This window comes from Xenopus laevis, chromosome 2L (assembly GCF_017654675.1).
Source record: "Xenopus laevis strain J_2021 chromosome 2L, Xenopus_laevis_v10.1, whole genome shotgun sequence".
In the NCBI taxonomy this organism is placed as follows: domain Eukaryota; kingdom Metazoa; phylum Chordata; class Amphibia; order Anura; family Pipidae; genus Xenopus; species Xenopus laevis.
The window spans coordinates 172,150,589-172,222,677 of record NC_054373.1 but is presented as its reverse complement, the minus strand read 5'-3'; the positions used below and the strand labels follow the sequence as shown (position 1 = coordinate 172,222,677).

Here is a 72,089-nt window from a genome sequence, read left to right as displayed (position 1 = left end):
TTGATCTAACTTCCATTTAAACGACCGAATACAGCCTATTCGGTTGAACTTTTTTTATTTGAATTTCGAAGTTATGGGAGTTCAAAAAAACTACCATTACTTCGAAATTCAACCCTTGATAAATCTGCCCCTAGCCCTAGGTGTAAGTGCAGTTCAGACCCGGCCACTAGAGGAGGAGAGAGTGACAAGGGTATAAAAGGGAGGTCACACCCAGGACGGGCTTCTTTTTCTGACATCAGCCAGACAGATACAGACAGAGAGGGGTCTCCTAGTGGGAAGTACTGGGCACTTCAGTTAGACAGGGCAGTTAGAATAGGTAGTCCAAACCCCAATAAGGAGTTAGAGGCTTAGTAGCCGTGGCTAAGCCACAGAGCTGGAGTGTCAGCAGTAGGATCAGTTGGGAGAGCCATTGGCAAGGACAAGGGAATTCTTATCCAGAGTAGGGCACAGGGGCGTTGGAGGAAAGGTTGACCAGAAAATGGTGCATAGGTCATAAAGGGGGTGAGTGGTCCATGTGAGTTAGTTGTGTATGTAGCCCTGGGGCATTTCTGTCCAGGATCTCATTTCTGGTCAGGGACTTAAACGTAGTTTCCCCCTACACTATTAACCTCTATATCCACTTCTGATGTGCCTTATATTAACAATCTGTTTAATAATAAAGTCAACAAGCGTTGTGGGTTAAGCAAAGAGGGGGGATGTCAATGAAATCCTATAAGTAAATATATTTGGAATAGTGGGGGAGAGAAAAGGAGTAGAAAAATCATTTTTTTAAATAAAAATAATAAAATTCAAATAAATGTGTATATAAATGTATAAAAATCATATAGAATAATTAATGTATTGACCGCTTGTATTGTGCAGTGTTTTAGGGGGTTATTTATCAAAGTCCGAATTTATCTCAATATTTTGTGTACAAACTCCAATCAAATCCGCTCGGGTTTTTTTACGCATATTTATTATTACATTTTCCCGAAAATTTGCTTTGCGTTAAAAAAATCAGATTTTCAAATTTTTTTGGGATTTTTTTCATAAAATTTTCACGAATGTCACCATTTTTTTGGAATTTTCACCTGAAAACTCAAAAACTTTGGGGTATTGCACGAAACCCAGCACAGATCAAAAAATCATTGGGACTTCTCCCTTTGACTTATATGCAACCTCGACAGGTCTGAGATGCCGGATTTTCTGATTCAGACTTTTCCATCCTTGGGGGTTTAATAAATTCTGAAAAATTTGTGGTTTTTTTAAAAAACAATTTTTGTGTTATTTTTGCATTCAGGGGCATATTTATCAAGGGTCGAGTTTCAAACTGAAAAAACTTTGAAATTCGAATTCAAAAAGACCAACTGAAATTAAGTCTAAGTTTTTTTTTGGTCGAATAGGTCCGCTTTTGATCGAATAGCTCTGTATACGACCCAATTCGAATCATACAAATCAAAGGAATAGCGCATTCGATCGAATTCGATTTCTAAAAAAAAAAAAGATTTCTCAAATTGACTCCAAATAAGTTCTAGGAGGTCCCCCATCGGCAGGTTTTAGATGGCGAATGGTCGAAGTCGAATTTTTAAAGAGACAGTACATGATAAATTTTGATATTCGAATTATCATTTTTTCATTCGAAAATTCATCTCGACCTTTGATAAATCTGCCCCTTTAGTGTATGAAATGTGTTGGTGTTGATGCAAATGTGGAATTGCTGAGAATGCACGAGAAGCTCCGTTAGGCCACTTGTTCTCCAGTCTTGTCTGAAAACATCATTTATTGAAGCCATTCTATTCCTATTACTCACTTGAATAGTCTTGTTAATTACAGTCTCAATGAACCAATGCAGAAGCAGGGGGGCAGTCAGCGCTTCATTAAATTCAGCACTTCATTTCACAGGCTGCTAATGTACCGGTGTTTATATAGATTATTGTAATGTTTTATGTACTTCACTGGCGATATAGTCAATCTGCAAAAAGATGAATTCCAGAATATAAAATATACATGAGACAACATGAGAGCAACTTTCTGCTTTTACTGGAAGATGCTGCTGGGAATTGTATTTCAGAGGCAGCTGGAAGGCCACATACAGTGTAAAACTGATCTGATGCAACAACACCTTTTCCCCAATCAAATGCATCAGTCACTGGGTATGGGACCTGTTATCCAGAATGCTTAGGACCTGAGGCTTTTGAGATGAGGGATCTTTCTGTAATTTTGATTTAAATCCATTAATTCTATTAAAAAATAATTAAAACATAAAGGGGCTATTTACTAAACCTTGAATTTATCTGCATACCTCCCAACTAGTGATGGGTGAATATTGGGCGTTTCGGCGAAAAATTTGCAAATTTCCAGCAAAATTCGCAAAATGGCAAAAAATTTGTGAAACGGCGCCGGCGTCTAGTTTTTTGACGCCGGCATCCATTTTTGGCGAAATTGCGCTGGGGTCCAAAAAAACAGACGCCGGTGTCCATTTTTTTTTGACGCCTGCGAATTTTCGCTGGCGAGTTTTTATGGCAGTTTCGTGAATTTATTCGCTGGTGGCGAATCGCAGGAATTCGCCTCAAATTGGCACCAGCCGAATAAATTCGCCCATCACTACTCCCAACTGTCACGTTTCAGCAGGACAGTCCAGCTTTTGACAGTTGAACCCGCAGTCCCCGTGTTTGTACTTGAAAGTCACAATTTTCTCTGCACTGAACAGCTAAAAAAAGAAATAATGTTTCTACTTTTTTTTGCTTTTGGCAGAGAGCCAAGTGCAGATAAGATACTTTTGTAACAATTTGGAGATAAGCAAATAAGTAATTGTAACAATTTAGATAACAGGTCTCTTGGGAGAAGTTAGCTTAAACGGCAATTCACCTTTATCATCAAAAATGTAATAACAAAAAAAAAAACCACAGAAATATGTTCAAACATGACCAAAAAATGTGGTGGTCAAAAAGTTTTGCCGCGCTACACGCGCCAAATTTTTTTATCCCTCTTTTTATTTCTGAAATGTTGGGAGGTATGCATCTGGTCAGGCTTTTTGGGGCAAAACTTGATTTTTTTTCGTGGAAAAATCTTTTTTTCTAGTTATGGTACCTGTTACCCAAAATGCTCAAGAGATGAGGTTTTCTGGAGAATTGATCTTTCCATAATTTGGAAATTGGAATAAGGATTAATTATATCTTAGTTGGGATCAAGTACAAGCTACTGTTTTATTATTACAGTGGAAAAGAATGTCAAATTTACAAATCTGAATTATTTGATGGGAATTCCCTAATTTGAATCTTTCTGGATAACAGGTTTTCACATAGCAGAACGTTTTTGTATGCTTGTGTTGCTCCCCAACTTTTACTTTTTACATTTGAGTTTAAAAAAAAAGGTTGGGGATCCCTATCTAACATATAGTGAAGGAGCAAAGACGTTTATACCAGCAAAGGGACGACTAACTTTATATTATAGGTATGTCATGTATTATGCAGAATGCTTGTGATCTGGGGTTTTCTGAATTAATGGATCTTTCCGTCATTTCAATCTACTGTATAAACTATTTTGGTTTAAAGGGGAACTATCGCGAAAATGAAAATTTAATATAAGCTTCAGCATACTGAAATAAGAAACTTTCTTAATAAATTCTGTACCTTTTCTAAAATAATCAAGTTTATCTTCACTATCCCTCTCTCAGTATCTGTTTCTCTTCATTCTGTCTTCATGCAGCAGTTGGGTGTCAGATATTCACTGACAGTTAGATCCAATATATCTTAATGGGGATGGCCTTACAATATCTGCAGCTTTCTGGAAAATGGGTTTCATGGTAAGGGATCCCACTGGTTTGTGGATGAGATGTTGAACAGGCAGATGCCTGGATTATTTCATAATATTGAGTGTAAAGCTTAGTTAAGAAATCAAAAGTAAATGCTTGTAAAATAAAATGGTACATAGTAAAAAAAGCCATTATCAGCTTAAAGCTCAATCCTTCTTGTTTATTATGATCATGGTTGAAAATAACCAGTAGACTAAAATCTATTCCAAAGGAACTAGTTTATTCTGTAGATTCCAGCCACATACAGTTAAATCACTCCCAGCGATAGGAAGGATCAAACTAATACTTTTTTTTTTCCATTACTGGCCGGCTGCAGGATTTTCTTCCCGTATTGTCACATATAAAAAGATGAGATGATCCTGCCGGGAAGATAAAATGTCAAGGCTGGGGTAGCGGAGCAACCTATGGGCTTCTCAATTAGATGCGCATCAATGGAAGCTTAGGAAGGAAGCCACACAACAACTAAATACGCCATTATCTGTGTCTTTCTGAACTAGTGCCCAACAAAAAAAATGCTGTTTGGTAAATTTAATTAACATGTGTCACATTTAATGGGTTTCTTTTGTCACTGCTATTTTTGTCCTATTAAAAAAGGAGTGAAAAATGAATAGACTTGTGCACACCTTCCTGTAGGTTAATTAGCGCACATTAAAATAAAAATGCATAGTGTAATGAGTCATGAAGTGGGAAGCTGGGGTAGAGCTTGGGGTGTATAAGTAGCCAATGGAGAAACAAATATCTCTTTATAATATTGCATATTTATTAGCCTAATAGCCTATCCAATTATTAACATCCGCAAGTGCAATATCCCACGGTCGGTTGTGCATAAAACCACTTTTCATCACTCAAAATACGGCACTGGAGCTAAACACACCCCCTACGTGGCGCACATGATGTCACTTCCGCCAACCAGCCCGGCCCCCTACCCCTCCCTCCCAGCTCTTTCACCAGAGGCTGGCCAATTTTTTTTTTTAATTTAAAAAATAAATGTATAGGCTGCGCCCCAAAATCTGACGCCTAGGCACAGGCCCTCGGGTAAAGGAAATTACAGCTGCACAGTCCTAATACACAAATTTTTCCAAGAAATATGTTCGTCGGACGAGTAATAAAAGGTATCTCACCCAGTAACAAAAATGACCTGGGTGTAAAAACCCCAGGTCAATCACTTAAACGCAGAGTACAGCGTGAAGCCACTAATTGATAAAGGAAAAGGCACTCACCCGACGTCTCAAGTGGTCCGGGTGCATCGCCCCGAACCCGTAGCCAAGGGTGTGTGCACTTAGAAGTATGAAGAAAATCGGCGAGCACTCCGTAAGCCTCTTGTGGTAAGTAAAATTCAGCTTTATTTCAAATACATTAAAACCATTGCATCCTGACGCGTTTCGTATATAAGCGATACGTAGTCACAGGCATACAGGCCCTCGGGTGCCATAATATAAATACGCCACTGAATACGCCTCTCGTACTTCTGTATAGTTTTGTTCTTTGCCGCTCAGTCCAAAATGAGAACTGCTGCACATATTGAATCCTGGAGATAGAGCCACCTCTGAACCAGGCGGTAACTACAGGCTTCTACTCAGCGCCCCCGGCTCGACTCAATCAATACAATTCAGTTGCGTTGAAAGAATAGGTTTCACCTGCCACTCACTCGACACCAGAAATGATGACAAGCAGATCTGCAGCGATGCAAACGCACAGTTGCGTAGATTTTGGCAAATTAGACATCATTGTGTCAAGAGCATAATTGTGCTCTGTGTACATGGAAGCCATGTGGTTCTAAGGGCTTTTTGCCCTTCACAAGGGAAGGGATTCAAGAGTGAAACTCAGACAAGTCAGGTCTAGTAATTGAAAAGCTACTCAATTTAATAGATTGTTCTAGAAGTGATAGACAGATTAGGATATTTATCCGAGCAGCACAGGCTCCACCAAGAAATGTGAGTGGGATTAGATTCAATCCCAGTTATTCATTGCCCAGAAGTAGGGACTAATGGGCCTATTTATTAAACCTCAATTTTTTCTGGCCAATGTTTTAAAGGGGAAAAGTCAAATTTTTAGATGAAAAAAACCTCTCAAATATTTAGAGATTTATAATACCATAAAGTTGCTAAAAAATACTCCGGCTAAAACCTGCCGAGGTCATGTAGAAGTCAGTGGCAGATGTCCCTGAAGATGTTTGTTGACCTTGTGATCTGTGCTGGTTTACATTCGATAATCCGATAAATTCGACCTGTTGCGGCAACAGTTCAATAAAGTTGAATTTTCAATTTGAAAAAGTCCTACTATTTGAATTGATACACGATTTTGTTGCAAAATTTGTTCACACCTCCTTTTTCGAGAAGAATTATTGGTACATCAAGGGGATTCCGGTTTGGGTTTTTGGTCTAATCTTTTCATTGTTGGAGTAGGAAAAAGTGCAATTTTACTAAATACCCCCCTAAGGGGGAAATTTACTAAAGGGTGAAGTGGCTCATGCGTGACGTCATTTTGGCACTTCGCCGATTTACTAACAGTAGCTGGCATAAATTCGCCAAGGAGACTCTGGCTCAACTTCGCACTCTAACGCCAGGCGAATTTTCGGTCTGGTGAAAGAGCGTTACTACGCAAATTCACTACGTTTTTGATTTTACTGAACATTACCTCTATTGCCAGACTTGCCTTTGCCACCTTAGACCAGACGAAGTGCAATAGAGTCGATAGGAGTTCCTCAAAAAAAAGTTGAACATTTTTCTAAATCCCAAAAAACGCTGGCGTTTTTTCCTATTTAAAGGGTGATAGATTGAAAAAGATCGTAAAATTTTATTTGGGGTACCCTCCTTCCCCCCTACATTTGCTGACATATGGCACCTAAACTATACTGTGGACACATGTGTAGGGCATTATAACAACTTTATATAATTTTATTAAGGTTCCCTGGACTTGTGTAGTGTAATGTATTTGCTGCAGCATATACGGCCATTGTACTTTAACTGCACGCCGTATGCTAATTAGCCAACGCTAGCGTAACTTCGAACTGCTAAGCTTAATTTCGCCAGCGTTCCGTATCCTTCCAACTTCGGATCTTCGTAAATTAGCGTTATCCAGGTGAATTTACGCCTGGCGAAGTGTTGCGATGTGCGTGAAGCCAGCACTGGTGAATTTTGGCCAATTAGTGAATTTGCCCCTAAGTGTTCAGAACCAGGAACTAAAGGAGTACCCTTGGGGTTCCACTTAGGATACATCCTGAAAGCTAGTATTGCCTCTGTTTATCCTCTTTGCTTACCCTGTGGGGATATATACTGACCATTGGTGCTGTGAGTATACTGTATACCTAGCCACAAATGCTCTATGTGATTAATAAATCAGTTAAGAACCACTTACGCCCATTTTTGTGTACCACAATTATTGCAAGGGTTATACTTACAGGGTTACAGTAACAAGGGTTGGAAGACGCTACGAACAAATCAGTTTCAAGAAAGGCTTCTGTCTGTTTTACTTTGAGTTCATTTTTCCATGTTAGCCTTATATAAAGTATGGTATCTGGTACCATTATTAATGACTAGAGTGGAGGTTTAGGTCCAATCCTTGGAAAGCTCGGGAAAAGTAAGAAAATAAAAAAATCAGTTTGGGGCGAGGCACTGTTATCTGTCTGGGCAGCTTTAATAGGCAATCTCTGTGTCTCGTTAAAAGCTATTTACATGACATGCCAATGTGCCTGAAACGTAATACTCCTTTATTTATACATGAGTGCTCATTAGATATCAGTTCACCCGTGAACTCAGATTTACTGTTCTTGCCAGGGGCCTTACTCATAATAAATAGAAAACCCCATGCATTGGAGCCCTGGCAGTTTTACTGGGTCTTGATGAAGAAACTATAAATAAAATTAGCAGATAGAATTCCAGATGGTATCATTTTTATTTATGGCCTAGTGAAGCCCTAGTCATTATCATTTTTATTTATGCCCCAGTTAAGCTGAGAGTTCATTTTATTTCTTTCATAAAAATAGCAGCTTTACTCCAAAATCAATTATTTGTGTGTGAGATAATGAAAGCAGGTTCATCTCCATCCTTACTGCACTAACTTGACCTTTAGATTATTGGTACATACTGTATAGTGATACAGGACATTTTGTTGTTTTCGTCAATTCATTACTATATTCTATATAAAGGTTGTTTATCCACCTCATCCCTCCTGGTTGGATTTAGCAGTGTGTATCTGACATTATTACTCAAGTGCACAATCCTGCCTCATCCACGTACAGAACATTTCTGCTCTTTTCCATTCTTATCTCTCACATTCTCCCTTATATACTCCTTAAAGTGGACCTGTCATCCAGACACAAAAATCTGTATAATATAAGTCCTTTTCAAATTAAACATGAAATCCAATTTCTATTTTTTATTAAAGCATTCATAGCTGTTGTAAGTGCATTTAAAAATCTCAGCTGTCAATCAAATATTGTCTGCCACTCCTCTATGCCCTGGGCATAGAGGCGGGGCAGACAATTACTTTCACTTTCTATTCAGCACTTCCTAGATGTCACTGCTCTCCAAATATTCCCCCTTTCTCTTCACCATTTAATTGCCTAACCAGGGCATGGGGATGGACATCGGGTCCCCCATTGTAGTGCACAAACAAGAGTCAGAGATGATGCAAGGCTTGCCTTAATAACAGTGTGTACAAAATGGCTGCTGCCTGCTTGCTATAATTTTGAAATCCTGGACTGAAGGAACAAGATTCAAATAATTGATATAGTGTAATTAAAGTTCATTTTGCTTGACTAGTGTGATAAAATAGGATTTTGAATAATTTTTTTGGGTGACGGGTCCCCTTTAATTTTCTTCTGCTGTTCTCATCCTTTCTCTCCACTGTTCTCTCTCTCCCTTTTGAGGAAAGTTCTATTTTCCAATGCCATCTGTTTTTTCATTCGGTATTGTCCCTTTCAGAACTACTTCTCTTTTTATTTTCTAATAATTTTCTGTTATTCCCATCCATCTTCTCTCAATCATCAGTTTCTCATCTGCTCTCTTTTTTTGCTCTCCTCTTCTGCAGTTTACATACACCTGCTATCCAGAATGCTTGGGACCTGGGGTTTTCCTGATAACGGATCTTTTTGTAATTTGGATCTTCATACCTTAAGTCTACTAGAAAATCAAGTAAACATTAAATAAACCCAATAGGCTGGTTTTGCTACTAATAAGGATTAATTATATCTTAGTTGGGATCAAGTACAAGCTACTGTTTTATTATTACAGAGAAAAAGGATTTGGATTATTTGGATAAAATGGAGTCTATGGGAGACGGCCTTTCCGTAATTCTGAACTTTACAGATAATGGGTTTCCGGATAACAGATCCCATACCTGTCTACCTTTCAATTCTTCGTACATTGTCAATGCCTTTCCATCTTTGGGGGAAATGTACTAAAGGGTGACGTTATTTCGGAACTTCACCGATTTACTAACGGGCACTGGCGTAACTTCGCTAGCAAAAGAGATAGGGGCAAATTCACTAAGATTCGTAGTTGCGCCAGGCGCAACTTTGCCGCACTTCGCCGCACTTCGCCAGGCGTAGTTTTGCCAGCGCTCCGCAAATTCAATAAAATCCGAAGTTGCGCACAGAGGTAGCGTAAGGTTGCGAAGTTGCGCTAGAGTTGATTCGCTAAGCGAGGCGAAGTTACGCTAGCGATGGTTAATTTGCATACGGCGCCAAATTCAAATTTCAATGGAGGAATATGTAGAATCACTACAAATGCCTGGGAAACCTTCAAAACATCAAATAATTTTTTTTTTTGGCCTACACATGTGCCCACTGTATAGGTAAGTTGCCATGAGTCAGGAAATGTAGGGGGGAATGAGGGGAGGCCCAAAAAATTTTTCGATCTTTTTCAGCCTATCACCCATAATATAGAAAAAACGCCAGCGTTTTTTGGGACTTAGAAAAAATTTGAACTTTTTTTGAAGCAATCCCTATCTACTCTATTGCGCTTCGCCTGGTCTGAGGTGGCAAAGGAAGTCTGGCGTAAAAGGTAGCGTTCAGTACAATTCGCGCGTTAGTGAATTTGTGTAGTTACGTCTGTAGCGAAAATTCGCCAGGCGTAAGGGTGCGAAGTAACACTAGCGAATTTACGCCATCGTTCGTTAGTGAATTTGCGAAGTAAAGAAAATGCCCAACGCTAGCGAATTGACGCTAGCGTTAGGCGCTTCGGCGCTTAGAGAATTTGCCCCATATACTCTAGTGGTACTTCGCACCCTAACGCCAGGTAAAGTTATGTCTGTCAAATGGACGTAACTACGCAAATTCACTAAGATGCAGATTTTACTGAACGTTACCTCTTACGCCAGATTTGCCTTCGCCACCTCAGACCTGACGAAGTGCAATAGAGTAGCTAGGACTTGATCAAAAAATAGTTGAAAATTTTTGTAAGTCCCAAAAAACGCTGGAGTCTTACTTTTTATAGGGTGATAGGCTGCAAAAGATCGTAATTTTTTTTGGGGTACCCTCCTTCCCTCCTACATTTCCTAACATATGGCACCTAAACTATACACTGGGCTCCTGTGTAGGGCAATATAACAACTTTATTTTATTTTATTAAGGTTTCCCTGGGATTATGTAGTGTAATGTATTTGCTGCTACATATACATCCATTCAACTTTAACTTCCCGCCGTATGTAAATTAGCCAATGCTAGCACTACTTCGCTTTGCTTGCCACAGTAACGCTAGTGCAACTTCGCAAGCGTTCGGCGCCCTGGACGCAACTTCGGATTTTCGTGAATTAGCGTTGTCCTGGCAAATCTACGCCTGTCGAAGTGTTGCGATGTCAGCGCTGGCGCAATTTCGGAGGTAAGTAAATTTGCCCCTATTTCTTGAATGTCCTCCCCTTCTCTCCACCCTTTGCCTTTCTATCCCGTTCTTTTCCCTTTGCATCACATGCCTTCCTTCCACATTTTCTACTCTTACATTATATTTTCTCTAATGTTCTTCACATTTCCTCTCTTTTGTTCTGCTCCCTCTTTTCCGCTGTCCTTATTCACTCTCCTAATGACAAAAGAAGAAGAAATCCAGTAGCGCTCTGAAGTTGATGCAAAAATCTTTAGTGATTTATTTAGCCCATACACAGTACATACAAAGCAAGGCAACATTTCGGGCCCTTCTGGACCCTTCATCAAGCCTAATGACAAATTTCTAGCTTGGACAGTGGGCAATATCTCCAGTGTTTACTCTTTAAAGGGAGATCAACAGGCCACAAAGACCCCTGGCGTTGAAAGGCAAGTTTTTTGGGGTGGCATGCCACCCAGCCTCACCTCTATTTCTTCATGCCCACAGACACCTGGAGCTCTGGGTAATGGGCATACTCTTCAGGCGTTGTCCCAGTTTGGGTGTCTGTAGGTGCTCTATAGGGTGTAGGGGTAGGGTTGGCAGCCAGAATAAGCGCATGATGTACATACACAAGTGCGGGGGGTGGGTGTGTGGGGGGCGCAGTAGGCTGCAGGCCTAATATTTTGAAATCCAGCACTGGAGATCACACTCCATTGAACAGTGAGTGGCAAATTGCTACTTGTGACTTTTATACCCTGCACTTTCCCTGTAAAAAACAGAGAGAGATCAAACAATTTAAGGCAGGCAAAGCTAAAACTTCAGGGGTGATTTATTAAAGATTGAGATTACAAAAATAATCTTGCACATTTTTCTTTTCTTTGAATTTTTTTCAATTTTTCGTGGGGGGTTTTTTTTTTTTTTTTGGGAAGTGTTTTTTCATCCCAGATTTGCAGGCACAGGAGGAAGGTTCTGATTTCCATTCTATCCAATGTGCAAACCAAAATGACTTTTATTGAAGAATGAGTGGACTTATACTCGAGAGTTCTCAAGCTCGTTTAGTAAATCCATTGAATAGGGAAAACATGGTGCAATGTTCTGTGTTTTATTTAGGGATGCACCCAACCCAGCTTCTGGGGTTCGGCCTGATTCGTCCAAATACCAAATCCGAACCCTCGGCGGCAGAAATTCCTGAAGTGCAGCCATTTTTTACAATTGTACAGGTTTCAGATTTGGTTTAGCCAGTCTCTTGAATTTGGCCTAATCCTGCCACAAAAGTTTTGGATTTGGTATGCACCGAATCTTTGTCCCCAATTCTTTCTTCTGCATGCTGCCTAGCACAACTCTTGATGCAATGCATGAAATGGCACCTAGGTAACTAGGACACCTGTGCTTACTTCCTGCTGTAGGAACTGAGCTCTGCTCCATTGTGCCTGGCACACAATGCTATTTGGGGGAGATTAGTCGCCCAGCAACAAATTGCCTCTTCTACGGGCGACTAATCTTCCTGCCAGCTAGAATGTAAATTGCCGGCGGGATGGCACTCGGAGCGATTCGTTTTCGCCCGAAGTTTCCTCGTGAGGCAACTTCGTGTGACTTTGGAAAACGAAGCGCTCCGAGTACCATCCTGCCGGAAATTTACATTCTAGCTGGCGGGAAGACAAGTCGCCCGAAGAAGAGGTACCATCCCACCAGTGATTTTGATTCTAACCAGCGGGAAGACAGTTCAGGAGATTAGCCACCCGAAGAAAAGGTGATTTGTTGCTGGGCGACTAATCTCCCCCAAATAGCATTGTGTGCCTCTACCCTTACCCACATCAATATATGATAGCACAGAACTAAATCAGGCTATCAGCAGCCGGGATCTGGTTTCTGGTAGGGATGCACTATTTTGGATTCAGCCGAACCTCTGAATCCTTTGCGAAAGATTCGGCCAAATACCGAACCAATCAGAATCCTAATTTGCATATGGAAAGGGGAAAATATTTTTTACTTCCTTGTTTTGTGACAAAAAGTCACGTGATTTCCCTCCCCACCCTTAATTTGCATATGCAAATTAGGATTCGGTTCAGCCGGACAGAAGGTTTTGGCCGAATCCTGCTATAAAAGGATGAATCCCGAATCGGACCCTGGATTTGGTGCATTCCTAGTCTTTTCTTCACAATCTGTTACAAAAAATAGAATATTGATTTCAATGCCTCCGGGAAAGAGTATTTAAATGGGGTTTCTACTGTGCATTCTGCTGCAAGACTTGTGTGTGTCCATAATTCAGAATAAAATGATACACCAAGCCATTCCAGGAAAGAAAGATAAATAGTCGATCTTGTCTTGTTTAAATGAATTGTGCGCCAACAGTTCTCTCTCATACAATTTCTTTTCTGAGAACCCTTATTCTGCAAAATCAGAGCCCCGTAAGGTCACATTGAAGCGCACAATAAGAGGCAATTATTTTCAATTGGATACGCCTGCAAATAGAATCATTTATTTCTACTACAGAAACGGAAATGAGAGGAGAGGACAGGACAGCAGATACTGCAAACCAGTTACAGACATTTGTATAAAATATGGGAAAAAAATCCCTTCAAAACAGATGATGGTCATGCTGCCTATTAATGCCATATATATTATCCGAGCAATAATATTTATTTTACAATGATTTGTAGTAGAGTTAAAGCATGGGTTCCACATTTCAGAAAGATTTGGAGCTTTACAGGTAACAGATCTGATAGCTAAGGCAAGAACCTAAATATATAATATTAGATATTTTAATTTTATTTAGCGTGGGGAGTATTTTGATGAGATTTTGTTACTATGAAATCTAAATTTTATTCCAATAACAAACCATCTTGTCTTTGTAGATATATTAAAAGGGCAATAATCTGTAATATGCATGATCCCTATTCAAAAAGACCAACTGAAATATATTAAAAAAAAATAAAATGTTTATTTTTTTGGCAGAACAGATCCATTTTCAATCGAATTCGAATTGTACGAATCAAAGTAATAGCGCATTTGATCGAATTTCCCAGAAAAAACTTTGTTTTTTCAAAGTCTATCAATTGACTCCACATCTAGGAGGCCCCCATAGGCTAAAACAGCAATTCGGGAGGTTTTAGATGGCGAATGGTCGAAGTCTAATTTTTAAAGAGACAGTACATGATAAATTTTTCGAATGTCGTTCAAATTAGAATCGAATTTGGACTATTCCCTAGTCGAAGTACACAAAAAAAATAGCTCGAAATTCAAATTTTCACTTCGACCTTTGATAAATCTGCCCCTACATGATTAGTTTCGAAATTTCAAATTTTCAAATTTTTTTCAAATTCGAATTCATTTGTAATTAAAAATAAAAATTAGCTTGAAATTTGAATTTTTTTAATTTGAATTTTCACCTTAGTATGATGTAGACAGTGATATTCTGAGACAAAATGTAATTGGTTTTTATTTTTTATTATTTGTGGTTTTTGAGTTATTTAGCTTTTTATTCAGCGGCTCTCCAGTTTGCAATTTCAGCAGTCTGTTTGCTAGGGTTCAAATGACCCTAGCAACCATGCATTGATTTGAATAAGAGACTGTAATATGAATAGGGGAGGTCTGAATATGAAGATGAGTAATAAAAAGTAGCAATAACAATACATTAGGGGGGACATTTACTTAGCTCGAGTGAAGGAATAGAATAAAAAATACTTCGAATTTCAAAGTATTTTTTTGGCTACTTCGACCTTCGACTACGACTTCGACTTTGAATCGAACGATTCAAACTAAAAATCGTTCGACTATTTGACCATTCGATAGTCGAAGTACTGTCTCTTTTAAAAAAACTTCGACCACCTACTTCGCCACCTAAAACCTCCCCATAGGCTTTCCTAGCTTTTTTTGATCGAAAGAAAATCTTTCGATCGATGGATTAAAATCGTTCAATTCGAAAGATCGAACGATTTTTCCTACGATCGTTCGAACGAACGAATAGCGGTAAATCCTTTGACTTTGATATTCGAAGTTGAGGGTTATTTAACTCTCGATATTAGACCCTAAGTAAATGTGCCCCTTGTAGTCTTAAAGAGCATTTGTTTTTAGATGGGGTCAGTGACCCCCCCATTTGAGAGCTTGAAAGAGTCAGAAGCAGAAGGCAGATAATTCAAAAACAATAAAAAAATAAATACTGAAGACCAATTGAAAAATTGCTTCCTATCGGCCTTTCTACAACATATTCAAAGTTAAATAAAAGGTGAACTGCTCCCTTTAATCATGACTTCGTCATTTTATTAAATTTCTTGTGTTTTTCATTCTTACAATACGTTGTGTTGTTTCTGGCAAAAGATCGTCATAGTCTTTGCAGGCCCCTTTGTTCCCACAGAACACAGGCTATTCCGGTTTGGGAAATGACCTTGCATGGGAAACAAGACAATTTAAAAATGACCTAAAAAAATGTTAAAAAATTGAACAAATGAAGAAACCTAAATGTTGGACCCAAAACCTCTGTCTTAATAATTAAAGGGGAACCAAGAATCCCAATGTATTTTTCCCAATACAGGGGTGGGGTCTGTTATTCAGAAGCCCGTTATCCAGAAACCCATTATCCAGAAAGCACTTAATTATGGAAAGACCATACAGTTTTTAAAAATAATTTCCTTTTTTTTATTATTAAAAAAAAGGAAATAATTTTTTAAAATGTGGATTATTTGAGTCTATGGGAGACGGCATTTGCATAGTTTGGAGCTTTCTGGATAATAGGCTTCCAGATAACAGATCCCCATACCTGTATAATACATCAGTGAAGGCACTGGAGGGCATTGGAGAAGTTTTTTGGATTTCAGGCTTTTGGATTCAGGCTTTTTGTTGCATCTGGCTCAAATAAGTCTCAAAAAAATTTGAGTTATAAAAAAAAACAAAAAAACCTGAAAAATTCGAGTTTTGCCCCAAAAAGCCAGACTGGAGTCTAGTTTATTGTTATTGTTACATTCATTAGTCCTCTTTAAATTCAGGCCTCTCCTATTCATATTACAGTCTCTTATTCAAATCAATGCATGGTTACTAGGGTAATTTGGACCCTAGCAACCACATTGCTGAAATTGCAAACTGGAGAGCTGCTGAATAAAAAGCTAAATAACTCAAAAACCACAAATAATAAAAAATTAAAACCAATTGCAAATTGTCTCAGAATATCACTCTCTGCATCATACTAAGGGGCAAATTTACCTAGGGTCGAATATGGAGGGTTAATTTACCCTCGATATTCGACTGCCGAATTGAAATCCTTCGACTTCGAATGTCGAAGGATTTAGCGCTATTCCTACGATCGAACGAATTCGACCGATTCGAAGGATTTTAATCCATCGATCGAAGGATATTCCTTCGATCAGAAAATTGTTAGGAAGCCTATGGGGACCTTCCCCATAGGCTAACATTGGCCTCGGTAGGTTTTAGGTGGCGGACTAGGGGGTCGAAGAATTTTTTAAAGAGACAGTACTTCGACTATCGAATGGTCGAATAGTCGAACGATTTTTACTTTGAATCGTTCGTAGTAGTAGTCGAAGGTTGAAGTAGCCAATTCGATGGTCGAAGTAGCCATATTCGACCATTCGAAATTCGAAGTATTTTTTCTTCTATTCTTTCACTCGAGCTAAGTAAATGGGCCCCTAAAAGTTACAGTAACTCAAAGGTGAACAATCCTTTTAAAGCTTGGGTTGATGGATCATTTTTATTGATCTCAGAGTAACGAGTCCCCTCTGTTTCACCTATACAGATTACTTGGTGATTTTCCTTCTTGCACCATTCCTCTATGATGGCACTGACCGCAAGTTATTCTAGTGATTACTCACTTTTAGTATGTTTGTGTTATGATGTCAAATCTTAAAGAATTTCCATTAAATTGCAGCACAACATTGATACAAAGCTCTTCTGTGTGTAAAATTAAAATTTTTATTGTAACTCTCATTATGACGGCTAATTTAGTCTATTTCCGTGGCCTGGTTTAATCATTTGATCATCGTGAGGCCCTTTTTTTTATTATGTAAGCCGGAGGCCTGTCTATTATTTCCAATGTTTTTTATTAAAATTGTGCAAATAATGATCCTCGGGTTTTAAAGGAAGGAAACTGATCCAAGGGAAAGATGTGAAAGTGTTGCACTGAGGGGGCAGCTGGGAACATCATGGAAACAGATTTGCTTTTTCATCATATAATGTTTTACCATTTTAGCAAACGGAGAAGCATTGGAATCCTCAGACATTGTACCAGAGCTGCCCTTTTATTCCTCATAAATATTATCGGTCTCCTCATCATCCATGGGATTTAGCACAGACATATAGCAACTCCAAAGTTTGATATTAGACCTTATTTATGAAGAAGAAAGCCAGAAAAAATAGGGTTTCCCCGAAAACTCTGAATTGTTTGTAGTTTTCCACGAAAACTAAGATTTTTCAGGGTTTTCTGAGTTTTTTTGCGCTGAAACCCCGAAATCATCAGATATCTGTACAGACATCAGTGCAGACACTGGAACCTTCCCCCTTGACTTATACAGGACCTCGAGAGCTTTTAGATGCCGGGATTTTGGTTTCTGAGTTTTTAGACCATCGGACTTCAATAAATCTCAAAAATCTATGAATTATTAGAGGTTCGGATATTCGGAGTTTTATAAATAACCCCCAAAAAGTAGGGATGCACCAAATCCAGGATTCGGTTCAGGATTCGGCCAGTATTCGACCTTTTTCAGCAGGATTCAAATTCGGCCGAATTCTTTTGCCCCGTTGAACCGAATCTGAATCCTAATTTGCATATGCAAATTAGGGGTGGGGAGGAAAATCACATGACTTTTTGTCACAAAACAAGGAGGTAAAAAATGTTTTCCCCTTCCCATCCCTAATTTGCATATGCAAATTAGGATTCAGATTCGGTTCCGTATTCGCCAAATCAGTCGCGAAAGATTCAGGAGCTCGCCGAATCAAAAATTGTTGATTCGGTGCATCCCAAATATAAACATCCTTCTGCCTGGCCAAACCAAATCCTAATTTGCATATGCAAATTATGGGCGGGAGGGAAATCGCATGACTTTTTGTCATTAAACAAGGAAGTAAAAAATGTTTTGCCCTTCCCACTCCTAATTTGCATATGCAATTTAGGATTTGGATTGGTAAGAGACATAGTGGGAAGGAGGTCCCTGCCCCGTAGAGCTTACAATCTATTATACGCTGTTCTCATATGCAGGTATGGGTCCTGTTATCCACAAACAATAGCTTGTACTTGATCCCAACTTATTCCTTATTGGAAGCAAAACCAGCCTATTGGGTTTATTTAATGTTTACATGATTTCCTAGTAGATTTAAGGTATGAAGATCCAAATTACGAAAAGATCCGGAAAACCCCAGGTCCCGAGCATTCTGGGTAACAGGTCCCATACCTGTAATGCATAATGTATCCTTCTGCTCCCAATGTCAGAGGCCAACTTGGAGATCGTTCACCAGTATATGGTCACAGCAGTCATTGGTGATTTCTAAGTTCTAACAATATTATATTTAATAACACAGGATATTTTAGGTCTTAAAATCCATCATGGAACCCCAGTAGACCTACTGCAAGCCTTGATGTACCATCCCTAAAGTAACTGATCACCTGGATAAAAAAGTCCCCATGCTGCTACCTGTGTCATTTTAGTGGGATTATTATAGATGTTAAAAGTCGCGGTTCACCTTGAAGGTAACTTTTATTATGTTATAGAATGGCTAATTCTAAGCAATTTTTCAATTGGCCCTCATTGTTTATTTTGTTATAGTTTTTTTAATGATTTGCCTTTTTCTTCTGACTCTTTCCAGCTTTCAAATGTGGGTCACTGACCCCATCTAAAAAGCAAATGCTCTGTAAGGCTACACATTAAGGGGCAGATTTATCAAGGGTCGAAGTGAATTCGAGGGAATTTTCGAAGTAAAAAAATTCAAAATTCAAAGTAATTTTGAATAGATACTACGACTTCGAATTCGGTATTCGATCGACCATTCGATAATCAAAGTACTGTCTCTTTAAAAAAAACTTTGACTTCAAAACTTCGCCAAATTAAAGCTGCTGAAGTGCTATGTTAGCCTATGGGGACCTTCTAGAGCATTTGTCTACGTTTTTTGAAGTCGAAGAAAAATCGTTCGATCGATGGATGAAATACTTTGAATCGTTCGATTTTACTTCGACCGCAAATTGCCAAATTCGATGTAAAAAAACGTCAACTTTGATATTCGAAGTCGAAGTATTTCAATTCGATGGCCGAATTTCAAAGCTTTTTCTACTTCGAAATTCGACCCTTGATAAATCTGTCACTTATAGTTATTGCTACTTTTTATTTCTCCTCTTTCTATTCAGGCCTCTCCTATTCATATTCCATTCTCTTATTCAAATCAATGCTTGGTTGCTAGGGGAATTTGGACCCTAGTAACAAGATTGCTGAAACTGCAAACTTAAGAGCTACTGAATAAAAAGCTAAATAACTCAATTGCAAATTGTCTCAGAATATCACTCTCTACATCAAACTAAGGAGCAGATTTATCAAGGGTCGAAGTGAATATTCGAATTAAAAAAATTTGAATATTTCAGCTATTTTTGTGTAATTCGAATCGAATAGGCCAAAATTCGATTTGAATTTGAAAAAAATTTGACTATTCGAATATCAAAATGTATCATGTACTGTCTCTCTAAAACTTCGACCATTCGCCACCTAAAACCTGCCAAATTGCTGTTTTAGCCTATGGGGGTCCTCCTAGAACCTATTTGGAGTCATTTGGTGGAAGGGGCAGCTGGGAAATTGACAAAATGTCTAGCCCCATGTCAGATTTCAAAATTGAATATAAAAAAATCAGTTTGCTCTTTTGGGAAATGGATTCAGTGCAGAATTCTGCTGGAGCAGCACTATTAACTGATTCATTTTGAATTTTTTTTTTCCCCATGACCGTATCCCTTTAATTTCAGTTGGTCTTTTTGAATTCGAAGTTTTTCAAATTCGAAATTCGACCCTTGATAAATATGCCCCTATAAGTCAATTTTTATCTCAATAAAAAAAGCTTGCCCAAACTCCCATGCCCGATTTTGCCTTATTTATTGATAAAATAACTTGAATAGATTGGATGGGTAAAAAAAACGTGATAAAATCGTGCAAAAACTTTTTTCTTTATGTTTTTATGTTTTTGCCCGAAAACCCTGAATTTTACTGATTATCAGCGCAAACCATAATATCTTCAAATTGGGATAGGGACATCTTCCATTGACTTATGCATGACCTTGACAGGTCTGACATGACGGATTTACGGATTCAGGCTTTTTGCAGCATTGGGGTTTAATTTATCTTGAAAAATCTATAAAAAAAATTCCCCCAAAAAGCCAGACCAGAAAAAATGGAGTTTAAGTAAATAACCCCGCTAATGTTTAAATGCTTATTTAGTAGATGTAATGTATGGCCCTCCAATTTATGGAAGCATCCCTTATCCAGAATCAGGTCCCAAGGATACAAATCCCTCTCAAGAACAGATTCATGGAAATGTACAAATAGGCAGGTCAGATGGTACTGGGGGCTTATTGCCTGATACAATAAATGGGTTATAAAGAAAGGCTCTGTCACTGTTCGGTTGGTCTTCTTAGACATGAAATCTATTCTGCTTCTCTATTCCAAGGGCATAGGAACACAGGCCAACTCAGAAGTGGCATATGACACATTATAGTGCAGGCATGGGGTCCGTTATCCGGAAACCCATTATCCAGAAAGCTCCGAATTACGGAAAGGCCTTCTCCCATAGACTCCATTATAATCAAATAATCCAAAAAATTTTACTTTCCTTTTTTCTCTGTAATAACAAAACAGTAGCTTGTACTTGATCCCAACTAAGATATAATTAATCCTTATTGGAGGCAAAACCAGCCTATTGGGTTTATTTAATGTTTTCATACCTCTAGGCTTAAGGTATGAAGATCTAAATTACAGAAAGGTCAGTTATCCGGAAAACCCCAGGTCCCGAGCATTCTGATTAACAGATCCTATTCCTGTACTGCTAATCTAACCAATTTTATTTTAGGAGGCACTACAGGTATAGGATCTGTTATCTGGAAACTCGTTATCCAGAAAGCTCCAAATTACAGGAGGGCCATCTGCCATGGACTCCATTTTATCCAAATGATTAACATTTTTATAGATTATTACCTTTTTCTCTGTAATAATAAAACAGTAGCTTGTACTTGATCCCAGCTAACATATCATTAATCCTTATTGGAGGCAAAAGCAGCCTATTGGGTTTAATTAATGTTCTAGTAGACTTAAGATATGAAGATCCAAATTATTGAAAGACCCATTATCCTGAAAACCCCAGGTCCCGAGCATTCTGGATAACAGGTCCCATACCTGTACCTTTTATTAATAATGTACTGCTGATCCAGTGCAATTATCTAGCCCTGAATAATAGGTGTGCTTTGTGCACTTTGCTGGTTTAGTATTCCAAAATCTTTCTTTTTAAATGTTAAATCTAGTTAAAAGAAGTCCATCCCTTATAATCAGTGAAAAGAATGAAAATATAAGAGGCCATCTGGAGCATCCGGCTCAACCTCTCCAAGGACAAGCCAAGCTATTAATAAACAGTATCAGACAATACAATGAAATAGTTTACAAGAAGGAACGCACACACACACACACATATATATATATATATATATATATATATATATATATATATATATATATATATATATATATATATATATATATATAAACATAAAAGAGAACGGTAGCGCACTCCAGGGACTTGTATAAAAATATAATTTATTAGAACATGGTAAGCATTCGACGTTTCGGCTCCCCTCTAGAGCCTTTATCTATATATCTATATATATATATATATATATATATATATATATATATATATATATATATATATATATATATATATCTATATATATATATATATATATATAGGGTCTTTCTGTAATTTGGATCACTATACGTTAAGTATACTAAAAAAATAATTTAAACATTAAATAAACCCAATAGGATTGTTTTTTTCTTCAATAAGGAATAAATGTATCTTAGTTGGGATCAAGTCAACAGTAGCTTGTACTTGATCCAAACCAAGATATAATTAATCCTTTATTATTACAGAGAAAAAGGAAATGATTTTTTTAAAAAAATTGGATTATTTGGATAAATGGAGTCTATGGGAGATTGCCTTTCCATACTTTGGAGCTTTCTGGATAATGGCTTTTCAGATAACAGATCCCATATCTGTATATAAATAATTTCCAATCCAAAGGAATGGGGTCTGTTATCTGGAAACCCATTATCCAGAATGCTCCAAATTACGTAAAAGCTGTCTCCCATAAACTGTTTTATCCAAATCTGAATTTTTAAACATGATTTCCTTTTCCTCATAATAATAAAACAGGAGCTTTGCAAAGTGAACTTTGAAAAACTCTGGTTTAATCAGATAAAGGAGATGAACAGAAAGAATATTTCATTTTTTCCATTAGAGTGAAAGCCGCAAGCATTTCTTTATATAAGCCTCACTTATTCTAATGAATGGTTTGGTAACAAAACATTACAATAATCTTGGGCCCCAAGTAGAAAACTGAAGGGAATATATAATCTGATAAGTGTTTTTTGAGGAACGAAGTACATTAGGTATTGATTTGTTTTACTGAATCTGATGTGATGCAAAGTAATTGTTAAGAACTTGGATTCCAAGTGAAAATACAAATTACATAAACATTTTTAAAAGAGGTTGTTCACCTTTAAATTAACTTTTATTATGATGTAGAGAGAGTGATATTCTGAGACAATTTGCAATTGGTTTTCATTTTTTTATTATTTGTGGTTTTTGACTTATTTAACATTTTATTCAGCAGCTCTCCAGTTTGCTATTTCAGCAGCTATCTGATTGCTAGGGGCCCATTTACTTAGCTCGAGTGAAGGAATAGAATAAGAAAAACGTTGAATTTCGAATGTTTTTTTTTGGCTACTTCGACCATTGAATTGGCTACTTCGACCACAACTCCGACTTCGAATCGAAAGATTCGAACTAAAAATTCGATAGTCGAAGTACTGTCTCTTTAAAAAAAACTTCGACCCCTTACTTCGCCACCTAAAACCTACCAAACCTCAATGTTAGCCTATGGGGAAGGTCCCCATAGGCTTTCTAAGGTTTTTTTGGTCGGAGAACTAATTGCGGTAAATCCTTTAACTTCGATATTCGAAGTAGAAGGATTTACCTTCGGCAGTCGAATATCGAGGGTTAATTAACCCTCGATATTTGACCCTATGTAAATCTGCCCCCTAGAGTCCAAATTTCCCATGCACTGATTTGAATAAAATACTGGAATATAAACAGGAGAGGTCTGAAATGAAAGATAAGCAATAAAAAGTACCAATAACAAAAAATATGTAGCTTTACAGAGAATTGTTTTTAGAAGAGGTCAGTGACCCCCATTTGAAAGCTGGAAAGAGTCAGAAGAAAAAGGCAAATAATTAAAATAAACTATATAAAAAAAATAATGAAGAGCAATTGAAAAGTTGCTTAGAATTGTCCATTCTATAACATATTGAAAGTCAACTTAAAGGAGAACAACCCCTTTAAATATAAAAAGGAATTGTAACGTTTGGTCCAATCAATTCATATAAGTATAAGTTGTTCCACAGTCCCTTAATTAGAGAAGTGCTACACAATAGTCCCCACTACTCTTCTACTTTAGCTCTGAGTACTAGAGACGCCATCAGGGGGGGGGACAAGTGTCCCGGGCATGAAGGGGGGCCCATCAGTGCTGCCGTTTTGAAAAGAGCCGGGACCCCTTGAGAGCGCTGAAGCCTGCGGGCATCCCGAACAGCCGAAGGACCCGAAGTCATGAAAACAGCCGAAGCCGAACTCCCGAAGCCGGAAAGACCCGTAGTCATGCAAATAGCCGAAGCTGAAGTCCCGAAGTGGAGAAAAGACCCGAAGTCACGAAAGGAGGCGAAGTTGAAGTCCTTAGTTCAATTCTACTGAACACCAATGTGGGTTTTTTTTTATCCACTGGCCACCAATGTATTATTTTAATATTCTATAGGCCAATGTTTGCACCAATGTTTTTTTTGAAAAAAAATTTTGCGGCCACAATTTTCTTTTAACTTGCAAGGGGGCTGTGGCACCAATTTTTTTTTTTAAATTTTTGGGGCCCCAATTTTTTTTTAACTTGTAAGGGAGGCCCTGGCCATCAACAGCTTTTTATAACTTGTGTGTGGGGGGGTTACTTTTTTAGCTCTGATGTCTGTGTGGTCTTTGGCTGGATGGAGTGGGGCTTGGGTGGAGTGGGCGGGATCTGGGTGGGACTAGGGCTCTAGTGTGGGCGGGGCCCAGGGGGCCCTGAAATTTTGTTGTATGGGGCCCCGTCATTTCTAATGGCGGCCCTGGACCCCATGCTACAATAGTCCCCACTACTCTTCTACTTTAGCTCTGAGTACTAGAGACCCCATGCTACACAATAGTCCCCCACTACAAGTTTTAGGTGGTGAGATTTTTATTATTTACAATACAAAAAAATGTGATTATGGCCAAAAAAACATGCAGGGGGAAAAAAAATAATTGAAGTTAAACATGATATCAGCCCCTATAAGTCTTGCTGCCATATGAACAGGCTTGGGGTCGGCCTTGATTTTCAAACACAGCACAAAAAAGCCATCAGCAGCATAGAAATATATATTGGTCCTTGCACAAAAGTCCAATCTTTAGATGAGTTTAAGGCAATAAATATTGGAACAGCAGAAGCAAAGTATCAAAATGAAAAACTATATACGTCATCTTCTACCAATAATTGGAAACGACAAGGGGAAAGAACTGTGGTCTGAAGCTAAATGATAAAGTTCTCCATTACGTTGTTAGTGACCTTGGTAGTTTTATATTTGGGATCTATATTCCAGGAGGATACGGCAGACATTGTGAGACGGAACCGCATGCAACGGACGGAATGTGATTACATATCCCCAGTCAATGACATGTATTGGCCAACCCTACATCTCCAGATATTGTACCGTGTCTCTAAACTCCCTACAATTACTGCATATTTCTAAAAAACATTTCCTATGAAGCAGTTTGAACGCGAAACGGATAAAAAAAAAACAAGTGCGTCCAGATTCCACTTAGTTTGTATTTTTCTCAGTGTGTTGTAAAGTACTCATACAATTAAATCATCTAACTTATTAAAGTAACAGTTGTTTTTCCCATGAAAATTTGAGTTTTGTTGGTCAATTTTCAAGTTTTTTTAAGATTTATTATACCCCAACCCTTGGAATAGCTTGAATCTGAAAATACTAGGGATGCACCGAATCCACTATTTTGGATTCGGCCGAACCCCCGAATCCTATGCTAAATATTCGGCGAACACCGAACCGAAGCCAAACCCTAATTCTGCATATGCAAATTAGTAGTGGGAAGGTGAAACCATTTTAACTTCCTTGTTTTCTGACAAAAAGTCACGCGATTTCCCTCCTGCCCCTAATTTGCATATGCAAATTAGGGTTCGGTTAAGCTGGGCAGAAGGATTCGGTCGAATCCTGCTGAAAAAGGATTCGGCCGAATCGCGAACCGAATCCTGGATTCGGTGCATCCCTAGAAAATACAACACTTAAAAACTGTTTAGGCTCTTTAGGGGGCAGATTTATCAAGGGTCGAAGTGAAAATTCTAATTTTTAAATTCGAATTTCGAGCTATTTTTAGTGTATTTCAAATTCTATTCGAATTTGAAAAAAATTTGACTATAGAATATAGAAATTTATCAGGTACTGTCCTTTAAAACTTAGACTTCGACCATTCGCCATCTAAAACCTTTCGAATTGCTGGTTTAGTTTATGGGGGACCTCCTAGAATCTATTTGGATTAATTTGGTTTCCTTGGATTAAAATTCGATCGAATGCGGTAAAACTTCGATTCAAACTATTCGAATACAGCCTATTCACCCGAAGTTAAAAACTTCAGTTTTTTTAAATTGTTCTTTTTTAAATTGAATTTCGAGTTGACGGGAGTTTAAAAAAACTCCCAACACCTTGAAATTCGACCCTTGATAAATCTGCCCCTAAAAGTCAATGGCAGAGGTCCCTCGAGTCATTAGAAGAGATTAACAGCCTGCTTGATGTTCGAGTGTTTTTAGGAGGGTTTTGCCAGAAAATTCGAATGATTTGAGCGATTCAAGTTTTTTCCCTTGAAAACTCGATCATTTTGACTTTCAGGTTGTGGGATTCGAACTTTCAAGATCAGGTTTTTCACATTCAAGTTCATAAATAAGATACTATTCGAGTTTCAAGTACATTCGAGGTAAAAAATCTCTAACACTCGACCTTTGATAAATAACCCCTTTAGACTTATTGCTCATGGGCATTTTCATCACCACCGACCAATCAGAGAGAGCCGAGGCAATCAAAGCAGCCATTTGAAGAAAGCCATAGAGAATATAATCATTAATCTTTTATCAAAGTTGCATTTAAAGTAATAACAAACAAGGGCAGTTACTTTATCACAAGTGGAACTACTGCTAGAAGAGACTTTGTCTCAGGTGCAAGCACAGGTAATGGATCAGTTATCCGGAAACCCGTTATACAGGAAGCTCTGATTTACACGAAGGCCCATAGACCAAATAATCCAAATTTGTAAAAATGATTTCCCTTTTCTCTGTAAAAATAAAACAGTACCTTGTACAGGTATGGGACTAGAATGTTAGGGACCTGGGGTTTTCCGGATAAGAGATCTTTCTGTTTGGATCTTCATACCTTAAGTCTACTAGAAAATCATTTAAACATTAAATAAACCCAATAGGCTTCCAATTAGGATTACGGTAATTATATCTAAGTTTGGATCAAGTAAAAGTTACTGTTTTATTATTACAGAGAAAAAGGAAATCACTTTTAAAATTTTGGATTATCTGGATAAAATCTATAGGAGATGGTCTATCTGTAATTTGGAGCTTTCTGGATAATGGGTTTTCGGATAACAGATCCCATGTCTGATCAAAACGGAGATATATTTTATCCTTATTAGTGGCAGAACAATTATTATACCTTATTATTATACCTTATTGGGTTTATTTAAGGATATGGGAAATGTTTTATTTTACTTCCAATATTATATTATACTTGCACTTGGTTTTGTTATAATTGAAAAAAAAAACAGAAAAAAAAGGAAGTACGTTTTAAAATTTTGAATTACTTCATTAAAATGGAGTCTTTGGGAGACAACCTTCCCATTATTCTGAGCTTTCTGGATAATGGGTTTCCAGATTCGAAATGTCATCCCATCCCAAATTTTCAGTCACCTTTAATTCAATGGGCAGCCCACATTTATATATCCATTCTTTCTTTGTACCTGTCTGCTACACTTCTGTACATTCCGTCTGGCACAACTGATCTGTCTGTAATACTAATTAATCACTAATTAATGTAAATGGCATCAACTTAGCACACCAACATGGATAATGACTGTCTATTCCAATCCAGTTGGTCTGCTTCTGTTTCAGATGTCAGCATCCCTTAAATATGATAGCAGTAGCTGTAGAAATACAGTATATATATATATATTTAAAAGGAAAGACTAAGATAACAATAGCTACGGAACCAGAGCTCTATGTATAGAAAATGCTGACGCTGCAGACTGAAAAAGCAACAGATATACGGCAAGAAACCATTGTATCAATATCATTTATTCTCATAAATTGAGTGCTGAGCTACAGCAAAATGTAACATAATAAAGCACTTAACGAAAACAAACACTCTACCGTAAATTCTAGAATACTAAATCTACTCTAAGGAAAGCAGGAGTGGGAATTTTATCTTTAATGCATTCAAATTAGGGATGCACCGAATCCAGGATTCGGTTCGGGATTGAGCCTTTTTCAGCAGGATTCGGCCAAATCTTTGTGCCTGGCTGAACTGAATCCAAATTTGCATATGTAAATAAGGGGGGATGGAAACCACGTGACTTAATCACAAAACACAGAAGTAAAAATGTGGGGTTTCGGTATTTGTCCAAATCTTTCATTAAGAAATTGGATGAATCCCAAATAGTGGATTTGGTGTATCCCCAATTAAGCTATAAATGAAATGTGAGCTGGCTGTGATCACATATTTCTAAGGCTGCCAATATTTCACAAGTATGAAAGCTATTCTTTATTTCTGAGTTCCACAACCTAAATTGTTCAAGCTACAGGCAATCTTGCTGTGAGTTGCTGTCAGATATCACCAGCTCTCTGATGAGAACATGAGCAGCAATCTTCAGTTTAAAGGGTTTCTATCATAGGAAAACGTGTTTTTATCAAAATGCATCAGTTAATTATGCTCCTGCATTGAAATCCGTTTTTCAAAATAGCAAACACATTTTTTTTTTTTATATTTAGTTTTGAAATCTGACATGGGGCTAGACATGTTGTTAGTTTCCCAGATGTCCTCAGTCATGTGACTTGTGCTCTGATAAACTTCAGTCACGCCTTAAAGCTTTGCTGCAACTTGGAGTGAAATCACCCCCCTCCCTCCCAGGATAACATATCCCTAACACCTGCATTGCTAAAAATGTTCCCATATATATATGAGAACAGCACTCAATTGTAAAAATCCAAGTTCAGCTAACCCAAGTCACAACTCCTTCAGTTACACTGAGTAGGAGAAACAATAGATTAACTGAAAGCAGTTCCATTATGAAGAGCTGGCTTTTCTGAAAGCATATAACCAAGTAAAATGACCTGAGATGGCTGGCTATGTACCAATATTATAACTAAAATACATTTATAGTAGAATGAATTACCTGCAATGTACACAGTATAATTTAGTAATAAAAACAATACTATAAAAATCATGGCAAAATCCCTTTAAATGCTGATAGGCAGCCCGCAATTGGTCAAAATGTTTGGTTACTAAAAGTACAAAAGTAAACCATTCATATTTTAAATATAAACAAAAAAATAATAATAATGAAAGTATGCCTAGTAATCATTAAATAGCCACTTGAAAAGTATATAAGGGTATATAACTACACAAGCTTCCTGTTTACAGTGACTTTAATGCATTCCTAAATTCAATTCCAACATCACAAACTGCTGACAGTTGCAAAAAAAGCAACCAGTCTCCCCAAGATTTGCAAACCCACTCATATTGTGGTAAACTGCGGAACCAAAAATATACTCTAACACTAGGGCTGCCGCCTTTTCCCCAGTAAAGACCGGGCAGGGGGCGGGGCCATGATGTGGCAGGGCGTGGCCATGATGTATAGGGGCGTGACCGTGACTCGGAGGGGCTGGACCTGGACTTGTGTAATGTAATGTATTTGCTGCAACATATACGTCTATTCAACTTCATAATTTCTCGCCATATGCAAATTAGACAACGCTAGGGCATCTTAGCTATGATTGCTGAAGTAACGCCAGTGTAAATTCGCCAGCGGTTGGCGCCCTGGATGCAACTTTGCACTTTAGTGAATTAGCGTTGTCCTATCGAATTTACGCCTGGCGAAGTATTGCGATGGCTACAAAGCTATCGCTGGCGAATTTTCGCTGGTTAGGGAATTTGCCCCATAGAGAGAGAAGTCTCTATGCCTACTTAAAGGAGTTGTTCACCTTTGCTTTAACTTTCAATATGATGTAGAGAGTGATATTCTGAGACAAAATGCAATTGGTTTTCATTGTTTATTATTTGTGGTTTTTGAGTTATTTACCTTTTTATTCATACATTTGTAGCCTTACAGAGCATTTGTTTTTAGATGGGGTCAGTGACCCCAATTTGAAGGCTGAGAGTCAGAAGAAGAAGGAAAATAATTCAAACTATATAAGCCAAAAAAAAGAAAGGCCAGTTGAAAAGTTGCTTAGAATTAGCCATTTTATAACAATAATATTAAATTTACCTGAAAGGTGAACCACTCCTTTATAAAAGGGTTGATGGTTGAGACTCTTTTATTGGAAGTACCACACACCAGGTATAAAAGACTCAGAAGAACACATTAAAGGTCTAGATCACTCATAGTTATTTAGAAGTTGCATTTGCTGTAATAAAAAAAAACATATGTAGTGAGAGACTAATTAGGTCATTACTCTGAAAATACTTCTGTTACTATTAAAAAGCTCTGTAGTACAGAGACATCAGCTTGCAAATTCAGCCAGTTCACATTTTATAATTTTCTCAGACTTGCTTTCATCTGGTATGATACCTATTGACTGGAGAATCAGCTGATATAATTCTGATATTTTAAAAGAGATTATGATTTCAACCTGGCAGTTATTGGTCTGAAAATTTGGCATCTGTGATGGGCAAAGTATTAGGGAATGACATGTCCAACAAATGCAATTGCTTGATGCTGAAGTAAGTAGGAACATGTACAGCAGGGCTACAGTAGGTGTAATCTCCTTGGGTTTTGCCAAAACTTGTTGTCAGTGGTACTGTTTGGAGATTTTTAATAGCATGCTGCAGGGTTCTGTATTGGGTCCACCTTTATTTAAATAGTTAATTATTGAATTATAGGGTAGGCATTGCAAGCACTGTATAGGAATCCCTGCAGCAGGATCTGGACAAACTGGCAATCTCAGTAGCAGATGAGATTCAATTAAATGGGAAATAAATTCAGCTGTAGCAAGCAATGACAGTCAGCAGCTGCAAGGGTCAGCAATGTTTGGAGCTTTGTTAAAAATCCAGTAAAGATTAACAGAAGGAGAGGGCAATTCTTCCCTTTTACACTTGTATAGAATAAGCATTGCTGTTTTGATCTCCAGTGCTAAAAAGTGATATTGATGAAATGGACAAGAAGTCCAAAGAAGCGTGACTATAAGAAATAAATAATGAAGACCAATTGAAAAGTTGCTTAGAATTAGCCATTCTATAACATACTAAAAGTTAACTTGAAGGTGAACTACCGCTTTAAGGGAAGATATGATAACTAAGTATAAATATATAAGACGCAGCAGCAAAACAAGACCACTCCAGACCCCCTCGCCGAAAATTTCTTTTGTAGGGGGCCAGGTACACATTATTTATCCTCCTGTTCTATCTGCTCCTGTTCCTCAGGCCCCCCAGGGACCATGGGGTCTGCTTCCTCTATAGTTGCGCCACTGATAGGGAGACCATATATTAAATAATGCTTTATTCACCAGTAGGTCCCTCCTGCAGACACATGGCATCCAATCCCATTAGAAGAAAGGAGGTTCCATCTTAATATTCGGAACGGAGTTTTTACATTGATGTGATGTTGCTAAATTTTCTCCCTGAAGTGGTTGTACTGGCTGAAACAGTAAACGATGGACATTTTCAACCTACATTATTATGTTATGTTACCCATCAGGAAGCCCTGATACCCCCTACAAAGCCTTCTACCCCAGACACCCTCTAGAGGAGTGTTACTGTGCTCTGACTATCACAGAGTAGCAGTTAAAGAATTGTATGAGAATTATTTTTACTATTTTTTATGCCACTCAAGTTATAGATTGTAGAGTCTACAATTGTGGGTTCCTATATAGTTAATGTGAAAATGCAAACTGTCTGGCAATTTGCAGTTCTGCTCAATGGAAATCACCTAGAACTTAAAGGGTTAATGCCAACAAATGACTACTAGTTTCACATACTGAAGCCGTTATGGACCACTGTTTTGTTTTAAAGGGGTTGTTCACATTTCAGATAACTTTTAGTATGTTATAGAATGGCCAACTCTTCATTATTATTTTTTTTTATAGTTTTTGAATTATTTGCCTCCCTCTTCTGACTTTTTCCAGCTTTCAAATGGGGGTCACTGACCCCATCTAAAAAACAAATGCTCTGTAAGGCTACAAATTTATTGTTATTGCTACTTTTTATTACTCATCTTTCTATTCAGGCCGGCCTCTCCTATTCATATTCCAGTCTCTTATTCATATTCAGAGTTGCTAGGGTAGTTTGGACCCAGTTGCAAACTGGAAGGCTGTCGAATAAAAAGCTAAATAACTCAAAAACTACAAATAATAAATAATGAAAACCAATTGCAAATTGTTTCAGAATACCAGTCTCTGCATCATAATAAGGGGCAGATTTATGAAAGGTTGAGTTGAATTTTGAATTCAAAATATTAAAATTTTGAGCTATTTTTTGTGTACTTCGACTAGGGAATAGTCCAAATTCAATTTGAATTTGAAAAAAATACTAAAATTCGAATATCGAAATTTATCATGTACTGTCTCTTCAAAAATTCAACCATTCCCCATCTATAACCTGCTGGATTGCTGTTTTAGCCTATGGGGGACCTCCTAGAACCCATTTGGAGTCAATTGGTGGACTATGAAAAATCAAAGGATTTTTGGGAAAAACTTTGTTTCGAATTCGCTATTACTTTGATTCGTACAGACGAATTTGGTTGAATACGGACCTATTCGTTCAAAAACTGACTTTGACTTAATTTCGGTTGGTCTTTTTGAATTCGAATTTTGAAGTTTTTCGATTTGAAATTTGATAAAGATGCCCTTAAAAGTTAACTCAAAAAGGTGAACAACCCCTTTAAGTCTTACTACTTCCATCTCACTAGCCAACCAATCAGAAGAGAGGGATAAACAGTTCTCAATAAATAAGGCCCTGCTTTCCCTTGATTGTTGGCTATGTCTCAAGCTTAAACAGAAAATGATTTATCTAAGAAGGAGCATCTAATTTAATACATTTGAAACAACCTTCATTATCTCCATTCTGTATTGTTTCATAAACAAATCCATAATGCCCGTCTCAGACAGCTCATATTAAATGCAGATATAAATTGAACTGAATTATAATTAACCCATAATGTAAATATCTTGGCACATACAACAACATTAAGGCAGTGAGACCATGTGCTAAGCCCTGTGCTTATAACACAGACACAACCATTACTAGTATGGCAATTTGTTAATACAATCATGTAGGGTAGGCACGGCCATGTAAGAGATGAAGGTTAAAGGCCAAATCCTAATTAATATTCCAGCGGTTGCTTTAATTCCTCAGAGGAGATGCACAGCATACATTTGTAGGTGGTTTAAGTTGTTATCCGCATATGCTTCACTGGATGCAAACAATGCGTTGCAATGTCAAGGTTTCGAATGACGATAACATTTCCATTGGCAGAGGTAAAGAATAAATGCATTATTGTTTATATTGCAATGGACCATCTCTATATCTTTTAACCAGAGCAACCCTGAACAAGAAGCTGGAACGTATGTAAAATAAAGCACTCATAGAGAAATGAAAGCTGCGTGTTCCTGTTTTGAAACAACCATAAAAAAAACTTTGTATGATCCAATTCCTATTCCTATTTGTCTTGCTCTTAATTCGGGCTATGAAATGAAAATCTTTATTAAGACACAATGAGAAAATAACAGAACCTACCTAGAAATGGTTATCTGTCATTCCCGGATCAACAAGTCACTAAAGGGGTTATTTATTAAAGGAGAAGGAAAGGCTAAAACTAAGTATTATCAGAAAGGTCTATATAAATACACCAGTAAACCCTCAAAGTAATGCTGCTCTGAGTCCTCTGTCAAAAGAAACACCACATTTCTTTCCTTCTATTGTGTACACATGGGCTTCTGTATCAGACTTCCTGTTTTCAGCTGAAACCTCCAGGGCTACAGCTTGAGCATGCTCAGTTTGCTCCTCTCCCCCTCCCTCCTCCCATCTCTGCTGTAATCTGAGCTCAGAGCTGTAAGTGAGCAGGGAGAGACTCAGGCAGGAAGAGATGTCACACCAAGGTTATATGGCAGCTGCTTTCCTAAATAAACAGAGACAGTGTCTAAAGCTGTTTACTCAGGTATGGTAAAGCATTCTGCCGAATAAATATAGCATTCTAGCTTGCACTATTGTGGCTAATATGTTGGCAATAAACTATCTTGAAACTTTCCTTCTCCTTTAAAGTCCAAATTCCAAAAACTCTATAAACTATAAGATCCGAATTTTTAGTGGAATGAAAAAAGTCAAATTTTATTAAACCCCGAGGGTGTTAAAAGTCTGAATAAAAAAGTACACAAACTCCGAGTTCATGTAGAAGTCAATAGGAGAAGCCCCCAAATATATCCTGATCCAATAATACGAAGATTTCGTTGAATAATACGAAGCTTTGGTGGTTTTCAGGCAAAAATCAGAAAAATTCTGAGTTTTTGGCCGGAAAATACAAAAAATTTGTAAGATTCGATTTTCTCCTTATTTTTTGAGTTTTTTCCCACACAGGAAATTCTTGGAAAAAAGTATTGATAAATAAGGGGAAAACCCTGTGGTCGGAGTAGTTTTCAGAAAATACTCAGATATTCTTGGATTTTGATAAATAACCCCCTTAGCATTTTTAGGAAAATAAAATCATAACATTAAAATAATAATATGCTATGGGATCTATTATCCAGAAGGCTTGTGAATTTGGTTTTCAGGATAAGGGGCCTTTCCATACTTTGGATCTCTGTATCTTAAAGGGGTTGTTCACCTTTGAGTTAACTTGTAGAGAGTGATGTTCTGAGTCAATTTGCAATTGTCTTTTATTTTTTCATTTTTGTGTTTTTTGAGTTATTTAGCTTTTTATTCAGCAGCTCTCCAGTTTGCAATGTCAGCAGTCTGGTTGTTAGTGTCCAAATTATACTAGCAACCATGCATTGATTTGGATTGGAGATTGGAATAATAATAGGCGAGGCCCTGAAAAGAAAGATAAGTCATAAAAAGTAGCAATAACAATACATTTGTAGCCTTACAGAGCATTTGTTTTTTAGATGGGGTCAGTGACCCCCATTTGAAAGCTCGATCAATTCGAGTTCTGATTCGAGTTTTTTCCATTGAGTTTTTTCTTAAATTTGATGTATAAAAATTAAAAAAACTCTAAAATTCAACCTTTGATAAATAACCCCTAAATAAACCCAATAGGATTGTTTTTACTTCATTGAGGATTGATAATACCTCAGTTGGGATCAAGTACAAGGTAATATTAGGGGGGATACAATATTATGGATAAAAACATGGTGAGTTGCTTCTGTAATTGCACTATGCACACTGCAGCCACATTCATAAATTAACCTGTTTATTTAGCCAGTTTTTCTGTATCCACAAGTCATTCTTTAGGCTAATGACACACAGGGGCAAAATGCCCTTATCCACTTGCCACCAATTGCCGCAGTGTTATAGGGTAAATGTGCCGCATGGAAAGATCAAAGAGATACATTATTAACCCACGTAAAAGCATTCAGCTTCTCCCAAGGGTAAACAAAGCTACACTATTCAGAAGACCTCTAGAAGGCGGTTTGGGTTTGCCTAATCTGTACAAATACTTCATAGCTTCCCAATCATCACAGATACCAATTTTGCATTTGCAATACCAACCCCCATTGTGGGTTGAGTTAGAGAACGCCCTGGCACGTCCATACTCAGCTGATGGTCTGGTATGGACCCCCCAGAAAGATAGACCCCGGACATTAAGGGGCCGATTCACTAACTTCGAGTGAAGGATTCGAAGTAAAAAAACTTTGAATTTTTGTGCTCCTCGACTATCGAATTGGCGTAAATTCGCCTGAGTAGAATGATTCGAATAGATCGAGCGCAAAAACGCTGCGACTATTCGCCATTCGATAGTCGAAGTACTGTCTCTTTTAAAAATACTTCGACTGCCTACTTTGCCACCTAAAACCTACCGAATTGCTTTAAAAGGCTATGGGAAAGTCCCATAGGCTTGTTTTCAAAGTTTTTGATCGAATAAATAGGCATTCGATCGAATGAAAATCCTTCGAGCAAATATTTGATCGAGCGCCTATTTGCCTGGCGAATAGTCGCCAATTCGACTATTCGCCGGCGCGTAAATTCGCCCGAATTGCCTATTCGATTCTATTCCCCAGTCGAATTTCGAGGGATTTAACCCCTCGAAATTCGACCCTTGATGAATTTGCCCCTAAGTCCATGTTTGCTACATACACTTACTCTTTGGGACTTAAACGCCAAAAAATACGCTTTTGTGTCCCCACATTCCTCGGTTGCTCCGATCACGCAAAATCCGTTGTTTATACCTGGGATTTTTCCCCAGCCTTTTGAGTGGTGGATTTAACCTATATACAGTCAGGGGCCCCTGTTCTATATCATATTTAAAAGACACGTATGACCTTCCAGACACGGAACTATTCAGAGCAACCCAACTTCTTCACTGGGTTTCAGAGAGATGGGAGCCGACGAAACCTGATAGGGCTTCTCAAACGTATTTTGAAAGATGGTGTTATAATGAAACTATCCCTCCTAAAAGTCTCTCACTGCTTTACCGTAATATGATCTCACCTAAGATAGCTACTAACCTGGGTTACATAAAACTCTGGGAAAAAGACTTGGGTAGCGCTCTAACAGAAGAAGAATGGTTCAGGGCATGGGCAAACTTGAAACACAGTTCAGTTAACACAATTTTAACGGAGGCCGGGTACAAGGTACTCATGAGATGGTATTTAACACCGGTAAAAATAGCAAAGATATATAACACATCTAGGAGCACATTTACTATTGGTCGAATATCGAGGGTTAATTAACCCTCGATATTCGACCGTCGAAGTAAAATCCTTTGACTTTGGATATCGAAGTCAAAGGATTTACCGCAATTCGTTCGATCGAACGATCGAAGGAAAAATCATTCGATCGAGCGATTAAATCCTTCGAATTGAACGATTCAAAGGATTTTAATTCATCGATCGAACAATTTTCCTTCGATAAAAAAATACTTAGAAAACTTATGGGGACCTTCCCCATAGGCTAACATTGGTGCTCGGTAGGTTGTAGGTGGTCGAAGTTTTTTTTAAAGAGACAGTACTTCGACTATCGAATGGTCGAATAGTCGAACAATTTTTAGTTCGAATCGTTCAATACGAAGTCGTAGTCGAAGTAGCCAATTCGATGGTCGAAGTAGCCAAAAAAATACTTCAAAATTCAAAGTATTTTTTATTCTAATCCTTCACTCAAGCTAAGTAAATGTGCCCCCTAATGACCATTGCTTCCGTGGCTGTTCGATTCCCGGATCTATGGGACATATTTGGTGGCTATGCCCGAAAGTGGTCCGGTTTTGGGTGAGGGTGTATCAGCTGATCTTACAGTTAAATTCACGAAAGAACCCATATGAGGCCTTGATGGGGTTACCCCCGAAGGACGTCCCGAAAATAAAATGTAAATTACTAAACCAAAATGCGAGAAGTCTCCGAGTATAAATTACTTTATGTTCAAAAATAAAATAGATTGTATATAAGTTAATGAACGATTAACAGGGCTAGCAACGGACAGGATGGCTGTAATTCAAAAAATATGGGTTAGCTACAGATTTAAAGATACACTCCCTCCATGCCTCTAACATATTGACATGAGATGACTTGTTTACTCCACTTTTTATCTACTCAAATGACAATGCAGCATGATAAATAGTATCCATTAGTTTAGTTTTATTGATTGTTTCTTTACTGTCATATATTGTAAGTTACTGTTACAAGGATGTTATTATGTTAAACAATGCAAAACAATGTATTCCCTCGGATAATACAGATTGTCTCCACTATGCATGAAAATATGCACTATTAAAGGGATACTGTCATGGGAAAATATTTTCTTTTTTCAAAATGAATCAGTTAGTAGTGCTGCTCCAGCAGAATTCTGCACTGAAATCCATTTCTTAAAAGAGCAAACAGATTTTTTTATATTCAATTTTGAAATCTGACATGGGGCTAGACATATTGTCAATTTCCCAGCTGCCCCAAGTCATGTGACTTGTGCTCTGATAAACTTCAATCACTCTTTACTGCTGTACTGCAAGTTGGAGTAATATCACCCCCCTCCCTTCCCCCCCCCCAGCAGCCAAACAAAAGAACAATGGGAAGGTAACCAGATAGCAGCTCCCTAACACAAGATAACAGCTGCCTGGTAGATCTAAGAACAACACTCAATAGTAAAACCCTATGTCCCACTGAGACACATTCAGTTACATTGAGTAGAAAAAACAGCAGCCTGACAGAAAGCATTTCTCTCCTAAAGTGCAGGCACAAGTCACATGACCAGGGGCAGCTGGGAAATTGACAAAATGTCTAGCCACATGTCAGATTTCAAAATTGAATATAAAAAAATCTGTTTGCTCTTTTGAGAAATGGATTTCAGTGCAAAATTCTGCTGGAGTAGCACTATTAACTGATGTGTTTTGAAAAAAAAACATGTTTTCTGATGACAGGATCCCTTTAAGGTATAATATCAAAAATAATTCTGGAATGTTTGAAAAACGAAACAACGTATTGCATTTGTTACCTTGGTCAAGATACGCAGTTATGTAATCACAATGTTCAGAAACAGATGTAAATTTCAGGATATCTTCATGTACAATTTCATAACGGATAAATAACTGTGTAACACTGTATATCAGTATAAATAGAAATATTTTAAAAAAAAAAAAAACATTCAGCTTCTAACATCTCCTCTTTCAGTATATTATAGACTTGCTTTAAGCAGACTAATGTAATGTATATTCTCTACACTGTTAGAGGAGACATTAAATGATAGGTATTATATATTTATACATGTGTCTATGATATGGAAACTGCTGGCATTACATTGTTATCCTATATCTATTTTTACATTTTCCATAATTACTACTGACACTGCTTTAAAATAACAACATTCACATAAAGGAAATTTACTGCACTGAAAAGGAAAGGTCATGTCAAATAGGGAATAAGGGAGGTCGATATTTTTATATTACTACTTTGAAGCGACTTGATAATCAATAACTCAATCTTTACTTCTCATGTAAGTCTTGTAGGCCAGTTGTACACCTTTGAGTTAAAGGGATACTGTCATGGGAAAACATGTTTTTTTCTCTCGATACATATCAGTTAATAGTGCTGCTCCAGCAGAATTCTGCACTGAAATCTGTTTTTCAAAAAAGCAGAATTTTTTTATATTTAATTTAGAAATCTGACATGGGAGCTAGACATATTGTCACTTTCCCAGGTGCCCCCAGTCATGTGACTTGTGCTCTGATAAACTTTAGTCACTCTTTACTGCTGTACTGCAAGTTGGAGTGATATCACCCCCTCCCTTTCCCCCCCCCCAGCAGCCTAACAACAGAACAATGGGAAGGTAACCAGATAGCAGCTCCCTAACACAAGATAACAGCTCCCTGGTAGATCTAAGAACAACACTCAATAGTAAAATCCAGGTCCCACTGAGACACATTCAGTTACATTGAGTAGGAGAAACAACAGCCTGCCAAAAAGCAGTTCCATCCTAAAGTGCTGGCTCTTTCTGAAAGCACATGACCAGGCAAAATGACCTGAGATGGCCCCTACACACCAATATTATAACTAAAAAATAATACACTTATTGGTTAAGGAATTACATTTTATATGGTAGAGTGAATTATTTGCAATGTAAACAGTGTAATTTAGAAATAAAAATGACACCATAAAAATCAAGACAAAAAACGTTTAAGTTTTAATATAATGTAGGGAGTGCTATTCTGAGACAATTTGCAGTTGGTTTTAATTTTTTACTCTAGCAAACCAGATTGCTGAAATTGCAAACTGGAGAGCTGCTGAATAAAAAGCCAAATAACTCAAAAACCACAAATAATAAAACATTTAAGATAACTTTAGTATGTTATAGAATGGCTAACAAATTTTCAATTGGTCTTCATTATTTTTTTTTTTTAATGTTTTCGAATTATTTGCCTTTTTCTTCTGACTCTTTCCAGCTTTCAAATGAGGGTCACTGACCCCATCTAAAAAACAAATGCTCTGTAAGACTACAAATGTATTGTTATTGCTACTTTTTATTTATTCATCTTTCTATTCAGGCCTCTCATGTTCATAATCCAGTCTCTTATTCAAATCAGTGCTTGGTTGCTAGGTTAATTTGGACCCAAGCAACCAGATTGCTAAAATTGCAAACTGGAGAGCTGCAGAATAAAAAGCTAAATAACTCAAAAACCACAAATAATATAAAATGAAAACCAATTGCAAAGTGTCTTTGAATATCACTCTCTGCATCATACTAAAAGTTAATTTAAACGTGACCAATCCCTTTAAAGACATATTATCAACATCAACTTTTCCCAGACAATATGTGCATTGCTTAATTCATTTTCTTGAACCTTCCTGTGACAGTATGTACTGCTGAAAGGTCCTTCTCAAATGAATTAAAAATGATCTGGCCTGAGTCTGACAGAATAACTGAGCCATGAACTTTAGGCCACTGTTGTGCTTTACAAAAGAAACCTGTCCCTTAGACTATTTGGCATGCCTAAATTAAAAGGTGTAAAGGAGGCACATCTTTTTTTAAATTTTGGTTAAAATGCAAGAGACTTTCTTCATTGTCATAGTTTCCAAAAAAATTCTTGAGATTGGTAAAACTTGGTACTGAGCAAAAAGCCATACATGAAGAGGTGCCTTTCCTAAAAGATTCCTGTCCGTTTCTAACACTGAGGATTTTTGGCCAACTTTAAAATACTTTTTGTTCAGGGGAATCATCTTCATCCAATCCTCAGCCTCAGCCTCTAGTTCTGCTCTAGGACCAGCTGTCAAACCTATAGTTTCTGCTCCAGGACTGGCTGTTCAGCCTCCAGTTCTGCAACCAGTTCTCAGCTTCCTGCTCCAGGATTGGTTGCCGATCTCCAGTTCCTGCTCTAGCACTGGCTGCCCAGCCTCCAGTTCCTGCTCTAGCATTGGCTGCCCAGCCTCCAGTTCCTGCTCTAGCATTGGCTGCCCAGCCTCCAGTTCCTGCTCTAGCATTGGCTGCCCAGCCTCCAGTTCCTGCTCTAGGATTGGCTGGCCAGCCTCCAGTTCTTGCTCCAAGGCTGACTGCCATGCCTCTAGTTTCTGCTCCAGGAACAGCTATCCGGCCTCCAGTTCCTGCTGAAGCATATCTACAATATGTAACAGCGTATTATGAAGCCACACATTAATTTTCCATTCAGGAAAATGGACCACTGATTTATCTTTATAGAAGGAAAGAAGAAAAGCATCCTTCCCTCCTCAGTCATAATTAAAGCCTATTTGTGTTTTGAACAATAATTAAAGAGCACTTTCCTGGGGATCAATGAACCTCTTGGTTGAAGCTCACGGCTGAAGTGGTGACTGATGAAATAAAACTCTGGGAGAGGTGATATGCAAAGCAGCCTTATGATCTTCACCTAATGCATTTCTTATCATAATAAACTGGATGTTATCTCAGCCAGAAATTCTCATTTTAATTCAAGGAACTGTCCAGCTTCCAGTTTCTGCTGAAGGCCAATTTTCCATCCACCAGTTTCTACTCCAGGACTGGCTGCCAGCCTCCATTTTCTACTCCAGGACTGGCTGCCCAGCCTCCATTTTCTATTACAGGACTGGCTGCCCAGTCTGCCGTTTCTACTCCAGGACTGACTGCCCAGCCTCCATTTTCTATTACAGTAGTGGCTGCCCAGTCTCCAGTTTCTACTCCAGGACTGACTGTCCAGTCTCCAGTTTCTACTCCAGGACTGGCTGCCCAGCCACCATTTCCTATTACAGGACTGGCTGCCAGCCATCATTTTCTATTACAGGACTGGCTGTTCAGCCTTCATTTTCTGCTCCAGGACTGGCTTCCGAGCCTCCAGTTCTTGCTCCGCCCTGGAGCAAAATTCATCTGCCAAGCCTTCAGTTTCTGCACCAAGGCTAGCAGCCCAGCCCTGCTGTTTTACTGCTTTTCAAGTCTTCTCTGAAGTAGGGTTTACATGAGCAGGAGACATTAGATTAGACATCGTAATGGCATATTGTGAAGTCACACATTCATTTTCCCATTCAGGAAAATGGACCACTGATTTATCTTCATAGAAAGAAAGATGAAAAAAGCCTCATCCACTTCTCCCTCCTCAGTCATAATTAAAGCCTATTTGTCACACAGTAATGAACAATAATTAAAGAGCACTTTCATAGGGATCAATGAACATTTTGGCCGAAGTTCATGGCTGTTGAAAAAAATAAACTCTGGGAGAGATGATATGCAATGTAGCCTCATGGTCTTCACCTAATAAATAAAATAAATAAATGAACCTATGAACTTATGTTATCTCAGTTGGAAACTCTCACTCCCCAAACCATCCAGGTGGGTGTATTGACTATCCAATGAATTTAGTTAGAGGAAAAATCACACAATAGTGTCTCAGTCAGTTCCTTAGTCCCAAAAAAGAGGTATATTGTATTATAGGTCAGGATTAGTGATGTGCGGGTCAAGAAAAACTCGACCCGTACCCGACACTGGAGAACCCACACCCGACCCTAACCTGCTGCACTCACCCTAAACCTGTTTTTAGGGTAACCGGTCATTTCTGCACCCGAGATACACATTTATTGGCAATAGATTATCTAGTGTTTACTTTGACTATAAATATTGCTTATATTTTTGGAGCATTTTAAAAAGTATAATTTGTTTTTTGCTGTCATTTAATCCCCAGTGGTTTTTTGCTCAGATCTATTCCTTCACTAATAAATCTTTTCTGCCACCTGCTGGTGATATTGCTAACTTCACCTCCTACAACAGGAGTCTGCCTCTATCAACATAAAAAATACATAAAAAGGCTGATGGCACACTTGGAGATTAGTCGCCCGCAGAAAAGGAGATTATGATGGGCGTCTAATCTCCTGCAAATGCTTTCCTACTGGCAATAATGTAAATAACCAGTGGAGAAACTTATTCATCTCTTAGGCTTTCTGAGGTCTCTGAGTGGCCTCACCAATCATTTTACTAGACAACAAGGATATAACTATAATGAAAACAGGCCCAGCAACTAGAGGGCCCAGGTATTAGAGTGAGCCCCATAGGACTGACATGGAGCCCAGCAGGTCTGGATTGAGACTCAAAATAGGCCTTGGCATGTCCAGTGCACAGAGGCCCAAACAGCTCCCAACCAGCCCAATAAATAGTGACAGAATATGGCAACTTACACCAGCCCCTCTGGCATTTGCCAGAACCCACAGATTGCCAGTCTAGGCCTGAGCCCAGGTATAAGTTAATAAAAAATGTCCTGTTCCTAAAGTTTAGTGGCCAAGTGACCTTGCTGTGAGGCTCACAAACTAGTTTTTCCACTTCCAAAAACTTCATGTAGGAGATACTCATATAATTCAGTTAATAGAGCCCAATATAAACAGTTAACAGTTCTCTATAATAAGTAGTACATTTAGTTCCATGAATTAATTTGCTTCAGGTCTTTGGGGGTCAGTGGAATTTGCTCTAGATCTAAATCCGGTTCATCTGCCTGCCGCTGTCATGGGGCTCAGTGGTAAAATACTGAAAAATACAACATTAAGATGGCATTTGAGGAAGGCTTCACTTTACAAGACTTAGTTGATTCTAAAATATGTAAAACATTTAAAAAATTTAAATGGTTTGAAGCTGGGCAGCAGTTGGTAACATTAACTTCCAATTACTTAAAGATGGCCTCTCCTAAACTGTCAGTTTATCGCCCTGTGTATGTGACCATAAAGATGTGATGTAAAACTGATATCTGATCAGGGATCCATCAGACATTGAGCAGACAGGTAAGAAATGCGTCAGTTAAAGACCACACTAGGCCATGAATGTGCTCCTTTTCTGATAGGTCTGCACTGCTTCCTTATGCAATGTGATGATTAGTCAGGCTGATCATATTAGTCTAGTTTAACTCACCATTTGGGTGGCTAAATCTGGCATTTGCTCATCTAGAGGTCTCACCAAACAAGGGGATGTTCTTTGCATATCTGGAATTTGCTAGAAATGGCTTTGATTTGGGATATATTGTAATGATGAAAGGGATAAAGGCCAAGATCAGGGAATCGATTGGGGAATTGAGGGTGAATCAGTAGTGGGAGACCACTAACTTTAAAGGGTTTGTTCCCCTTTAAATTAATGTTTAGTATGATGTAGAGAGTGATATTCTGAGACAATTTGCAATTGGTTTTCATTTTTTATTAGTTGTGGTTTTTGAGTTATTTAGCTTTTTATCCTGCAGCTCTCCAGTTTGCAGTTTCCCTAATCCCCTAGCAACCATACATTGGTTTGAATAAGAGACTGGAATATGAATAGGAGAGGCCTGAATAGAAAGATCAGTAATAAAAAGTAGCAATAACAATACATTTGTAGCCTTACAGATCATTTGAAAGCTGGAAAGAGTCATAAGAAGAAGTCAAATAATGTTAAAAACTATTAAAAAAACTAATTATGATGATCAATTGAAAAGTTGCTTGGAAATAGTCATTCTATAACATCATAAAGGTTAAGTCAAAGGTGAACCACCAAGAACAGAATATATAGAAAAAGAAAGCCAAGTCGCTGGATACAGAGAAGCAATTACCAAGTTTATATCTGCATCGGTGCCATTAAATGTCTAATCAGTCAGCAGCAACAGATGGTATTAAAATAGAGGATATGTTGAGGAGAAGTGATATCTGGAATAAACAAATATGGTTATATCAGTGGCTGTCTCTGGCTTTGTATAGAAGATTCCCCCTGTCATGCCTACAGTAATAAAACCAGTGTTAGTGACACAAATTACTGAAACAGATTTTAGAGTCATTTGGATCTTTGAATTCCTAAATAGAAGAGTAGAATCATTTAAAATAAAGTACATTTTCCATTGATACATAAATTTTCCATTGATACATAAACTTACTAAAGGAGCTTGTCATCCACAAAATGGAAAAAAAAAATGAACTGTGATTATTATATGAAAATGTAATTAAGGGGGTTATTTATCAAAAGTTGTATTTTAGAGCTTTTTTAGACCTCAAATGAACTCACAACTTGAATGGTTGAACTTGAATTGAAAAACTCAAATCAGCGAGTTTGGCGTTAACAACCCAAAAACTCAAATTGATTGAGCTTTTGGTGAAGAAGACTTGAATCGCTCGAAGTTTTGGTGAAAAAGTCTTGAATCACTCAAGTTGATCAAGTTTTTGGTGAAAAAGAATCGAATTGCTCTAATTGATCGAGTTTTTGGTGAAAAAAGACTCTAATTACTCGAATTGATCAAGTTTTTGGTGAAAAAGAATCGAATCGCTCTAATTGATCGAGTTTTTGGTGAAAAAAGACTCTAATTACTCGAATTGATCAAGTTTTTGGTGAAAAAGACTTGAATGGCTAAAAATTGATCAAGTTTTTGAGCGAAACCCACCGAAAAAAGATCAAACATCTTGAAGGCTATTAACATGTTCAAATTGTTCCAGGGACTTCTACCATTGACTTCTACATGACCTTGACAGGTTTTTGATGGTGTATGTTCGGATTTAAGCTATTTCCAGGGTTGAGGTATAATACATTTTCGACAAGTTTTAACCAAAAAATAGATTTTTGACCAAAAAAACCTGTGAAAACTCGAATTTTTATTGAAAACTCAATTCAATCCTTAAAGGAGTTGTTCACCTTCAAACAACTAGTTTTCAGATGGATCACCAGAAATAACAACTTTTTCTAATATTGGAGTGAAAAGTGTAATTTTTCAACTTCTAAAGCAGCTCTGGGCAGTGGGGTCGCCAACCCTGTAAACTGTTCTAAATTGATACATTTAGTTGATACATTTCTTATCTTTGTCCCTGCTGAGCAGAATCTCTGGGTTTCATTACAGGCAGCTGTTAGAATTGATACAATAGTTGCTGATACTCCAGAGATGCTGCTGAGAAATTAACAAATTGCAGCAAATTGTAACAGTTCTGCACCTGAATTACTGAGTAGTCAGACTCAAACACCAGAGACAAAAACATTGAACCTTAGATTTTGAAAAAAACGGTAAAAAAATAAACAAAAGTAATTGAAAAAAGTCTTTATTTTCTGGGGAACAATCTGAAGACAACTAAACTGAAAAAAGTGTTTGGAAGGTGAACAAACTCTTTTAATAAATCTGCCTCATAGGGGCACATTTATCAAGGGTTGAATTTAGAGTTCATGGGATTTTGTAAAAACTCACATGAACTTGAAATTTGAATAAAAAAAACGACCAATTGAAAATTTTCGAAAACATAGATTTTTTTCAAACTTGGGTGAATGGGATCAACCCGCAAACTCGAATCAAATTAGATTCGAGTTTTTTCTCTGAAAAAAAACTTGAATGTCAGGAATGCAGCAAACAGCTCCAAATTCAGCCGCTTCAGTAATCTTCGGAATGAGACTGGCGCTTCAGCAATTTGCATGAGTTTCGATGCATGCTCAATTGTCTCGAAACAGAAATTTGCTGCGACTGTGCATGTGCCGCTACGCCGGTCTCATTCCGAAAATTCCCGAAGAGAAGATGGCGCCCGTGAACTCTAAAGCCTGAATCTCCAACGAGGGGTAAGTAGTTAGGGGCATTTGCCCGGGGTAACCCTTAGGCTGGGGCGAGGAATAGGGTTGCCACATTATCGGGAATTCCGGCCTATCTATATTTTAATCTTTTTTTACCTATTAATAACATTGGGATCAACCATCATTTTTACTGGTCAGGCCAGTAAAATACCTGCCAGGTGGCAACCCTAGAGGGGGAGGGTCTATGTAGGGTAGGGGTTTTTTTAACTTTTGGGTTTGCTTCTCCTTTAACATGACATAAGTCTTAGAAGCCTCTAGTCATAGCGCCAATTGTTCTCTATTAGGCCTCTTATGCACTCCTATCCCCAATGTACAGGGTAAGGGCGTCTGAAAAGTACTTTACACACATTCTCAGTGTTTGAGCGGCTGCATGTCATTATGTTTACACTGTAAATAAAGAGAAAGCGCCCAGCCCGCTATCTATCAGCAACAACTGACACGAGAATTCACACTGAGCGCCAGAGCAGCCGCAACTCCCGCCTCTTTTCGTTTCCCTGGTTACGACTCTACTTCCTAGTATTCTCCTCGTTGTCTAACGTACGTCCGCGCGCGGAGGATTGTGGGACGCGTAGTCAGTTACGCTGTTGGGTTTTTATGTTGCTGATGAACTGTTTCACGACAAAAAACTCAGTTTCCCGTCAGGCCCCGCGAGCGCCTTGTCAGTAGTGGGTTTGTTTGAGAAGGGATAGGCCCGGAACTAGAGCGGGCCATTTAATATTGTAATAGAGTTTGTTGCGGGTTTGCGCTGTGTGAAGGCGGCCGCGGGGACAACAGGTATGGATGGCTTTCTTTATTAATGCCCTTGTGTTTAAATGGGGGAATAGTTGTGTGTGTGTTCATTTAAATACAGACCAAGTTGTAAAGTGATTACTAAGCAGGACATTCAGTTTCCCTATAACAAGGGAGCCCCACTCATTTATTTACATTCATATGTGGGACCTGTCATCCAGAATTCCAGGGACCTAGATTTTTTCGTAATTTGGATCTTCATATCATTAAATAAACCCAATAGGCTGGTTTTGCTTCCAATAAGGATTAATTATATCTTAGTTGGGATCAAGTACAAGCTACTGTTTTATTATTACGCTATATAAATAAATGATGATGATTACAGAGTAAAAGGAAATCATTTTTAAAAATGTGGATTATTTGGATAAAACGAAGTCTATGGGAGACGGCCTTTCCGTAATCGGGAGCTTTCTGGATAACTGATCTCGTACCTGTACTAGAAAATTATGTAAACATTAAATAAACCCAATAGACTGGTTTTGCTTCCAATAAGAATTAATTATATCTTAGTTGGGATCAAGTACAAGTTACTGTTTTATTATTACACAGAAAAAGGAAATCATTTTAAAAAAAAATGGAGTCGTCTATGAGAGATGGCCTTTCTGTAATTTGGCATTTTTTTGAACAACAGGTTTCCGGACAATGGATCCCACACCTGTATATGTATATACCCCAAAAATATCTTGGTGTTTCTGGTCTTTTTTTTTTAAATATCGGAACTATTTACCGTGCACCCGAGGCAAGCGACACAAGCAGGGTGCTGCCCTTAAGAAGATATATATATATATATATATATATATATATATATATATATATATATATATATATATATATATATATAGCAGGAAACTGGCACTCACGAGATAGAGGTCAAGGGTGCCTGGGTGCAGTCTTAGATCGAAGTCATCAAATGTAGAGGTAGTAAAGATCGCACTCACAGGTCTTAGTGTAGCAACAGAAGTTTTATTCTGGACAGGTGCTGACGTTTCGATATATATATATATATATATATATATATATCTATCAGGGGTCCCCAACCACCGGGCTGCGGACTGGGCTACCGAGCCTAGCCTGCAATTAATTCTGGCGCACCGAATCCCCCGACCCCCTCCCAACAACACGTTACTTAGTCGAAGTTGCCTGGGTGCAATAAGCCCAAAAATTAAGTAGAAGAAAAGAAAAGCTCGCACTCACAGGTCTTATCAAGAAAAAAGTGGTCGTCATTTTTTCTAAATAAACACCACTTTTTTCTTGATAAAACCTGTGAGTGCGAGCTTTTCTTTTCTTCTATATATATATATATATATATATATATAACCTGTCTAACTGCCAGTTGATCTAGAGAAAGGTGGAAAAAACCTTTCTGAAGCCTTTCCAATACGTCTCGGAGGGGAAGAATTCCTTCCTTTCTGAGATGACAATGGGAACAGTCTATCTAAAAGGGGCCACACATTTATTGCTATTGCTACTTTTTATTACTCGGGCCTCTCCTATTAATATTCCAGTCTCTTATTCAAATCAGTGCATGGTTGCTAGGGTAATTTGGACCCTAGCAACCAGATGGCTGAAATTACAACTGGAGAGCTGCTGAATAAAAAGCTAAATAACCACAAATAAAAGAAAATTAAAACCAAGTGCAAATTGTCTCAGACTATCACTCTCTACATCAGTGATCCCCAACCAGTAGCTCGTGAGCAACATGTTGCTCTCCAACCCCTTGGATGTTGCTCTCAGTGGCCTCAAAGCAGGTGATTATTTTTTAATTCCAGACTTGGTGGCAAGTTTTGGTTGCATAAAAACCAGGTGTACTGTCAAATAGAGCCTCCTGTAGATGAAGAGTCCACATAGGGGCTACCAATAGCCAATCACAGCCCTTATTTGGCACCGCCCAGGAACGGTTTCCCTGCTTGTGTTGCTCCCCAACTCTTTTTAAATCTGAATGTTGCTCATGGGTAAAAAAAGGTTGGGGATCCCTGCTCTACATCATACTAAAAGTTAAAAAATAGGTGAACGACGCCTTTAAATCCTGTGGACGACTAGTTGTATTTGTATCCCTTACTCTGTAAAATGCTGCAGGGAACAATGATGCTGTATAATTAATTCTAATGATAAGGATACGGGAAATGTTTTATTTTACTTCCAGTTTATTGGGAATTTATTTTTCCAGTTACTTTTCCTTAGAATTCCATTAATGACTGGATGGAATCCTAATACTCAAAAAGTGGACTACAGAAACCGAGTGGATAAATACTATATTAAAGGGGACTCGTCACCCTTAAATATAATTCCAAATCCTGTTTTTATGATGTTAGTCAAGCAAAATAAACTTCACTTACACTGTATAAATTATTTCATTCTTGTTTTGTTGAGTCGTGGAATTGATAATCACATCAAGCTGGCAAAAGCCATTTTGTGGACACTGTTATTAAGGCAAGCTTTGCATCATGCCAAAATCTGATTTATGCACCAGAATGGGGGACCTGATGTCCATCCCCATGCACTGGCTATACAATTAAATGGTGAAGAGGGAGGGGGAATGTGGGGAGAGCAGTGACCACTAGAAGGGCTGAATTGAAAGTGAAAGTGATTGACTGCCCCGCCTCTATGACCAGGGCATAAAGGAGGGGCAGGCAACATATGATTGACAGCTTAGAGTTTTAAAAGCGTTTATAACAGGATGTTTTTATTAAAAACGGAGTTTGGGCTTCATGTTTAATTTGAAAAGGACTTTTATCATACAGTACAACTTTTTATGTCTGGGTGACAGGTTGTAATGTATATAGAATACAGCATGATAGAGACCTCTAGTGACCAAACTGAGGTATGGAGCCTTGAGGGGGAATGCTATGTATTTTAATTTGATATAATAAATTACTTTTTATCAGCATGAATATAGAGTAAAATCTTTTCTCTTTTTTTGTCATGAATTGAATCCTAGCCATGTCTCTTATTGATTACCATAGCTTCTATATGTATTCCCCTGGGAATTCTATAACCCTGCTGCTATATTTGTCCAGATGAAATATCCGAATTTTCCATTTCTGTTGCCTTTTGCCAATGCATTTTAGCGGCTATTTTTGTATTTTGTTCACAGATTTGAATATCACTGATCAGCATGCCATTCCAGCTTACTCCTCTGACCACAACATAAGTGAACATGCCAGAAATACCTTCATATTCTGATTTTACCGGAGAGGCCCGTTTTATGGCACAGTACGTGTCCAATATGGCACACGCCGGTGTCTTTTTAACCAGTTCTGTTCCAAACACAGAGCCTGATCCAGACTTCCACATGATACAGTCATTAAACAGCCTCCCTGGGTTCATCATACCTCCCCACATCAGAGACCGTTTACTAAATGAGGATTCCCTTGAGGAGGACGACTGCACAATCTCAGGGGAGCAGGACTCTAATCTTATATGTGATCAGACGGCGGTTGATCCTGGGGAAGATTCTGTGGTTAATTGGGAAGAGAACGAAACTGGGACAAAAGTCATGGAAAGCAACTGCAGGCAAGACCTGAACGACCCTCTTTTGAAGAAGCTCGAGCAGGTACCCAGCTTATGATGATTGCATTACACATTTTTTGGGTGGGATGAGATGCTCCTGTTGTGGTTTCCATTCTATTGGTCTTTCATTGTGTGTGTATATATGTGTGTGTGTGTGTGTGTGTGTGTGTGTCTGTGTGTGTATATATATATATATATATATATATATATATATATATATATATATATATATATATATATATATATATATATATATACACATATATATAAAAAATAACGAAGACCAATTGAAAAGTTTCTTAGAATTAGCCATTCTATAACATACTAAAAGTTAACTAAAAAGTAAACCACTCCTTTAAAGGAGAAACAAACCGATTATAAAAAAAACAAACAAAAAAAAACCTCCCCTCCTCCCCCCAGCCTAGCTGTTACCCTGGGCAAATGCCCCTAACGTATTACTTACCCCTTGGTGCAGATTCAGGGTTTGGAGGTCATGGCAGCCATCTTCCGGGTCTTCTTCCGGCGCTTCGGCAATTTCTGTCCATTCTGGCGCATGTGCAGTTGTCGCAAACTGGGAAATTGCTCCAACTGCGCAGATTAAACAGCATCACTTTTTTTAACCCAATGCAGCATGTAAATTTGTGGCATATCAGATAACCAATGTAGCAATAAGCTTTGTGCATTATATTAAGGTTATTTAACGCATAACATATTTTTGTTAAGTTTCTGGTGCATGCTGGGAGTTGCTATTAACTGAAGAAGCACACATTTAATATCCTTGCTCTTTTTTTTTTTTTTTGAAGTTGAAGGAATTGCAACAGCAGAAACAAGATCAACTGAAACGACAGCAAATGGAGCAACTGCAAAAGCTTATGGAGGAGCAGAAGATGCTGCTTAACATGGTGTCCCGGCAGGCTGCATATATGGGTAGGTACAATTGTATGAGTCTGAACTGTCTGATTACTATTAGATTAGATATTTGCAGCAAAAAAGAAGCAGTAGGTAACCTACAAAACCATATAGTAGGGATGCACAGCCGAATCCTTTGTGAAAGATTCAGACGAATACCGAACCTAAACCTAATTTGCATATGCAAATTAGGGGTGGGAAGGGGAAAACATTTTTTACTTCCGTAAAGTCAAGGGATTTCCCTCGCTGCCCCTAATTTGCATATGTAAATTAGGATTCGGAATCAAATTCCTGGCGAAAAAGGCTGAATCCCGAAACCGAATCCTGGATTTGCTGCATCCCTACCATATAGGGAATAGGAATACAGAAATTGCACTCATGGATGCAGCCAGTATTCACATTTATTTTGATGGTCAAAAAAGCAAAACTTCCTCTGCTTTTTGCACAGAAACCAGGATCTTCAAGTGTTCTAGGGTAGTGATGGGCGAATTTGTCCCGTTTCGCTTCGACACGAAATTCACAAATATCTTGCGAAATCAAACCGCAAATGTTTACGCCGATGACAATTCTCGGGCTTCAAAATTGACACTGGCAGCAATTTCGAATCCAGCAACTTTTGCCGCACATTAAAGTCAATAGGCGTCCGTTTAATTGTCGCCGTCGTCTAAACTGATGCTGGCATCGGAATTTTCGTGAAACACAAAGATCCGCTGCGAATTCGTACCTGCCGAATAAATTCGCCCATCACTATCGGCCACTGATGTTTTCAGGTAGGTTATGCTTAAAGGAGAAGGAAAGCTACCGAAGTAGTTTATTGCCAATAGATTAGCTGCAATAGTGCATATGCATCTTCTAGGCAAAAGTGGCCCCCCTAAGATGTATTGGATCTAAGGGCAGGACTACATGGCCGATTCAGCCGCGATTTGACGCACTGCTCAAAATCGCAGGCGTCACGTCGGATGGGACGGAAACAAGGTAATTAATGGCAGTGTCGGATCATGTCGCATTGTTGATGCGACACGACTGTCGGATGCAGACGCAGCGTGCATAGTCTGCATCCGACAGTCGTGTCGCATCAATGCTGCGACATGATGCGACAATTGAATTACTTACCTTATTTCCGTCACATCCAACGTGATGCCTGCGATTTTGCACAGCGCGTCGGATCGCGGCTGAATCGGCCATGTAGTGCTGCCCTAACTGTCAATGAATATCTGACACCCAACTGCTGCATGAAGACAGAATTAAGAGAAACAGATGCTGAGAGAGGAATAGTGAATATAAACTTGAATATTTAATTGATTGTATTTAGAGAGTTTCTTATTTTAGTATGAGGAATCCTATATTAAATTTTGATTTTCGCAATACTTCCCCTTTAATCATTGTAGACGGGAGTATGGAAGTATTGGTGCTTGGCCAGTTGTGGGTATTGGACTTACCTCGGCTAATTACCTGACCTACAATCATTCCTACTTTAATACTTATTAGTGTTTGGAATGTATGCTGTTTCCATATGCCCTGGGTTTTACGACTAGTTCCCGTATATTGTCTGTTACAGAACTAGAACCTCAGAATCCCACCTTTGACAACAATGACGGATTTGCACCCTTAAGAGAAAATGTTGCCTTTACATCTGAAGTCTTCCAGGATAATCCTGTAGCTGGCATTTATAGTCCGGATGATTTCTATCGATGCCTATCCCAGGATGAACAAAATGTGTATGAAATGGCAGAAGAATTGAGTGTGGAATCAAATAACTGCTCCAGCTCTCCACCACCTATACATGAAAGAGATGAGAACTCTATGGAATGGAACAGTAAGTACTAAAGCACTCACACCAGCCCTGGTTTTTTTGCCAACTTGGCACAGACTGTTTAGGAAATCATTACAGGTATCTCAGGACCTGGGGTTTTCTGTATAAGGGATCTTTATGCAATTTGGATCTTCATGTGATAAATCTACTAGAAAATCATGTAGACATTAAATGAACCCAATAGGCTGGTTTTGCTTCCAATAAGGATTAATTATATCTTAGTTGGGATCAAGTACAAGCTACTGTTTTATTATTACAGAGAAAAAGGAAATAATTTATTTAAATAACATTGGATTATTCGGATTAAATGGATTCTATGGAAGGCGGCCTTTTCTTAATTTGGAGCTTTCTGGATAATGGGTTTTCCGGATAACAGATCCCATGCCTGTGTATGTTGTGCTGATCTTGTTAAAGAGGTCGTTCACCTTTGAATTAAATTATAGTATGATGTAGAGAGTGATATTTTGAAACAATTTGCGATTTGGCTTTTTATTCAGCAGCTCTCTAGTTTGCAATTTCAGCAGCCCGGTTGCTAGGGTCCAAATTGCCCTAGCAACCATGAATTGATTTGAATAAGAGACTGGAATAGGAGAAGACTGAATAGAAAGACGAGTAATAAAAAATAACAATGCATTTGTAGCCTTACAGAGCATTTGTTTTTAGACTGGGTCAGTGACCTGTAAGAAATAAATAATGAAGACCAATTAAATGATTGCTTAGAACTGGCCATTGTATAACATACTTAAAGTTAAGTTAAAGGTGAACCACCCCTTTAATTCATAAGAAGTGGGGTAACAGAGTTTATAATAAACAATGTGGCGTTGGATTAAACTGACAGATCGAGCCTCCTGAGAAGTCTGCTGGAGTGTCAAAAGGAGCAAAGAACAATGGCGGGGGGGGTATTTAGGTTACATTTTTCTTAAAGGGGTCCTTTTTTTTTTTTTTGAGTGCACGTTATTTTTTTAATCTATTGTTCCATCTTTTTTTCCCCATAATGAAGATGAAAATGTACATGATGACTGTGAAGACAGTTTATCCCACTGCGATGATTTCGGAAATGCTTTACAAGACAAACAACGTGATTTCCTCCAGAGACAAATGGGCAACCAATCAGGCAGCTTGTACACAGAAGAGAGGTAAAGTTTTGGTATATTGATGAGCCGGAGCTCAAAAAGCCAAATATAACTCTAGCTTATTATATTTGTTTTACTTGTTTTATTTGTTTTTAATATATCCATGTAGATTCCAAGGAAACTACAGTCTAACTCAACTTAAAAGGGTGGTTCACCTTTAAGTTAACTTTTAGTATGTTATAGAATGACTAATTGTAAGCAACTTTTCAATTGGCCTTCATTATTTATTTTTTTATAGTTTTATAATTATTTGTCTTCTTCTTCTGACTATTTCCAGTGGGGGTGGAGGACACAATCTAAAAAAAATCCTCTATAGCTGCAAATGTATCATTATTGCTCATCATTCTTTTCAGACCCTCTCCTATTCATATTCCAGTCTCTTATTCAAATCAATGTATGGTTGCTAGGGGAATTTGGACCATAGCAACCACATTGTGGAAATAGTAAACTAAATGTAAAGGAAACCGTTGCTCACTGCCATGGTTTGGTCCAAGATGGCGGCGCCCTATTCCTCCACGTGGATCCTGCTGGTCGCAGCGCTGTGACGCCAGCGTCTTTTCGCCCGCCGATTGGTCGCCAGCGTTGGAATGGACGTTGGCGTCAGAACACCAGCGTCAACGTCATGACGTCCGGCTTGTGGCACCAAAACAGGCCTATTTAAAGGAACTTGAACACTGCAACAGTGCCCAAGTATAGGTTTCACTTTGTGCATTCCTTATTGATTCCTGTGTACCGACCTTTGCCTGATTAACCGTTTTGACCCTATTCTGCCTGGATTGACCCCTTGCCTGAACTCTGACCATTCTATTGCCGAACCCTCTTATACCTTGAACTTTGTTTGCTTGAACTGCCTCCTCCTTGGTCCGCACTCCAACTTTGCCTTCGAGCCCTTACAGTAAATAACTCAAAACCCACAAATAGTAAAAAATGAAAGCAAATTGTCTCAGAATATCACTCTCTCCATCATACTAAACGTTAACTCAAAGGTGAACAAACCCTTTAAAGGAGAACTAAACCCAAAAAATTAATAGGGCTAAAAATGCCGTATTTTATATACTGAATTTATTGCACCAGCCTAAAGTTTCAGCTTCTCAATAGCAGAAATGATCCAGGACTTCAAACTTGTCATAGGGGGTCACCATCTTGGAAAGTGTCTGTACACTCACATGCTCAGTGGGCTCTGAGCAGCTGTTGAGAAGCTAAGCTTAGGGCTCGTCACTAATTATCCAGCAGAAAATGAGCTTCCCCTGTAATATAAGCTGATGCTACAGGGCTGATTACTAAATGATGATGCTAATTGCACTGGTTTCTGTGCTGCCATGTATAGCTTAGTCAAAGGCTTGTCTGTGTCCTACTGACACGAAACGCGTTATGCGTGAGATGTTTATCTAAAAACTTTTTCATAATTTTACTTATTGGTCTGATCTGTACGTGACCTACTCGAGTGCCTTGCTCCAACTTTGTTTAACTATTGGATTATCCGCTCCCTTGGGCTGAGGGCCTGGGACAGGAGCACCTGGGCCACACACGTAATTTGGTGAGTTGCTCCATTGGCAAAGCTTTTTGCTTATACATGTACATTGGATTTGCAGTGCTGCCATCGTATAGTGATGCCCAGTTACCTGGCAGACAATAATGAAGGCTGTAACTATAACGAGGTGTGGGAGTAACAAACACTTAATCCAAACGTTCGCTGACGTTGCATGTATGTGCACCCTTTGTTTGTGTGTTGTAATAGAGCCTCATATGAGGACAGACATTTTTTTCTGTAAAGGTTTATCCAATGGCTCATACCACTAGTAGAAGTTTCATGAAAAGGCTTTATTTGTATGGACTGTTTCATATGTATCACATAATTCATGCCGTATCTTTATAGAGATCTGCTGAGTTCATGGTATAGTTTTCCCTTTGACATTAACTTTCTAGTATAATCGCTTCATTCTAGGACAATGTGCACTAAGGGGGTTATTTATCAAGGGTCAAGTGTTAAGAGTATTTTTTATACAATACAATAATCAGTTAAGGGCACAATATAACTCCTAATGGACCTTCTCCACCGTTAGCACCCTACAAACTAAAATATTCGTCAGTATCAAAGTTAAAACTATTTTATTGGTATTAAGACCACATGCAATCTATTAAAAATTGGCCGGCATACCATATTGCGCTTCAACAATTTAAAATTAATACATAAATAATTAAGTAAATAGGTGTAATTAATTTAAATTAATTATTATTAATGTATAATTGCATGTGTCTTAATACCAATAAAATTGTTTGGGTTTTATTTACCTTGAATGACCTTGAAACTCGAATGATATTATACTTAAGAAAAAACTTGAAAAGCAAAAACCCAATTCTGCGGGGGAAAAAACCCTCCAAAAAACTTAACTTCTTCAAATGGTTTAAGGTACGTCTGCCATTGACTTCTACATGACCTCAACAGGTTTTAGATGGTGTATTTTCAGATTCAAGCAATTTCCGGGGTCAGGGTATAATAAATCTAGAATATTCCATTTTTATTTTATTTTTTAAACTTGATCGATGTGAGTTTTTGGGTTTTTTTTAACCCAAAAATGTGAGTTTTGACCAAAAAATACAACTTGAATACTTGAATTTTCATGGAAAAAAAAAACTCGAACCTCAATAAATCTGCCCCTTAGTCTTCATTTTTTTTCCTGCGGTTTTTAAATATTTAACGTTTTTGTTCGCTGTCTCTGAAGCTTGCCGTTTCATCAGCTGTCTGGTTGCTAAGACTACATTTCCCTAGCAAGCAGGCAGATGTCAGAATGGACGATGAATAGTAGAGGCCCTGAATTATAAGCAATAAAAGAAACGTTAAAATAATAAAAGTGAACCCATATCATCCATATGTAACCCCCAAAAATCAAAAAGCTTACACAGCATTACAGGCAATTTGCGTGATTTCATCCTTCCGATAGAAATCTGCTTAAACCTATGATGACATGGTATCTACTTGTTTGCTATTCTAAAGGCCAATTGTGTCAGAAATAAAGCAGAGAAAGAAATCATTTGAAGAATTCGTAGAAGAGCAGATGAGACTGGAAGAACAGCGACAAAATGATCAGCAAAAGGTACAGCCAGTTCTGAAATTTTTTTTGGAAGAGGTTATTTTATAAATGATTGTATTGCTTCCTGTTTAGTTGTATGGGCTGCACCCATTTATATCTATTCTGTGAAAATCATGCTAATACATAAAGTACATGCAACATTACATTGTAAAATGAGGATTGGTGTGTGTGTGTGTGTTTTAAAAGGTGTATTAACACAATATGACACACTTGCATGGCAGTTCAGAAGGAGTGTTTTTGTTTTTACTCTGCAGTTGGTGATATTTGCCGCTGAAAAAAGGGAAATAATTTAGATAATTAAAATATGGACCAATTGAAACATTTTGCACTATGTTAATTAAGATGTGAACTGCTCTTTTAAAGGGGTTGTTCATCTGTGAGTAGACTTGAGGATGATGTAGAGCAGTGCTGTTAAACAGGCGGCCCACTACACCTCCTCGTGTGCCCCCCCCCATATGAAAGTCTGGCTGCTGTAACTGCTTACTTTGTGTAATCGTTAAAAGGTATGAATAGAAGTTAGGCAGGAGGGGATGCAGGTATTGGCACTGGCCTAGCCACACGCCAGCAATGAATCCAACAATGAATGAAAAGCCGATACCTTTTTATGCAACAAACGGGGTGATCCCAAGCTTTATTCCATGGTGCTCTTGACACAGTTCATCTGATGAAGGGCCATGCGGTCCTGAAACGTTTGATTTGTTGAACTGTGTCAAGAGCACCATGGAATAAAGTTTGGGATTACCCCGTTTGTTGAATAAAAAGGTATCGGCTTTTCATTCATTGTTGGATCTTTAAAAGGTATCCATACTGAGATAAACTGACCCTGCATTGTTTACACCTCAAATTCAGACTGTAAAGTTCACACATGTAACACCTCTATTGTTCACACGGAAAGTGCCTACATTGTTCACCTGTTCACACCTCAAACAAACTGCTGGGGGGGAATCAGCATTGTGTAACTGTATGTAGAACAGTATCAACTCTTCAACTGTCCAGAAAGGTTTCACTGTCTCCTGCTGTACTCTGCCTGCCCTATGCTCCCTATGTGTGTGCCATACTCTGCCTGCCCTATGCTCCCTATGTGTGTGCCATACTCTGCCTGCCCTATGCTCCCTGTGTGTGCCATACTCTGCCTGCCCTATGCTCCCTGTGTGTGCCATACTCTGCCTGCCCTATGCTCCCTGTGTATGCTAAACTCTGCTTGCCCTATGCTCCCTGTGTATGCCATACTCTGCCTGCCCTATGCTCCCTGTGTGTGCCATACTCTACCTGCAGGAGGTGAACCTGGTTGGAGGTTTATCATTTGGAAATACTTGCTCCAGGTCCCAAAGTGTTTAATCATGTGCTGGGGAGCCTGCTGGGGTGGGGGTAGAAGGAGGCATATGGATTTAAGTGTATGTCCTAATATGACTTAACTTGTTTCACATATGAGTGATATCCCTGCGGTGAGCACCAAACATTTGTTTTTTGGTGTGTTACATGGTCTTAAAAGTTCTTGTGGTAACATGGGTGTGGTTTAAAGCACTTGTGCCTAGGGCAGCAGCATAGGATGTTTATGGTGCTTATATAGAAAAGAAAACTGTTAAATGCCCTGGTCCACCAGGCTAAATCTAGCAGCAGTGCAATTCTAGTAGATGTTGATGCTTCCAGAACAGCAGACCAGTAACTGGTACTTGCTTTTGGATTATTATGGGCTAACTGGTTGCTATGGGTTAGTGGGCCTGGAGCAAGCTATGGTCTTGTTACTCGGTATAACAAATATATTCTTGTTCCACAGGTGGCTGGTGTACAGACCAAGAATAAAACCGTGGTGAAAAGACCTTTTCTTAGAAGAGGGGAAGGACTTGTTAGGTTTAGTAATGCTAATAAAGCTAAATCTCAGGAGAGCAAACCCCAAATAAAAGTCCAAGACGCAGCAGATCCTACTAAACCAGATCCTTCTAAACCAGACAAGCGACCACTTCAGAGAAAAGTTGCACCAGTCACCAAAGAACAAATGGCTGAAATTAGCCCATGTGTGGATAGAAAGTCATGTTCTAGTGGTACAGGCAAATTCGAACCCGCTATGAAGAAATCTGTTCTTAAAAACCATAACCTCAAAAATAGCCTCTCTTTATCGATACATAAACCAGAGAGTATATCTACTGAAGATGTCAAAAGTCTCAAAACTGGCTTGAGAAAGAATTTAATCATGGAGAATAAAGAAAACAATGAGAATCTAATGCCACTCGAGGCAAGCAGGACAGGAGTGGGGAAACAAAAGACCATGATGTCCACTCCGCAGTATGACGCCAATAACAAAAAAACCGAGGATTTCTCTTTTGAGGTCTCCTTTCATAAGCGACGAGTAATCTGGGAAAAGGAGAGACAAAAAGAAAACTTTGAATTGGATGAGTTTTTGCTTCTAGAACAGGCAGCCGAGGAAATATCTTTCTCCAGCAATTCATCATTTGTTCAGAAACTAGTTAATGAAAATTACCAGCCCGATAACAGCAATCGCAGATTGTCCTCTACTCCTGTTAAATCTCCACACGGGCAGCCGGCAGATGTGGGCAGCAACACGGAACACGTTACAGTTCAGAGAAGGAAAGACGCAGCTGCTGCATTGAAACATATTTCTTCTGTTGCCCCAACCGATGAAACTGATGATCACTATAGCAAAGCTGCCTGCAAGATACTCCCACCTACCGCGAGAGAAGTGAAACCAGCAGTAATTGTTAGTGAAGATGACCTTGAATCTTCAGAAGATGAAAGTGATACACGTGGAGATGACAATGGTTTAGAAGTGACTAGAATTAGTAGGGACAATGGCTTTCTATCAGAAGAGCCTTGTGAAGATATGAGCAAGGCCACCAAAGCCAGAGACTTTGACTTGGACTTAACAGATGGAGAAGATTATGATGAATCAACACTTTTAGAAGGAAAGGATAAAGTTGCTTCCTTAGAGGAAGATGATAACACTCCATCACTAAACACCAGTCTAATGGATTTTGATGATGAGAAGACCTGGGCAGATCTAGAAGATGTGGAGAATCAACCACACGTTCCTCAAGGAAATGGCAAAGAGTTTATTCCTTCAGACTATACCAGCAAAAGCCCAGTCCATGTCATAGACAAGGCCGTTAAGAGAAAGGTGGCATCTAAAAAAGGGGATGATCTAAAATCAACGGCACCTTCTGATCATTCAGGCACTCCTCCAACTTCTGATCTGGTGATGAAATTATTTCCAGCACTGAAGCCTAAACCAAAGAATGAAGGCCACTTGGCATGCAAGTCTGTGCCAGAGCAAGAAGAAGCAGGTAAATTGAGGGCCATTGTGCCTACAGGTGATTAAGATGCGGTGATCTGAAAACAGTATCTATAAATATCTCGATTGGCTTTTCCAAAACTATTTTGTCGGCCATTTTTCCACTTTAAAACTGGAGCATCTAGTGTAAATTCAACTAGGTAATATAAAGATGCAAATTATGCTGTTAATTCTATTGTAGTAATCTCAGCCTGCATTGCTTTTACAGATAGTGTTCGCTCTCGGCTTTTAAGGGAAAAACTAGTCGAACTGGAAACCGAGATAGAAAGATTTAAAATCGAAAATGCTGCCCTCGTGAAACGTCGTGAAGATCAGGAAAAAGCAATGGAGACTTTACGGTATAAATGTGATTGCTTTATATATATATATATATATATATATATATATATATATATATATATATATATATATATATATATATATATATATATATATATATATATATATATATATATATATTCAACGTACAAGCAAGATCCGCACTCACAGGTCTTAAAAATGAATAAAAGTTTTTATTGTAAAGGGCTAACGTTTCGGCCTCCTCCGATAATAAAAAAAAACAACTTTTATTCATTTTTAAGACCTGTGAGTGCGGATCTTGCTTGTACGTTGGAAATTTCGTTTTTGATACTGCACCCAGGCAACTGTAACCTGCTGTCGAGAGTGCCGGCTTTGGGATTGACTATATATATATATATATATATATATATATATATATATATATATATATATATATATATATATATATATATATATATATATATATATATATATATATATATATATATTCATATATATATTCATATAGAGGAAGGTAATATTTTTTCAACTTCTAATAACGATTAATTATATCTTATTTTGGATCGAGTACAATCTGCCTTTTTATTATTAGAGAAAAATTTGGATTATTTGGATAAAATGGAGTCTATGGGAGATGGCCTTTTTGCAATTCGTAGCTTTCTGGATAATGAGTTTCCAGATAACAGATCCTATACCTGTACATTATGTTAATTTTGAAGCCGATACTAAGTGACAGACTCTGTATATGGCCTGATGCAGATGTCAGAGGTAGTGTCATAGCCCAACCACCACAGATATGTCCATTATATTATCATAGTGAATTAATGTATAAAACTATTACCCTGTATGGATCCTGATCCTTCACATTAATTCCTGGATTGCACTTGATTAAATCACATCAAAATTCTATATCCTTCCTCCATTGAACTGAAATATCCATGAGTTGTCTTCGGGAACGCGATTTATGTACTTCTGACTTCAGTGCAATTTTTTTTTTCTTTTATCAGGAAAGACGTGGCTGCCTTTGAACAGCAAAAATCGTTGGAGTTGGCAAAGTTTGAAGAATTTAAAAAAGAAGAAATGAAGAAACTACTAAAAGAACGCAAAGTGTTTGAGAAGTATGCTAGCGCAGCAAGAGCTGCTCCAGACAAAAAAGAACGTGAAGAAATCCAGGTACTGAATGAGTTCTACTTGGGCTATATGTGTACAAGTATTAATTTAAAAAAGTGGAGCTCCACTGCGGGGCCAGGACTATAGAAGGAAAAATTGGGGTACACGCTGCAAGACCAGATTATTTGCTGAGGTTGAATGTACCAGATTTGGCAATGAATGTTGGTGGCCCAGTCAAGTAAAATCCGCTTATAGTGAGGACTTGGGGAGAGCGGTCAGAAGAGGGTTGCATCAATAAGGTGATCTGATCTTTGCCCAATTGTATCTTCAAGTCTGGCCATTACTCCAATTCTCAGCCATATGTCAGGAGGGCCACCTTATATGGGACAATAAGATTCTGTCTTGGTCTGAAGAGGGCATGTCCACCTTTAAAGGGGTCACTGTCATGGGGAAAAAAACATTTTCAAAATGAATCCATTAATAGTGATGCTCCAGCAGAATTCTGCACTGAAATCCATTTCTCAAAAGAGCAAACAGATTTTTTTATATTCAATTTTGAAATCTGACATGGGGCTAGACATATTGTCATTTTCCCAGCTGCCCCAAGTCATGTGACTTGTGCTCTGATAAACTTCAATCACTCTTTACTGCTGTACTGCAAGTTGGAGTGATATCACCCCCCCTCCCTTCCCCCCAGCAGCCAAACAAAAGAACAATGGGAAGGTAACCAGATAACAGCTCCCTAACACAAGATAACAGCTGCCTGGTAGATCTAAGAACAGAACTCAATAGTAAAAACCCATGTCCCACTGAGACACATTCAGTTACATGATGTTTAACAAAGTTACAAAATGGTGACCCCCTGTTTCCAACTTTGAAAGCACAAATCATTTGTTTGATTAGGCTTGTGATGCAGTAAGTTCATGTTTATGTTTAGTATACAAAATACAGCATTTCTAGCCTTATTCTATCTTAGACTTTACTTCCCCTTTAAGAGAAAACTTGAATGGCTAATTTACTATTCAACCCTTGATCAATCTGCCCGAGTGTCCGTGACATTCAGAAGCTGAAGATTAGTAGAAAGGGAGGTTATGTCTGAAGCTGATGCTACAGGGCCAGTTGTTATTTAGTTATGATGTAGAGTGGGCCAGTTCATTTGGTGCCATTTAATGTGGGCCTTGGTCATTATCAGCCTTGTTTAGTGACAAACATTCTGTGCAGCTTTTAGAAGTAATTTCTAGTCCTGTGCACATATAATCCCACTGTTTTCTGAAGTCCTTAAAGCAACAGGTGGCCGACTTGCAAGAGGACTTAAAAAGAAAGGAGGCTAAATGGTCAACCACTCACGGTCGTCTCAGAAATCAGATCGATGCCTTATCCAAAGAGAACACGGAGCTCAAGGAGGAAATCCAATTCATCGAGAAAGTGCGATTGGACAACTGGAAAAAAGCGGAAGCCGTGGAAAACAAGAATAAGGAAACCACAAAGGCGGTTGAAAGTCACGGAGTGCAATCCAGGAGATTAGACTGTGTGGTAGATACATTCATATAACTTTCATTGTTGGGTCATGTGTTAAATGCGAGACGCTAAACTCGCTGCTTTTGCTAACTTTTTCTCTGTTATTCTAGAGTCCCCAAAACACAAGAAGGATCCAGAACTCCCTGTCCTCTCAAACAGAAAAAAACACCAAGGTTTTCCGCAGAAGCCAGTCACCACCTAAAGGTACATACAATTGCTCATTATGAAGAAAATAAAATACCCCCTGTCGTAAAATATAAGGATATTCTAAGTCACCGAGGAGTTCCATTACCATATAAAAGCACGAGGCCAAGTGTTTTTACACAGGTCATGGAGGCACCTTCTAATATCCATATATTTTACAACAGGGGGTACTTTATTTTAGGGATGCACCGAATCCACTATTTGGAATTTGGCCAAATCCCCGAATCCTTCATGAAAGATTTGGCTGAATACCGAACCAAATCCTAAATTGCAAATACATAAAAGGTGTGAGGAAGGAAAAAGTGGTCCATTTTTTTTTTATTTTTTTTTTTACTTCCTTGTTTTGTGACAATGAGTCATGTGATTTCCCTTACGCAAATTCCGATTCGATTCAGCCAGGCAGAAGGATTCGACCAAATCCTGCTAAAAAAGGCTAAATCTTCCTGAACCCCCTAATCCTTCGTGAAAGATTCGGCCAAATACTGAACCTAATCCCAATTTGCATGTGCAAATTAGGGGTTGGAAGGGGAAAACATTTTTTACTTCCTTGTTTTGTGACAAAAAGTCACATGATTTCCCTTCCTTCCCCTAATTTGAATATGCAAATTAAGATTTGGTTTGGCCGGGTTGGGTGCATCCCTACTACTTATTATATTTATTATAATATAATTATATTATTATAACAGAAATTACATCACAAAACTTCAATACAACTGATGACATCACCAAGCGACATTTATTAAGATATACTTTACTGGATATTCATGGCTCTTGTGTATTATAAAATAATATTGAAATTACGGACAGCATGTTTAGTGGATTCCTCTTTCAGCTATGCACAGGGACATTTGTACTAGTGATGTGCGGGTCGAGAATTTCTCAACCCGACCCTAACCCGCCCGCATCCGACCCGGGCCCGCTGCTCCCCTTTATTTATAGCCCCGGCCCGCAGTGACGTCACAAAAGGGGCGGGGCAGGCAGAAGTCTATAAATTCCGGCGCGGAAGTCGGCAGTACTATGTCGCGGATGGGGAGTGCAGGAGAAGAGCTCGACCCGCACCCGCCTGCGACCCGCGCATTTTGTCCAGGGGTTGGCCCGAACCCGCCCGACCTGCGGGTAAACCCTCGGGGCTCGGGTCGGCCCGCACATCACTAATTTGTACCACTTTAAATCGATAATGAGTTTATTTTTGCCCTTCAGGAAAACCTGTGAAAAACGGCAAGCCGAGCCCCCCAAGCAGTGCTGGGAAAACCGAAACGGTGCAAGCAAACAAGGCAGAGTCTGCAGGAATTGTGTTGATGGTAAGCCTTGTGGGACTAAATATGTTTATGATGCAGTAAAATGTTCTCGGCTTCCATGTATCTTCTCAGTGTTTGCATTGCATAGAAACTCTAGATCAGTGATCCCCAACCAGTAGCTCGTGAGTAACATGTTGCTCTCCAACCCCTTGGATGTTGCTCTCAAAGTCCTCAAAGCAGGTGCTTATTTTTAAATTCCTGGTTTGAAAGCAAGTTTTAATTGCATAAAAACTAAGGATAGTGCCAAGTAGAACCTATTGTAGGCTGCCAGTCCACATAGGGGCTACCGAATAGCCAATCACAGCCCTTATTTGGCACCCCAAGGGACTTTTTCATGTTGGTGTTGCTCCCCAACTCTTTCTACGTTTGAATGTGGCTCACAGGTAAAAAAAGGTTGGGGATCCCTGCTCTAGATAAATCTTCTCATTCCTGTACATAATAATAAATGATTCTATGTCCTATAGGCTTCCGACAGTGTGACACAGCATGAGCTGAAACACCCAATCCCTGTTAATGGTGGAAATGAGGAGGGTGTTCAAGGAGAGATAACTTACTCAGATGGAAAGGTAATATAATGCTGCATTATTCATTTTAGACCCTGAATTTGTCCGTTTTGGTTAACGCTGTTCAATTGTTGCTTTACCAGCAATGTGTCACTATCGCTTTAATAAGCTTTTTAAGAAACCTACTTCTGCATGTTGCTCCCCTACTTCTCTGGGCAACCGATCCTTTGGTAGTTCCTTTCCCAAATGACTCGGAAGATGATGCCAGGCTTGTGGAGGCGAGTCAAAGTTTCAATAGGCTGGGGACAAATGTAAACAATGCCCCAGCCTATCGAGCGTTTAAAGGAGAACTAAAGTCTAACTAATGAAGTAGGTAGAAATGTTGTACATTGTGTTTCGGGCTTCTGTACCAGCCCAAGGCAACCACAGCCCTTTAGCAGTAAAGATCTGTGTCTCCAAAGATGCCCCAGTAGCTCCCCATCTTCTTTTCTGCTGATTCACTGCACATGCTCTGTGCTGCTGTCACTTACTGAGCTTAGGGACCCACTCACAATATACAGTACACATAGAATAGAAATGTCACAGTATAATGCTGATTAGTAATTAATACAGATAATTACTACATGGCAGCACAGAAACCAGTGCAATTAGCATCAGAATTTAATAATCAGCCCTGTAGCATCAGCTTATATTACAGACCAACCTCATTTTCTGCTGGATAATTAGTGATGAGCCCTAAGCTTAGCTTCTCAACAGCTGCTCAGAGCCCACTGAGCATGTGAGTGTCACAGACACTTTCCAAGATGGTGACCCCCTGTGACAAGTTTGAAGTCCTGGATCATTGCTGCTATTGACAAGCTGAAACTTTAGGCTGGTGCAATAAGCTCAGTATATAAAACATGACATTTTTAGCCATATTTATGTTTAAGGTTTAGTTCTCCTTTAACCAGCCCTCCAATGCAAACATTAAAATTAACTTTTAGTATGACGTACAGAGGGATATTCTGAGACCATTTACTACTGGTTTTAAAAAATTTTATTTGTGGTTTTTGAATGATTTAATTTTTTTGTTCAGCCACTCTCCAGTTTAGAATTTCAGCAGCTCTTTTCTAGGGTTTAAATCACCCTAACATCCAGGCAATGGTTTAAATGAGAGGCTGGACGATGAAGTGGAGAGGGCCTAAATTACAGGGCAATCATTTTTTGGCTCAGTGACCCCCATTTAAAAGCTGTATAGAATCAGAAGAAATAAAATCATTGACTATAAAAAACGAAGGCCAACTGAAAAGTTGCTTAGAATCTTCTACTAAAAGTTAAAGGAAAACTATACCCCCAAAATGAACACTTAAGCAACAGCTGATATATATGGCTGCTTGGTTAACAATCCAGTTTCAGAAACCAGATTGCTGAAATTGCAAACTAGAGAGCCGCTGAATTAAAAGCTAAATAAATCAAAAACCGCCAAATGCAAATTGTCTCAGAATATCACTCTCTACACCATACTAAATGTTAACTCGAAGGTGAACAACCCCTTTAAAGGGGAAGGAAACCTTGTCGGCGCAAACCCCCCACCCCCCCTCCCGTTTGTTGCCCACCCTCCCCCCTGGCCTACCCGTCCCGCTGGGCAAATGCCCCTAACTTGTTACTTACCCTTCTGCGCAGGTCCAGTCCAGGGAGTTCACAGGCGACATCTTCTTCCACGCGATCTTCTTCCAGCTGTGAACGACGTTTTGGCGCATGCGCAGTAGGATCATTTCACCGGTACGATCTACTGCGCATGCGCATGACTTTTGGCGCATGTGCACTAGATCCGTACCGGCGAAATGATCCTACTGCGCATGCGCCAAAACGCCGTTCACAGCTGGAAGAAGATCGCGTGGAAGAAGATGTCTGTGAACTCCCTGGACTGGACCTGCGCAGAAGGGTAAGTAACAAGTTAGGGGCATTTGCCCAGCAGGACGGGTAGGCCAGGGGGGAGGGTGGGCAACAACGGGAGGGGGGGTGGGGGGTTTGCGCCGACAAGGTTTCCTTCCCCTTTAAGGTGCATTTCTCCCAAATTTGTGTTTTGTAAATATTACAGTCACTTTGTTCTTTTGCAATAACTGGTGATTTGGACCAGTCAGGTTGCCTTTGGCTATTGAGTTCTTGTGTCATGTACGGAGGCTTCAGTTCTGTTGCACAAATGTTCTGATTCACTGAATGTTTTAGGTCGAGAGAATTCTCCGAAACGGCTGCCACGTCATTATGTTTCCTAATGGGACCCGCAAGGAAGTGAGCGTTGATGGCAAGTCTACGACTGTAACGTTTTTTAATGGAGATGTGAAGCAAGTGCTGGGAGATCAGAGAATAGTAAGTGTGTCTGTGGTCTCTGCTGTGTGTATGCGAGTTTGTACTAATGATTTATTGTTCCTGTTTAGATTTACTATTATGCGGAAGACCAAACTACACATACGACTTATCCAGATGGGCTTGAAATACTTCAGTTTTCCAATGGACAAATAGGTTGGTTTTTCCACCTGCCTTTTAATTAGCCAATCGTGTTTTATATGCATGAACATAAGGAAACGGGACAAAAAGAAGTTTATTCTTCTTGTGCTTTAACTTCTAGGGGAAAGGCAAACACACTGGGGCTCATTTATAAACACTGGGCAGTAACCCATAGCAACCAATCAGTGATTAGCTTAGTGAAGGGGAAAAAAAACACTGGGAGTTATTTATAAACACTGGGCAAATTTGCAAATGGGCAGTAACTAATAGCAACCAATCAGTAATTAGCTTTTTTTCAGCCAGCTGTAGGTTGAACACTGGAAGCAATCATCTGGGTAGTAAACATTGGTTACTATGCAAAAACGAAGTGATCCCAAATAAACTTAAATTCGTCCCACGGCAGAGGCAGAGGTCTGACCTAAGTCAGTAACTTTCAATTAATTCTATGAAGAGAGAAAAGAACCCCAATTGCCTCTCACTCGTTCAGCGGTTCCTCAATTATTAGATTACCTGTTAAGTGTTTATTGTGATTGTCAAATGGCAACCACTAACTAATTACAGTAAGTGCTTAATTTTACCCAAAGATAAATTATATTAAAGTGCAAGTGCAATATAATTCATTCTATTAAATATAACTAAAGATTAATAAATACTTAATTAATTACTTTCACACAAATTAATGACCTTATGATACAATGTGTTGTCTGGTACGTTGGTTTTGCATCCACAATCAATCTGATCAAAGATTCAATAAAGTGCTTCAAGTGCTGATATGATTGCTATTAAATGGCAATTACCAAAAATTCATCATTGCTTCAAAATTAATTTATTGTAAAGTGCTTAACAGTGCTAAGTAATAAATATTGATAAATAGGTAAAAATTCAATAGTTGATATAGTGAGGACCACAATTAATGGGATAAATTACTTTTAAAAAATACACATGACACATTTAACCTGAGCATCATGTGTATTTTTTAAAAGTAATTTATCCCATTAATTGTGGTCCTCACTATATCAACTATTGAATTTTTACCTATTTATCAATATTTATTACTTAGCACTGTTAAGCACTTTACAATAAATTAATTTTGAAGCAATGATGAATTTTTGGTAATTGCCATTTAATAGCAATCATATCAGCACTTGAAGCACTTTATTGAATCTTTGATCAGATTGATTGTGGATGCAAAACCAACGTACCAGACAACACATTGTATCATAAGGTCATTAATTTGTGTGAAAGTAATTAATTAAGTATTTATTAATCTTTAGTTATATTTAATAGAATGAATTATATTGCACTTGCACTTTAATATAATTTATCTTTGGGTAAAATTAAGCACTTACTGTAATTAGTTAGTGGTTGCCATTTGACAATCACAATAAACACTTAACAGGTAATCTAATAATTGAGGAACCGCTGAACGAGTGAGAGGCAATTGGGGTTCTTTTCTCTCTTCATAGAAACATTGGTTACTACCCATGGGCAAATTTGCCCAGTGTTTATAAATAACCCCCAGTGTTTGTTATTTTTTTTTTTCTCCACTCACAAAGTGGGGCTCGTTTACCAACACTGGGCAATATTGCCCATGGTCAGTTACCTATAGCAACCTATCAGTGATTAGCTTTTTAAAGCCAGCTGCAAGTAGAACAATAAATGCTGCAATTTGATTGGTTGCTATGGGTTACTGCCCATGGGCAAATTTTCCCAGTGTTGATAAATGACCCCCAGTGCCTCTAATATATTCCTCTGTATTTGCGTGGACTCTTGTGTCGTGCAAATGTGACACTTTTCGTGCAGAGGACTCTTGTATTTGTCTATGTGGATTTAGTGGTCACAGCCTCATTGCACCGCCGCTTGATGTTTTTAAAATGAGCGGTGAGCACAACTTTTATTCTAGAATAATGCTTATTGTGACATCATATTTGTTGGATAATTGTTCATCATAGTGTGTTCCTGTTTGTTGCAGAAAAACATTTTCCCGACGGAAGGAAAGAGATAACATTCCCAGACCAGACGATCAAAAACCTGTATAGAGATGGGAGAGAAGAGAGTATACTGCCAGACGGGACAATAATCACCATGCACCTGTAAGTACTGACTTCTGATCAAGTCTTATATCACACTGTGAATTTATAGGGCACTCGCTCTTCATTTGTGCTCTATGTCAGGCTTTTGCGTTATAGGGATACTGCCATGGTGAAAAAAAGATTTTTTTCAAAACACATCAGTTAATAGTGCTGCTCCAACAGAATTCTGCACTGAAATCCGTTTCTCAAAAGAGCAAACAGATTTTTTTATATTTAATTTTGAAATCTGCCATGGGGATAGACATATTGTCAGTTTCCCAGCTGCCCCAAGTCATGCGACTTGTGCTCTGATAAACTTCAATCACTATTTACTGCTGTACTGCAAGTTGGAGTGATATCACCCCCTCCCTTCCCCCCCCAGCAGCCAAACAAAAGAACAATGGGAAGGTAACCAGATAACAGCTCCCTAACACAAGATAACAAACAAACAAATGTTTGATGTTTGGTTTGTAAGTAATGTAATATTTTTCTTTGTTCTATTCTGATTTGTTTTTGTAATTTTGATTATTTTAAATAAAATTCCCTAACATAAGATAACAGCTGCCTGCTAGATCTAAGAACAACACTCAATAGTAAAATCCAGGTCCCAATGTAACACATTCAGTTACATTGAGCAGGAGAAACAACAGCCTGCCAGAAAGCAGTTCCATCCTAAAGTGCTGGCTCTTTCTGAAAGCACATGACCAGGCAAAATGACCTGAGATGCACCTACACACCAATATTACAACTAAAAAATACACTTGCTGGTTCAGGAATGAAATTTTATATTGTAGAGGGAATTATCTGCAGTGTCATTTAGAAATAAAAAGCATGACAGAATCCCTTTAAGATTCACATTTTTTTTGTTCTAGGGATGGAAGTAAAGTAATAGAATTTGACAATGGGCAGCGGGAAGTTCACACGACACAATACAAAAGAAGAGAATATCCCGATGGGACGGTGAAGACTGTGTATAGCAATGGGCAGACTGAAACCAAATACGCCTCAGGAAGACTTCGAGTTAAAGATAAGGAGGGTAACGTTGTGATGGACACTAAACCGGAACAGTAAAATGTGACACAAATGTGAATGAGGCCCCGCTTCATTAACAAACACTTGGTGCATTAAACAAGTCATGTGACAGCAGAAATGGCTGGATTTCCATGATAAAGGATTCGCGTTTACTTGTCGTCTAATCGTTTTGAAGTGATATTGAAGCAATTGTTTGTTTTACTGTATATATGTGTTTGTACTAGCTGCACAGACATGTACATGTATTGTACATATGAAATGTAGATATGCCTTCTAGGAATTTTTACCATAGAATTAGAGAACAGTAATTTATTTTGAATTAAAGTAATTACATCATAAAAAGAACTTTGTGCCAGGAATACTACTATATATATAAATATAAATCTATGGTTGTGCTGTAAAGAAAGTCAAGTTTTACATCTGAACTTGTAGCGTCCGGGTACCTGCACAATACCTGCAAATTGGTCTTTATGGTTTTTGAGTTATTTAGCTTTTTATTCGGCAGCTCTCCAGCTTGTAATTTCACCAATACAGTTGCAAGGGTCCAGATTGCATTAGCAACCATGCACTGATATGAATAAGAGACAGTAGTATGAATAGGAGAGGCCTGAATAAAAAGCAACGATAACTATAAATGTGTAGCCTTCCAGAGCATTTGTTTTTTAGACGGACCCCCGTTTGAAAGCTGGAAAGAATAAGGAGATGAAGGCAAATAATTAAACTATGAAAGCGAAAATAAAGACCGATTGAAAAGTTACTTACAATCAGCAATTCTAGAACATAATAAAAGTTAACTTAAAGGTGAACCGCCCCTTTTAAGGGAGAAGGAAACCTTTTGCAAAAACCCGTACCCCCCCACCCTTCAGGCTAACTACCCCCCCCCCCCCCGGGGGAAATGCCCCATACTCCATACTTTACCCTCGGCACTAATTCTTCCAGTGAAGTTCCATGTGTCCATCTTCCGGCTCCTCTGTCGGAACATGCGCAGTTGGAGCAGTTTGCGGATTCGCGGAATTACGTGGATGGGCGCGTGGAACTCCGCTGGAAGAATCTGTGCCGAGGGTAAGTATGGAGTATGGGGCATTTCCCCCGTGGGGGGGGTAGTTAGTCTGGAGGGGGGTCTACCTGTGGTGGGGGTACAGGTTTTTTTGCAAAAGGGGTTCCTTCTCCTTTAACCCTCCCTCC

General features: G+C 38.6%; 1 protein-coding gene across 1 annotated transcript; it reads left to right on the top strand.

Moving 5' to 3' along the window:
- Positions 1-46,379: 46,379 nt before the first annotated feature.
- On the top strand, positions 46,380-71,246 carry cenpj.L (centromere protein J L homeolog). Its single transcript, XM_041582692.1, has 17 exons — positions 46,380-46,601; positions 49,711-50,169; positions 50,930-51,053; positions 52,594-52,851; positions 53,849-53,984; positions 56,977-57,076; positions 58,851-60,372; positions 60,589-60,718; positions 61,688-61,853; positions 63,066-63,323; positions 63,419-63,512; positions 64,713-64,813; positions 65,275-65,376; positions 67,522-67,662; positions 67,731-67,815; positions 69,773-69,893; positions 70,745-71,246. Exons 2-17 carry the CDS (start codon positions 49,774-49,776, stop codon positions 70,941-70,943), a joined length of 3,933 nt encoding a protein of 1,310 aa, XP_041438626.1. The 5' UTR covers positions 46,380-46,601; positions 49,711-49,773; the 3' UTR covers positions 70,944-71,246.
- Positions 71,247-72,089: the final 843 nt, after the last annotated feature.

Coding starts and splice junctions, on each gene's coding strand:
- cenpj.L (XM_041582692.1), top strand. CDS start 49,774: ATGCCAGAAATACCTTCATATTCTGATTTTACCGGAGAGGCCCGTTTT. Junction 57,077..58,850: donor GACAAAATGATCAGCAAAAG/GTACAGCCAGTT, acceptor CTTGTTCCACAG/GTGGCTGGTGTACAGACCAA. Junction 65,377..67,521: donor TAACTTACTCAGATGGAAAG/GTAATATAATGC, acceptor TGAATGTTTTAG/GTCGAGAGAATTCTCCGAAA.